This window comes from Lygodium microphyllum, chromosome 12 (assembly GCF_053477565.2).
Source record: "Lygodium microphyllum isolate KBCC chromosome 12, Lygodium_microphyllum_v1.1.10, whole genome shotgun sequence".
NCBI classification, from domain to species: Eukaryota; Viridiplantae; Streptophyta; class Polypodiopsida; order Schizaeales; family Lygodiaceae; genus Lygodium; species Lygodium microphyllum.
In genome coordinates, this window is record NC_141146.1 from 5,117,905 (window position 1) to 5,189,993 (window position 72,089).

Consider the following 72,089-nt stretch of genomic DNA (forward strand, 5'->3'; position numbering starts at 1 on the left):
TAAATTTTGTGGTTGGAAACTTACCCTAACTGTGTGAGGTATGATATGTACTTTAATTATATTTGTGATATGTACTTGTAGTAAATTTAGTAAATTTTATGTAAAAATGAATTTATTACTCTATGCTTTTTATGGTTTCTTTCAAGCTAGAAGTCCACATGCTCCATGGAGAGATCCATATGTTTATGTGCTAGTGGTTTTGAGACATACGCATTAACTGGGCGCAATGAGGTGGGAATTGGCGATGTGTAACTAGCCTAAGAGAGTATAGATATAGATGGTTGTGTGGTTTATAAGAGAGGAATTTTTGTTTAGGGTAAAGGGTCCAATAAAGTACTGCCCTCCAAAAGGGAAACACAACCCACCCCAATTGAGTGGCAATTTTACAAGAAAGATGTGGTTTTTTTAGTCACTTAACAATATAATATGAATTTTTTTTAAATACAAATGAGCTTAACTTAAGTTAAACTATTGAGCCATGTAAATTTTTTTATATTTTAGATATTGTAAAACCCTAAAGCAATGCATCCTCAAGTGTCACTCTATTGGCCCCTCACTGTCCCTCTTTTATGAACCTTTCGTTTGTAACTAAGACTACTTGATAAAAATATCAAAATATCCCAATATTTTTTCTTTGAGATCTATATAATATAAATATTTTGACTATTAAAAAACATTTATACAACTCACTTGGAAAAAAAAATTATAATGGAGGATTGTTAGATGACAATCTATTGGTCCCTTTACCCTATTATGTAGAATCGACAAGAGAGGTGGGTGGATTGGCGGGATGCCACACTTGTAAACTTCCCGCCAAGCACATCATTTGTTAGGTGTATGATATATGAATGACAACTATTCTACTGACATCCGCAACTGCTGCACCTTTAACGAGTCATGCCCGCACGGTCACCCGCAGAAGCCTCCACCTAGCCATGCATTACCACTGCCCGTCTCCTTCCTCCATCAAGCTCCACTCCTCCTCTCTCACCTGCCACTCTCTAGATGCTCTGCTCCTACCGCCCCAGCAAACTTCGCAGTAGTAGTAACAAGCGTAAGCTCGACTTCGATGATGCGCCATCCCTTCGTACGGCCTTGTACCATTCTGAGGCGTACAAGACTGTCCTAAAATCTTCCGCTCAGGGATCTGCAAACAGCCTTCTAGCTACAGAAGAGGCAGGGGTGAAGCCAAGTTTGAAGAGGAAGGCACATGCCACCTCTCATGTGAGCCCCAATGGCTTCTCCCACATGCCCCGGCCAGAGCTCCTTGACTGTGGAGGACGATTGTGCTAACATTGTGGAGGTTTTTAAAAGGCATCGGCACTCCAAGCAAAAGAAAGGGCTAGAGACCTTTGTAGGATTTGCAAATAGAGAGTGCCATGCTGACTTTGATTTAACAGAGAAGGATATGGTGGCAGTGCCATGATGCAGCATACAGTAGAGAAGCTAGTAGTGGTGAAAATTCATGCAGTTTAGACTGCCTTGCCTTGGTTCTTGTCATGGACTCAAGCTCAAGGCCTTCAGCAATGGTTGCCCTCTCTCAAGATTCAATGATTGAGGCTGTTGACACCCCAATCCTTTACTAGGATCCTTTCCCTTCTTTTCTAAGGCCCTCACTCTAGTAGAGTGCATGGAAGTAAGAGAAAAACTATGGAGGCTGCACAGGCCCCTTGAGGAGTATGCCAAGCATAGAAGTGCTAGAATCATTGCTCCATAGGTGATGGATTTGAAATATTCTAAGTAGGTGAATGCTTCTGTCAAGGGACAGCAAATGCATCTAAAGGGAACATCAAAACAACATGTTGCTATGGATGATCTACACCCTAGGGAATGGTGCACTATACTTGACTCACTTATTGGAACCATTCTCTCTCATAACATCACAGATATGAATTCCAAGTGGGCATTTGCCTCATTGAAACGAAGGTTCCCAACTTGGGAAGAGGTGAGACATCCCCTTTCTCCCCAGCTAACCAGTGTCCTGATGCGCTTTTATGTTGTTAGTATATAGGGTAGTCTTTTGTTATTTGTGCTAATTTCTCTTGCACAAGCATGAGTTTTGCATCTACTATCAGAACACCACTACAGTGCCTTGAAAGATGATGGTCTAGCGGGCTACACTTGCACTTACAAAAAATGGGAGCTTGTGGATTCAAGCCTTGTTGTTGCATTACTTGATGGGACACCCATGCTCACATGGTGTGTTTGTGGGAGGCCTATTGGCTCTGGTCAAACTTATCACTTAATTGGTCCTCCTCCTTGGTAGGGTCAACAAGGAGTAGGGTGCCAGTGCACTCATACTCCACGGTTCTTTGAGCTTGGGAGTTTTTCTATGTGTTGGACAAGATGCTCTGGTATGTCATGTGTTAATCTGTTGATATGCACATGAGGTTAAGATGATGATCCTTGTTGCGGTTTAATTATCATATGTGTTGTGCAATACATTATGAGGTCTACTTTGTTTTAACAAGTCCAAACACCTCATTATTTTAAGATCATGAAATTCATGAGGATTTAAGCTAGAAGAATGCTTGAGACTATTCGTTCTCCTTTGAAAGAAGGAAGAGTCCTTGATTGGGTGACTTGATGGTATGCTGTTAAGAAATACAACAAATGGAAAATGCACTGACAATATGGCTATTATGTCTTGATAGAGCATAACGGGGTTATTCATTCTTTATTAGATAACTATACCACATGTATAGAGTTGCTAATTTGGTAATATTTGGTGCTAAGCCAATCACTGCTTACTAATCTCACTTCTCGTACATTGAGGCTAGCTTATCAACAGTTCTCCTAACTGTCATAGATAGTTGTTTGCATTCTTGTCATTTGGCTCTAGCGATATCTTATTTGACATGCTTGAAGTGCTTGATCTTACTGGTTGGCATTATCCTCTCCATTTACTCGATTCACTTGTTCACGTCTCAAAATGGCCAGTGGGCAATATATTGTCCTAGAAAGCCTGAATAGCTCTAGCATAGCACTGGCCTTATGAGGGGTTGGTGGCAAGCTTGAGTGAGCAAAGATACTCCTAAACTCATGTATTTTTCATGTCAAAATTAGGTGCATTTTGTGATTGATGTCTCGTTGGTGCTGATTATTCAGTTAACTTGAAATTCAATATCTGCGGGAACGAAACTTGGGACTATTTGTAAACATTAGATTTGGTTTCCCTACTATTGGCAGGCCTCTATTGTGTAGGTGATAGATAGTGAATCTTTTTACCATTTATTATGGAGGTATTTGAAAGAATGAATTGATTGGCCATTGTGAAGAAGGAGTGTTATTGGCTTATTCAGGCTAAGGGCAGTATGTATATCAATGCTTATGCGAGGTTTTGGACATAATTTGTGCACCTTTGCCCTGACCTATCATTAGTTCACACTGGATATTCTTGTCTACCTTGCTTTATAAGGGCTCACTTATTTGTGGGCAAGGACTCAATAAGCTACAATGGTTGGCCAGGGACTCAAGAAGTTATAAAAACACAATCTCTTCAACATTGTGATACTTTGAAATGACAAGCTTTAGCATGTTATATATGACATATTGAAGTTATGGTTGCCCATGATAGTTAATTTTTATTTTGAATTGGAACCTTGGAGGGGCCAAATATGTTGACTTGGACATGTATCATGTGTGTAGATTGCACATATTCAAATCTGAATACCTTGTTTTGGATGATCTTTTCTTAAGGTAAGATATTTATCCTGATTTACTAATCTCTCTCATTGGCTAAGAAGAGCTTTTCACAAATGTTGAAAGTGAAAACATTCACCACCAAAGTAGAGTTATGAGAGCAAGTATGCTAAAAGATAATGTGAATCCCTTGATACACTTTTTGAAATGTTCTTTGTAGGACATGCACCTACCTTCCTCACGCACAAGAAATCTATAGTGCTGAAGCAAAATTAGAGCCCCTTGTTGGAGGAGAGAACAGCCCCAAAATTGTTTACTTTGCTACTCATGAAGGGGGATTGTACAAGATAGCACTTTATTGAACTTGAGGTCAGAAGGACCAGGATGAAGCTGAGGTATAGCTTGTTTCAATCAACAATGTTAGGCCTTCTCATGGATCAACAAGGATAGCAACATTAGGTTTGACAACTAACTGATCCCCTAGCTACAGAACCACATTGGCTCACCTTTCAACCTCAAGCTAGTAGTGAGGATGGCTCTAGTTGCCCAATTTGAGGATCTAGTATTGACCATATCCCATTGTAGTGGATTTTTTCGATGGCATAGAGCTTAGACATCAAAATCTCCTCAAATTGTGTGTCCTTAGACATCGATTTCCCAACTCCCAGCATCAGTAGATTCCTTGCATTGGTTAGGTTGATCTAACCCTAGGGCATGGGGATGTAGCACTTCTCCCCTTAAATTGATGTCTCAGTTGTGAAGCTAAGCCCAAATAGCCTCTGCCTCTACATTAGGGTGATCCTTTCACTTGATCCAATAATTTGGATAGGTAGTGTGACATTATTTATTAGCTTTTTGATTGAAAAGCAATTCAAATTCTTGTGGATTACACCTTGCAATTGTCCTTGTCAATCAATGATCTCAGTCTTATCCGTGAATGGGAAGTCCTTTGGCAATCAAATTGTTGCCTAGTATCTTTTTCCCTAATGAACTCAATATCTAGCATGTATCATTCTTGATCAACTTGTGTCTTATAAACATACGCTCTTATCAAATCTTCCTTTTTTTGATTTATCATTTCAATGTGTTTGTCTATTTCTTTAGGGTGACCTTAAGAGCACTAGCCTAGACCACTTTCTAAATTTTGAAAAGTTGTCTAACACAGTAGTGTGAATTCAAGATCTCTATCATCGTGTTACCTTTTGGCAATTGAACTTATACAGGTGCCATGCCAATCATCGAGCCAATTCATGACTCTTCAATATGGACATGTTAGGAATAAACCTTGCCATCTTTGTCAAAGGATTAACCATGACCTGTGTTGCATCAAGGTGTAAGATGTATACTAGTTCTAGGCAATTTATTATCAAATCCACACGCATGCCATGCTAGGATTTGTAATGGGTTCAAGATTCCATCTTGATTGCTGATTATGTTCATAATCTTGTACAAATGATTCATACATTGGCAATAAAAGTTACAAGCTAGTTTAGGTCAGCATTCTCTATATGTCTACATTTTGTGCACTACTGGATGGGATGAAGACCGTGCAGAGGGGTGAATAAGATCCCATGGGACTTGCCATTGATGTCCAAACAATTGAGTCCATAAAATAAGAATGAAAGGATTAAGAAATTACTAAGCACTTTGCACCTAGGCACATATTAACACACATATATGAATAATTTTAATAATATACATATTGATGATGAATGTTGTTAATAATTTTAAGTATGCACACATCCACGTGTGTGATAGGAGAGGTAGTTTGACTAGAATGCATAGTGAATTCGGGATATGCATGTCACGAGAATCGATATGGTAATCTGCTCTTATCACTCATTGTGCGAAGGTGTATACTCTTCACACGCACGTGTATGGCAAGGGGTTGTTGATTAGCATGTATCTGTGTCATGACATGGGTCTTTTGCCATGCATTATTTGTATCTTTGAGTCTTTGTGTGTATGTATTTTTCAGTCACTTGTGAGATACGCGGATTGGCATGTGCCGTGTATTCGACGTATACATGTCATGATACTTGTCTCACGATGGGTGTGTGTGTGTGTGTGTAGGGCTGAAAGGTGCTTCCCAAGTAGGCACTCAATCATCGTGAAGTTAGCAAGTGAGTGCCTTTCACAAGTATGTCACAATTGACTTCGGCATAGATGAGTCATTTTGATTATGGCAACCTCCCTCTCCCCTTGGGTATGCATGGGCTCTTGGCCATGAAATAGATTAGATAGTGTCTTGATGGGCTTTAAATGAATAAACAAGTGATGGGCATTTGGTAATGTTTTCGGCTACGTAATGTCTTGACATGCTAGTTGTTTGGTGTTGCTTGATGGGATGGGCATTTAGGTTGTACACTACTGTCATAGAGTGTCCTCATGTGTGTAGACTTTAAAGCCCTAGCAATATTTTTGTGTATTTATTCTTTCATGAGAAAACAACTTGATGCAATCTATCATTGTTCAATGTCTAAATGATATCATGCAATTTTAACTCAAGTGAAGTCCATATACAACACTAGTATAACCCAAGATTGATATTATGTAATTTTGTTTTTAATAAGGATTGTATATCAAATATTTATATTCAAGTGATGCAATCTAATTTACAATTGGGAGGCAAGGTCTTGGGTGCTATGCCTATACGCTTTTTTTTCCTTTGTCACAGACTGGGGGAATTGGCCTTGTTGAGATGGCTCTTAATGTTGCCAAAGCACTCCACATTTGCTTGATAGAGGCCATATTGTTCAATACAGAAGAGCAAATATCATTCATTAATAACAACGATGTTGCCTTTGTCGAATTTTGCAATCGAGCATGTATAGCTATGCATGCCTTGTTGCAGCAAAAAGGGCTTTTGCACTTAGTTACTGATGCAGTCATGGATCCTGAGAAGAACTTGCATCTTCATTGCACATTACTCCGAAAACGCACCTAAGATGCTTGAAGATCTTAGGGATTTAGCACCATCATTTGTATCAAATTAGAAGTTGGCCTTGTGGAACACAAAGTGGAGAGAGGTGGTGGCACATTCAAAGCGGGCAAAGGACTTGCCTGGTGCCTCCTCTCTGCCGAAGCGTTTGAAGGCTAAAATTGGTGAAAGTCCTAGTTCTGATTCCACAAGACAGCAAGATCATCCATCGAGGGCAAGAACTATGTGGCGGACATTGAAGAATCACCAATGTGCGCCAACTATTGGCATTCCTTTTGATGCAATCAAGCCAGGTAGAGACATCGATGAAGGCTCCTTCGGATAGTTTGTGGAAGCCACAATAGATAATATCAGTTATTTTCCTTCAGATTTGAAATTTTGTGCCAAAATGTACAAGGGCTCTAATAATGCCAAGTTACAATAGTTTCAAGTGGAGCATGGGATGCAAAAGGTCAATGCATCAATTGTGCGATGCATTGCCTTCACTTTTGAGCCCCTTGGGTTATGGTCTTCCCGTTATTCAATGGTGGTACATAGAATGATGTATTGATGTGGGGTCCTTTCAAGGAATTTAGATATAGAAAAAAAAATCAAGCACTTGTGCAAGCCATCAGTGGGATTCAGCCCTTATCTTGACAAGGTACCCAATGTAGAGGAGAAAGCTAGGATTGTGGGTGTTATCAATACTATGCCGAACATTATTCATGCACTAGTGGATGGGATGAAGGCTGTGCATAGTGCCAGCATCATCCATTCAGACTTGCATGCTAAGAACTTGGTACTAGACTTTACCAAAGAGAACATCCCTAGGGTTGGCTTCATAGACTAGGGTCTAATGCTCATTTCTTGCATGACAAGATCAACAATCAAATGTGGTGGTCCAAGTGATCCCATGCACCTCATAGATGAGCGTCTGCGGAAATGAGAGTTGGAAAGGAGAAGAAAACCTTGGATTACACCTGAGATTTATGACCCACTGTGCCAGTTTGCCTATAGCAACAAGGAGTCAATTGTGTATGCAATTGGCTGGCTCATCATCTGTCTTGTTGAGTTTTTGCACCTAGGCCAAAACTTGTGGTTGTGTAGGAAGCCAAGGGATGGCCCAGATGAAGTGATCATGCATCTGGTAGAGTTAAAGGCAAGTGATCTCATGTTGGTAGATGATAGGGCTGCATGTATATCCTTTGCAGACCTCGATGACTTTTTGAGGGTAGAGTTTGGGATTGACCCTACAAAGGCATAGAGACCCCTTATAGAGCTTGGTCCTATCTTAGCTCACCCCTTTTGAGTAACCCGACTCTTAAAATATCTACTTGCATTTTGTAAAACAATCTATTAGTTTTTGGAGTTTCCATGACTAGTGAATCCAAACATGTCTTGAAAAGATTGGCAACTTTGTAAAACTCTATACTCCATGGAACGAGACTCGTAATTTGTGCCTATAGATTAAGTTAGTTAAGTGCTTTTAATTTTTAGGAGTAATTATTCAAATATTTCATGTCTGTCTCATTCATGATTTGTTTTGTATGATTGATAGTTTTTTCAAGTTTTGAAATTCACTATTTGCACTGTCATGTTTTATATCATGGTGAAGATTTTATATCTACAAATTATTTCTAGTTAGCAAATGTGAAACATTTGCGAATATTCTAATGCATACATGAGGTTTATGAGTGCGAATAATCATATCTTGATATTTACATCATAGACCACAATGCTTATCATAATGCACTTAATAAAGGTAACATTAGAAAATTTAATAGTAACTAGAACCATTGAGAGATTTTTATGAACCTTTGATAGCTACTTTGCAATTAATTCCATGATAAACTTGGATATCAAATTATTAACCATATCGCATTTTATCTCCATTGAGCTAGTATCATTATTTAGTAAGGTTATTTAAAATGTGCAACAATGTGTGTGTGTGTGTGTGTGTGTGTGTGTGTGTGTGTGTGTGTGTGTGTGTGTGTGTGTGTGTGTGTGTGTGTGTGTGTGTGTGTGTGTGTTATTCCTTGCAAATAAGATGCTTTAATCTAAAATCTTGAAACCAATATTTTATGGGCCGTAGTTAAGTTGGTGATGGTCTATATGTTTCTTTCAATTTCAAGTTATATTTGGTTTTATGTGCAATCGGTACAAAATGCGCAAGGATGTCTATGTGCACACATTTAAGGGTATTGTTCCTTGTTGCAAACAATGTGATTTAATATAAAGGCTTGAAACCAATCTTTTATGGGTCGTGGTTAAGTAGGTAATGGTTTATATGTTTCTTTAAATTCCAATTTATATTTGAATTTGTGTGCAATTGGTATAAAATGTGATCATGTGTGTGTGTGTGTGTGTGTGTGTGTGTGTGTGTGTGTGTGTGTGTGTGTGTGTGTGTGTGTGTGTGTGTGTGTGTGTGTGTGTGTGTGTGTGTGTGTGTGTGTGTGTGTGTGTGTGTTGTAAACAAGTTGCTTTAATCTAAAAGCTTGAAACCAATCTTTTGTGAGTCGTAGTTAAGTGGTAATGGTTTGTATGTTTCTTTGATTTTCAAGTTATATTTGGATTTATGTGCAATCAGTATTCTTTAAAAGTTGATATAATTTTGTAGTAGCATCATGAAGGAACAAAATATTAGGTATTGTTTTGTATGTTTTTCTGTAGGCATGGGTAGATTAAAGATACAAAAATTTTGTGAGGTTTCAAAGGGAGATATTGCAGCATTTTTAAGCCATCTAAAAAATACCCCTGCAACCACAAATGTTATTTATGATTCACAAACATCAACAAATCAACCAGATATGTCTATTCTTGGAAATGAAGCAAATAATGAGATTGAAACACCATATCAAATAGCAAGAGATCAACAAATTTGTGCCACTACTAGTGTTGGAGTGGTCGAAACACAAGTTACACCAACTGTACAAAATGCTTCATGTCAACCTATACAAGCAAATGAAGAAGGGATGTCAAGTTCCTTGAAAAGCACACAAGCTAGTGAGAAGAAAAATAAAAGAATTTGGAGCCTTGCAAAGCATACATTTCAGCTAGATTGAGTTAGTAAATTTCCATTCATTGAGCCAGTTATACCAATAGATGATTCTACTCCAAAAAAGGCTCAATGTATTAGTTGCTCATGGAAAAAGGGAACTGATTACACCCTTCAGCTCAAATTTGACACTATAGAGAAGCATGTAGGCAAGGTATATGAAAAAACCATTGTTGATGGGCAAGAAGTAAGTCTAGTGAGGAGTATCTACATCTAAAGAATGCAAGATTCTTTTTATGTAGATATGAATCAGCCATTGCATGAGGAGAGATTTAAAAGATGGGATGAGATCATGAACTTTTAATCAGAACCTAGCAAGAGCTTTTTAAAGATAAACAGAAATGGTATAGTATGCATTAAAGTACATTCAAGGTTGGTACATCTTTGTCTCTAAGAAGTGAGTTCGAGGACGTCTTGTTAGAAGACAGCCTGTAAACATGGAAACTTTTAATAATGTAGTGGAGAATATTAAAATTACATTAGCACAAGTTGTACCACAGTCTGTGTCACAAGAAATAAGAGAATGGTTTCCAAGAGATGAACTATTGGAGTCAATTCTCAATAGTTTATCCATAATTTTGGAACCATCAACACGACATGTGTGCTCTTCAAGGAAATTTCAAGAAAAGAGTTCATGTTCTTAAATATCACTTTGGGAAAATGTTACAATTGCAAGGGTCAGATGCAACCTTCTCGGCAATAGATAGAGATGTACTTTTGTAACAATCACAATGCTTTGGAGAGACCATGTGGCATCAATTTACAAAACTTCTAGAGCCAGTCCAATACTCAGCGAAATTAAATTGGATATCAACACAGGGTCGACATCAGTACCATCATCATCATCAACAAAACTACATGAAAATGATGAAGTTTCGAATACTGATGGATGGCAAGCCTAAGATAATCAAGTTGCTCTTTGTGTAATCAACCTGAATTGTGAAGCTTTTGTATAGACAATCCAAGTGAATGTTGCACTGTGGTTCATCAATACATTATTTATAGGTATTTTCTCATAGGAAAGTTGAGCTTTAATCAATGTGTATTGACTTGATTAACCTTGCTTTAGTTGTACTATTTTCTTTGAATTATCTTTCATTCAATGTTTTTTCTATGTTATTATTAAGGAAAATTTACCATCTTGAGTTCAAAAATAACACTTTAAACCTTTTATTACTTTATTATTTTTATAAAAAATATTCGCCAACCGATTATAGGATATCTTTGGTTTAGAGAACAAATCACCACATTTTTGAAAGTCTAAAATACAAGTTTTGCCACATATTCTATAACACGAAAGTATACATTGGTTCTTAAAATCATCTATGTTGTTGATGCTTTGTTCAATCACTAATGTACTTGAATACACTCCACAATGCTCCATCAATGTGATATAATGCTCATTCTTCATAGATGATCTGTCACTCACCCTCAAAACTCCCATTCCCCTTCTGTCATATGAATACATGTTAATGGCTATGGAGGAGGAGAGAGAAAGATTGCATTTTTAAAGAGAGAGAGAGAGAGAGAGGTTGAAAATTAAAATTTCTAAATACGTTACAATAGCCCATAAGAGTGGTATCATCATGTTGAGGGTGAAGAGTAGGCTTTGTTTCTATATTCACATGCTTTGTTTGGTACAATATGGAAGAAGAAGAAGCAAATATGATGTCATTGTTTTTTCTTCCATCATATTCATTGCTCCATTTCTCTTCTTCCTCACACCATTCGACCTCTTTTTAGGTGTCTTGTTTAGTACTATGGTTATACCTTTTCAATTTTGGCCAAAATTGGGCCATTTAAACATCCATTGGGCTATCCCACCACTCTCCCCATAAAGAAAGACCATTTGAACATCAAGTTTGCATATAAAGACATGGTTTTGGATCAAAATTGATGGTTGGAAACTTTAAGCCTTCACTTAAGGTTGACTTTGTGCTCCAATTTGCCTTTAGCTTTAAATTACCCCATGTCTTGTGCCTCGATGACTTTGCAAAACGGACCATGTTTGAGCCATGAATCTTCATTTTTTTCTTAAATAGCTTATAGATCCACCCAAAACACTTTAAGATCTTGCAAAATGCACTTTGAATGCTTTTTTGATGCATCCTTGGCATCATTAACTAGATTGTTTGCTTGGGGAGTGATCATTCCAATTGGTTTTCTCTCTTTGTTGTGTGCTCGAAAAAACTCCTCAAGCATTTCTATGCTTCTCTCACTAGTGTAGTATCTCTTTTGAGTTAGGTATTTGTTCCTTGCCTTTCCCTTGAGGATCAACAAGATTAACCTTGTTGACCATTATAATTGTCTTCACATTAGGAGTGTTAGATGTATCTATTAGACTGTGTGTAGCCAACCTCACATTCAAAAGTGTTACAGTGTATCTATTAGACTACATAGTCAACCTCACATTTTGTTGCCCCCTTGAAATCTCTATCAAGGAGTATTTCCTTTTCCATGTCTTCATGGCTTGGGAGTACGTGGAATAAGATGGGTAAGCTTTCAATTTCGATGATTGTGAATATTCTATATTTTTTCCAAGAGAGAATGCGGTCTTCTTCCATAGAGTTTGAGGGTTGCATTGGTTGGTGTAAGCTCTAGTTGGCCTATTTCAATCCATGCTTTGTGAGTCAAGATGTTGAAGTTTGTTCCTTCACTTCAATGAGAGCATCGATAGTATGCCCCCAATTTTGCAGTGATTTTGACCCTAATTAGGCAGGTAATATTAGCTCATCATCTTTCAGGTTTAGGTTCACAAATCCAAGCTTTCAAATGTGGACCTTTGGGTTCCTAGTTGAACTATTAGATATCATTCATGCATTGGAATCATGGCTTATTTGTGCAATGCTACTTGTGTCATATTCAAGGTCAGGGCGATTTCTTTAGTCATTTTCATGGTAGTTTTTTTATGGTGTTGCATCTTGAAATTGAGGGTAGTCCAAAAATAGTGTGAGTATTCTTGCATGGCCTATTTTCCCTTCATGACTAGTATGGTTTCTTGGAGCTCTATGGTCCTTGGTTTTCACTCATTTTGGTGTGGGTTGCCCTTTTTTCTATCTTTGCAACTTCATTAAGCTACTCAAATCTATTGATTGCGTTTGTGTCCCTTACAAATTTTTAGCTTGGTTTATCTCCTGTTGACACTTTTTAGTGGCGTATTAGTCTCTATTTTTGTTGAGAATAGCAAATGATGCTTGCCCATAGAGACTAGATGTTTTCCCTGAAGAGGTTAGAAGATAGATAAATGATGTATGCTCTAGGAAGAGATGTCCAAAATCCCATAAGCACGGTGAGGAACAGTGGTATTACCCAAAATCTATATAAGCATGTACTTGACACTCATTTCAATGTAATGGTACTATCAGGTTGAGTCACTCAAGATTGTATTTATGAATCCAAGCTAATCTATCTTGGAACCTAATTCACTTGAGTTACAATTCCTCATTGTAATAATGTATCATGTGTTTGACTCGTGTCCCCCACCATAGCTAATCTAGCTCTAGATCCATGTTTTTTAACATAGTATCAGAGCCATGGCGAGCTAGTTATAGTGTCACTAGTGAGTCATACTCTAGTGTAAATGGATAGTAGGAGTTGAACCCACCTTAAGGCCATCTTCCATATCCATACCTTAAGCCCATCCTTCTCTACTTACCCTTACCAAATCAACACTGATCACCCACAAAATTCTCCTTCGGTTGTCTTTAGATTTTATAGGAAGGAAAGGGAGGAAGAGAGAAAGAGACACAACACATACATATCAATTGTTGCGCCTACTACTCGCTCTCAAAGGCTTTTCTCTTTGAAACCTCGGGACTCCTGCACTTGTTTTCTCCTACTCAGGTTTGAAGGAGCTATGGATCCACAAGAGAGAATATACGGATCACATGCTTGAATATTTTAAACACTCTACTGATTCCCTTGTAAATCTCCTCGTCAATTTCAACGGATTGTGACCTTGTCGTCTCAAAAACGAACGGTGAAAATATTGATTCTTTTCTAAAGTTTCCCTTTTGAAAAAAGTTCTGGTCTTTGAAGAGGCAGAACTGAAAGCTCCTTCAAAGTCCTTTTTATATCGATAGGTTCGGGAACGCCCATGTCGACGAACTCCATGACCTTGTCTTGTGTGACTTTGCACCATACCTCCTGCCAAGCCTGTCGCCGAACCTATCCAGTAGGACTGGGACGCAGATGATTTCCAAAAGTGCAATTGACAAAGAAAATGACACAAAGATCCTGAAGAGAAAGCAAAAGATTGAGCAAATCTGTGCTATTGCTCCCATTCGGACTTCATGACCTACGATAAGAAAAACAGAGCCGCTTCCTTCATTTCATTTTTTTTCCTAAAGGCTAATACTAAGGTTAAACCCCTAGCCCTTAAAAGGTCATTCACACCACTTAATCCTCTCTCTCCCTCACTTACTTCTTCACACCTACATTTCTCCAAAATCCATTGAGCCAAATAAAATCAAAAATTTCATGTATCCCAAAATTCATCTCATGTATGAGCGTTTTTCAAACCAAGCCCATGTACCCATTAGTGTGTTCACTAGTAAAAGCATGAAGCAAAACGACCATGTCAAGAAGACTGAAGTAAAAAGAGTGTTGAAGGACCTAGATCTCGAGCATCACTATAGCTATGGAGGTTGGAATGTAGTAACTAGAACCATGACAACATAGGCAAATGACACTAATTGTTACTCGGTTGAATTAGGTTCCAAGATAGCATGCTTGCACTCATAAACAAAATCCCAATTAGGACATGACAAGGACTCACAGTGAAGTACAAAGTACAATAGCATTTCATTCAAAGGTGAACCAAGTACATGCTTTTATAGCTTTTCAGCTTCTCCACTCTCCTCACTTTGCTTATGGGATACAACTCTCCTCATCCTGCAGCATACATCATTTGACCTATTTTCCAACACCCCCCCATCAAATGATGAATTCCTACACTTGATGGCTTTTGTCCCTTCCTACATGATGACATGGCCCGGGAGACTAGCTCATGGGCGTTAAGTCAAGCTTGAAATTTCACATTTTTTGCAACGGTTTTTTTTCAATACAAATCCACTAAGGGAAAGAAAACATCCACTATGGGAAAGATACAATGAAAATTTCTTTAGAATAATCTGTGAGAGTTTTTGATGGTGGCAGAAGCATCTTCTTCTTCTTCTCCTTCATTCATAAATTGACTTTGGTGGTGATCTTCTTGCACTTGTTGTGCTCTCTTCTTGTGGAAACATTCACTAGCTACATGGGCCACAGTAATGACAAATAATTTGGTCCTTGTTGCTGTTGGTGGTGAATCCTCAACCATGTCCTTTTGTTGCATAAGTACTCTTGGTGTACAATGTTGGGGTAAAAGGCCTCTGGGCCTGCCCGTGTACACTGTGACTGCCCATTCTTTATTCATATATAATATGATAGTGCAATAAGGCTGTGAGTTCAATTGGATAGCACCTACATTGTGTATGCTCTTCTCTCCCACATCTTCCTCTTCTCCTTCTCCACTGTCATTGCATCCCCTTTAACTAGCATCAAAGCTTTGGATGAGAGCTTGATTGTGGAGCTTGGCCCGGCATTACTTCAGCCCGGATTGAAGACCTAGAGCTTGGAGCTTCAATGCCAGCCATGGCTTCTTCCCCCCGAGGTAAGATTTCATCTCTCGCCTCTCCCCGGTCCTCATAGGCTCTTTGCAGGCATTCCTTGGCTTCATTGGGCACCTTGTATGCCCCCATTTACCCCCTTATCCTCAGCATAACCAACATACCCCATAGTAGCAACTCACGTTTTTTTATGCCTGTTTCAAAATCTTGCTCAAAATTCCCATTTTTTCTCATAACTTGGGCATCCGGAACCTAGTTTAGGCAAGATAAGAGTCTAACTTGGGGTTTTGGCACACTCTGGATGCAATGGTGATGTCAGATCTGCCAAATTCCGAACACATAATTTTCTATAACAGATCTAAGTTGATTTACATCAAAAAAAAGTCATGCTCTTAGCTTATGTGATGCTCCTGAGGCTTGGTATTTGATGCCCAAACACTTTGGGGATGTTTGCCCAATGTTTTGAGATGCTTTGGGACTTGGTTTGAGATTCCATAGCTCGATTTATGTAGGGATTTACTGTTGTACATTGTTTAGGCAGCAAGGTTTTATCAAGGACGGCTTATGCATAATGCTCTTTGTTGACATTCGAGTATCATATTGGATGTATTGATACTTGGTCATCATGGTTTATGCCCAAATATGCTATTGGAAAGCTATTGAGCCTTGATTTGGATGCGGACACTTCATTGTTGGTTGGGATTTATACTACCTTGGTTAACATGTTATTTTACCTCCAGTTTGGTTATGCCTATGATCTACGGGTGCTCCCGACTACTCGAGATGATATGCTGACGTATTTGGATGATTCCACTTTGATGTTTATGCTCCCAAATGCTTCTTGAGCAAAGAGTAGAGCTCAATTCTTAGTTCACTGTCATTTTCTTTGTAGCTGGCATTTCACTTAACAAGGTTTATACCTCTTGCTACCCATTATGGGATTGATGTCTGATGTGGATGCTTTTGGATTCGGCTGCAATATGGAAGATGTTTGGGCTTGAATCAACTTGCATTTGAGAATTTTGTGGAGCAGTTTGCATTTGGTTGGCTTATCACTTATGCAGCTTGAATGCTATTTGGCCCGTAATGCCCCGATTATGGATCTTGGATTTACTTGGATGCAGATACATGTTTGAGCAGTGCTTGCTCCATTGTCTTGGCAGTTGGTCATTGAGCTTTCATTGCTCATTGATTCTTGGTTCTTTGCGGGTTACTCCTTGATCAGTGGACTTCTTGACAGTGCTTGTGTTTAGCAATTATGGCTTTGTTGCTTCTATGTTGCCTAACTTCTATGCTAGCTAGGTTGCTTTTGCCCATACAAGTCAGAGAGCAATTGCTCTTGATGCTTACCCGTCTATGCACATGGTCTACTGTTGTATACCTTACAGAGCCACTTGTATGGATGATGTTATATAGGTGTTTGGGCTTCTCTTGGAGCTTGACTCTTGAGGATGCTTTGCCATTTGTCGGTGGTCTTTACTTGACTTGGATATTCCTAGGTGGCATGATGTACTGCAGAGCTATGCATATGCGTATGGTTATGGGCTGATTTCATGGCTAAATACCATATGCTCTTATGATAGATGTCTTATGCTTTACCGTACTGTGGTTGGTTATGTCATGCAATTGGATAGGACTCTTCTTCATGTAGGAGCTTTTGCATCCTTGGTTGATGCCTTTATGTCCTTCCGTCCGTTGAGGTTTCATGAACCTTTGCAGCATGCTTCTACCACTAGTGTACTTGCAGATGATTGTCTTTATGAGCAGGTTCCCTCCGTTGGGACAACCCTCGACTCCTTGAGCTCCGTGGATGCTATGGATAGCCCTATTCATGATGACTTGGATTCCTAGTCGTCTTCTTTAGGTTCTTCAGTTATAGATGTTGTATGCTTCCATTGTGGAAAGCTAGGGCATGTTAAAAGAAAATGTTTTAGACAGATTAGAGAGCAGCAAAGACAAAGATGGACTCGACATGAGTAGAGAGTCAACGATGCAGCAGGTATTACCACTCTTTCTAGTGGTGAGGTACATGCAATTACCCATGATGATGTAATTGAGCATGTCCTCTTGTCATCTAGTTTCCCTATAGCTTACTTGCTCAATGATCAGGCCCATGCCTTTGATTGGCTTTTCGACTCTATGGCATCTTGTCATGTTACCCCTCATAGAGCATGGTTCTCTTCTTATAGGGAGGTTGATGGATGTATTGATATGGGCCTTGAGAAGACTTATGCTATTGTTGGTACAAGGGACATATACCTAGTTTTTCCTAATGGGACTTCTCTTATGCTCAGGGATGTTCTACATGTTCCCATGCTCAGTAAGAGCTTGATTTCTGTCAGTTAGTTGCATAATGTAGAATATACTATTTCTCTTCAGGATATGTCATGGAAGATCTGTCGTGGTTGCTTGGTTTTGGCGAGAGGTTCTAGAGTTGGTTCTCATTACCCAGTGCATGTCTCTCATGTGGGAGATTCTATGGTTGTAGTTATCCGGATATCACATGCATTGTTATGGCATTATCACCTAGGCCATATTCACCACAAAGACATGGAGATCTTGTCTCGTTTAGACTCATTGTTGCTTCCTATGTCACTTACATATCTTGATGCTTGCCCTGATTGTACTCTTGGTCCTTGCAGAGCCCCCTTGGCTTATGGCAATCGTACGAGGCATCCTCCTCTAGATCTTGTCCATTGTGTAGTATATGGACCTATGCCTTCCCAGTCACTTGTTGCTGAAGCTTCGTACTTTGTGACCTTTGTTGATCATGCTACCCACTGTGTTTGGGCTTTTCCCTTGGTGCAAATTGAGGATGTTGCAGTTATGCTTGACAGGTTTATGGATTCTACTAGTAGCAGGCATAGGTGCTTGTTGCAGATGGATTATGAGAGTCATGCTCTCTCTCCCAGCTTTCGGACCTCTTGTCAGCAGTATGGCATTGATTTCTTCTGCCCACGGTATTATGGGTGTGGGAGCTTTCACTCAACCGCCAAGACCTACGGACCGCTTATTGTTTCAAGCGTTCCAAGCTGTGGCTACCTCTCACATAGCCGACATGCCATCCATATCTATGGGTGTAGTGAGCTTACCTCCATGCCGATCGAGTTACCTCCTCTCCCACGCACTTCGGTAGCTCCATGATCCAAGTGCAAGCTTCAAGCAAGCTCCATCCTCAAGCTCCACGCTCCAAGCTCCATCACTGCAAGCAAGACAAGAGAAGAGAAGAGAAGAGAAGAAGAGAGGAGAAGATGGAGAGCTTCTCCTCCCCAATCCCTCACCCTCACACTCTCACTCCTATGATGCATGTTATCCTCTTGGGAAATCAACGGCTCTTTGGGCACTAATGGCTTTTGTGCATGCTCAATGGCTACATATGACATCTGCTTATTAAGCATGCTAGGCTAAGGCTCTTTCTTTCGAACACTCGTGTGTGGTTCCTTGCCTCAAGACCTAGAGTTTCTCCTAGGTTTCCTCTTGTGCCTCGTTGCTTTTGGTGCAATCTGGCCTTTAGCTGATAGAGGTGGTTTAGCAGGGGGTTTTGGTATCCAAATCCATCGGTTACCTGCATAACACCCTTGAGAATGTAGCAACGCTTTGGATATCCATCACGGCATTGTGCTGACCCTCCATCAATGCCTTCGTCTATAAGGCTTGGGCTTTTTTTGGGGTCTTCTACGATATTTGTAAGTCCAAATCCCGTCCTTGGCATTGTCTCTTGACCTTCTTGTTTCAGGCATGGTGTCACTCACTGGTTCTTGTTGTTGGACCTGTGCTTGTATCAACTCTTCCACCAAGTCCTTGCTCTTGTTAGCAGGCTTGACTGTTATGTCAGCACCTTCTTTGCCTTTCCCTCGAGGTTTGATGAGGTCACCCTTGCTAAAGGTTGTGACTATCCTCACACCTGGTAGTGTCAGGTGTATCCTCTGTGCTACATAGTCGGCTTCACACTTGGTCGCCCTTTTGAAAGGTCTTCCTAGGAGGGTTTCCTTTCGGCAGCTAGCACTATTTGGAGGAACATGAAATAGGATAGGAAAGCTTTCAGTTTCAATTGTCGCGAGGATTCTGCACTTCCCTATGAGTTCTTGTGGGTGTCCCCCGTAAGGGCTAAGAGTTGCATTAGTCGGTGTGAGCTCTGGTTGGCCTAGTAGAGTCCATGATTCATAGGTCAAGATATTAAAATCTGCTCCTTCATCAATCAAATCATCGATAGTGTACTCGCTTTTCGCGGTGAGTTTGACCCTAAGATAAGCAGGTGGTACGATGTCTTCGTCTTCCAGGTCTTGGCTTGTAAATTTAAGCCTTCTGACAAATGCCCTTGAGTCCCCAACTGCATGACCAGATGTGGATTCTCCACTGATGTCTTGGATCGTCAGTGCAGTGCTATTCAAGGAGCATCTATCATCAGGACTGTCATATCTAGTCATTCTTACTGTTGTAGCTTGATGTTGTTGCTTTCCGCTTTGACTAGATGCAGTCCGAATGCAACACGTATGTGTTTTTGCAGTGTGGCCTTTTTGCCCTTGTTGGCTAGGTTGGCATCTCATCCAATGCCCATCAATCTCTTGAGGAAGGCAAAGCGCTCAATAGTGAGGCTTTTCATGAGCAAATCTGCAGGATTTTCATCAGTGGAGATCTTGAAAAGGTCAACGGACTCGTCCTCCATGACCCCACGTATGAAGTGATACCTCACCTCAATGTGTTTTGTCTTCACATTGAAGATCGGGCTGAATAGCACTCATAAGAATCTGAATGCAACGTAGATATAGAATCAATCCCAAGGCCATGAACCAAACGGCCCAACCATATGGCCTCCTTGCAAGCTCAGTGGCTGCATCATACTTGACCTTGGTGGTAGAGATATTCATACACTTCTAAGCCTTGGACATCCAAGAGACAATACCTCCAGCATAGGTGAATACATAGCCAGAAGTGGACTTTCTACTATCTGCATGTCCTGCATAATCAAAGTCTATGTACCTCCAGCATAGGTGAACACATAGCCAGAAGTGGACTTTCTACTATCTGCATGTCCTGCATAATCAAAGTCTATGTACCCCACAACTCCTGTATCCCGGCTGCCATAGCAAATACACATATCCAATGTGCCCTTTAGGTATCTCATGATACCCTTCATAGCATCCGAATGTTTCTTGCCAGGTGTAGCCATATAGCATGCTACAACACCAACTACAAAGGCAATATCTGGACAAGTGGCTATCATGGCATACATCAAACTGCCCACGGCTGATGCATAAGGGATATTGGCCATCTTGGCCCTCTGCTCATCTGTTTGTAGGCAATCGACCTATGAAACCTCCACATAAGAATGTAATGGGTAGCCAATAGGCTTGACATCCTGCATGCAAAAACGCTCAAGGACTTTATGAATGTACTCCCTCTGTGAGAGATAGAGTAGTCCGTGATGCCTGTCGTGCTTAATGTGCATACCAAGAATGTGAGAGGCCTGTCCCAAATCCTTCATTTCAAAGCTCTTCTTCACATAATATTTAAGAGCATCTAGCTCATCATGAGCTTTCCCTGCTATCACCATATCATCCACATAAAGTACCAAAATAAGCAATGAGCCATCACGGGCTTTCTTCCTGTAAAGACACAGATCCATAGCACTCCTGTTGTAGCCCTATGACTACATAAAGGTATCAAACTTATGATACCACTCCCTAGGTGCCTGCTTCAAGCCATAAAGACTTTTCTTCAACTTGCATAATAGGTGCTCCTTGCCAGGTTCTGCAAAGCCCATGGGCTACACCATGTAAATCTCATCATGCAAATCTCCATGCAAGAATGCAATCTTGACATCCATTTGATACATGTCTAAGTCAAACTGCATGACTAAGGCCAAAACCAAGCGTAGGGTAGTCATCTTAACCACAAGGAAAATACTTCATCGAAGTTAACTCCATGCTCATGTTTAGAACCCTTAGCAACAAGTCTTGCCTTATAAGCCGGCTTGTTGTGCCCAAGGGTACTTTTCAGCTTGTACACCCATTTGTATGTTAAAGCCTTCTTGTCGTTGGGCAATGCAACCAAATCCGAAGTCATATTCTTATGCAAGGAGTCCATATCAGACTGCATAGCCCTCTCCCAGGAGTGACTGTCACCCCTACACATAGCTTCGACATAGGTGAGAGGCTCTCCTACATCTGTAACCAAGACATAATGCATCAAGGGCATTGATCATGTGGACGTCTAGCTCTAGTAGACCGTCTCACTGCAAGCTCTGCTACATGTCTAGTATCATGTCCAATTCTCAGGTTGCCTATGCATCTTGTTGTCATGGAAGACTACATCATGGCTACAGATGACTTTCCACACCTGCGGATTCCAGAGGCAGTAACTTATCTTTTCTACATCTCCATAGCTAAGGAAAATGTATTTGACTCTCTTAGGATCCAACTTAGTCCGCTTGTCCTTGGGCACATGGCAAAATGCCTCACATCCAAAGACATGTAGATGCACATAAGACGGAGGTCCCAATCCATACCTCCTTTACAACCAGGAAATCCAAACCACTAGAAGGTCATCGATTGATGACATGCACAGCTGTACTGACTGCCTCAACCCAAAAGCTTAGTGGTAGGCCTGCATTGCTAAGCATACTGCGTACATGCTCCTGTATGGTTCTATTCATCTGCTCAGCCAAACCATTCTGGGGTGGGGTATAGGAGGCACTCAACTAACGCCTAATATGTCTTTCATCACATAGCTTCTCAAAGGCACGTGACACATATTCTCCCCCATTGTCAGTCCTAAGGCATCTTAGCCTATGCCTAGTTTGGTTTTCAACCAATGCAAGCCATCACTGAAACACAACCAAGACATCTAACTTAATCTTAATGGGGTAAGCCTAGACTTTATGCAAAAAATCATCAATAAACATCACAAAATACTTTGCACCACCCATAGACTAACAAGGCATGGGCCCACAGACATCTGAATGTACCAATGCTAGGGGCTCACTCATGCATGTCCTTCCAGACTTCTTATGTGTATTCCTAGTTTGTCTGCCATAAAGACAATGCTCACATGAATCAAAACATGCATAGTCAAGGGGCAGTAAGTATTGCAAAACAAAAAGAATTTTCATTCCCTTCAAGGACATATGGCCCAAATGGGCATGCCAAAGAGATACATGTGGGATGAAACTAACTGACAAAACATGGTCAACAGAGGACCAATTAACTACAAGAGGATAGAGGCTTCCAGTCTTGGCATCTCTAGCAAGCACAAGCCTATCATGTGTGATCTTCGAGGCAGAATCTTCAAATGAAACATGAAACCCAGCATCATCAAGCAGACATAAGATTGTGTGTAAGCATAGGTACATGGCGTACATCTTGTAATAGAAAAGTACTACCAGTAGAGAACTGCAACCATAGTCATACATCCCCAATGCCAAAAATAGTAAGTGATCTATCATCACCCAAGCAAACTGAACCAGAGACAAGGCGGTAGGAATGAAACCACTCATGGCATGGTGTAACATGAAATGAAGCACCAGAATCCAAAAGCCAACAGTGTGTATACATAGAGTGAACCTCGGTCAATGGCATAGCATCACAAGAACTAGCTACAAGTATGTATTCCCCATCGGAGTCATCAGTTTGCATGACATTTATCTCCTTGATTTTCACACTGGATTTTGCAGGCATAGTGTTGTGATCCGAGGACTTTTCTTGTACTTTGTCTTTTCCCTTCTTTTTGCGCTTCTCATTGCGCAACTCATGATACTGTGGGCGTATATGATCCTTCTTGCCCCAATGATGACATATCAGATTAGCATTTCTCCCATGAGACTTACTGCGTGACTTACCACGTGACTTAGACCTAGATTTATGTGAGTCTCTACCACGTCCATACCCATGGTCATTCTTTCAATTACCATCTCTGCCTCTAACAGTCAAAGCATGTGACACACGAGAGGCATTCAAGTTCTTACGGTTGATCTCTTCCTGTAGAAGAGCACTCTCTACATCAAGCAAGTCCAAAATAGTAGCAGGAGCACATAAGGCAATGTGGAATACATCCCATGACTCACTCAGAGTCCCAACCAAAAATAATGGAGTAACTTCATCATTGAAGGTAATGCCCTATGAAGTCAAGTTCTTGAGAATAGCATGGAACTAGCTCAAATGAGCAAACATTGTCACATTCTCCTTCATGCGCAGGTGCATAAGTTGCTTCAGCCAATACATCTAACTTGTTGAACTTTTCTTATCATAGAGGTTCTTAATTTTATCCCAAATATTCCAAGCACTATGTGCTTCCTCAACCACATTGTAATGCACCAATTCAGTGAGAGACAAGATGAGGGTGGACTTGCATAACTCATCAAGCTCATCCCATTCGTCATCAGTCATATTTTCAAGCTACTTGCCATGCATCCTTAGTGGCTTTATCTGCGATTTCTACACCAATACCTTCCAAACTTGGCTCTTTCAGTAGGCATAATTCGTACCATCAAGCTTACTGATGTTGAAGGTAGCACTATCAATAGAAGAAGATGTTATACTACAGTCCAAAACGGTGCAGACAGTTCAAAATTGCTTGTTGTTTTCTACTGTAAATAGCCAAAATACCACCAAAACAAAGGCAAAATGACCACAAACTGATAGCTAATGATGCTGCCCACCAAGTACCATCAAAAGTACATAAAATCAGGATGATTTAGCACGAAAATTGCACGCTAGTCTATGCATAACTACTTGTTGTAGTAAATTACAGCCAGGTACAATGAGAGAACTATAGGCAAAGGCAAAATGAATGCACCAAGTCAACCACTAACTGTCAAAGCATAACCGGCATCAAGCAACCATAAATCAAGAAGTGGCAGTCATACAGACATTGAGCAAACACCCAAGCATGTCAAATGAATCCGGACACATCCCCTGTGTAATAGGGCAAGTGTACACAACACTGGCAAGACCTAACACAAATAGGTATATGCTCACGAAGTGCAAAGCCCAATTCAGCCCAAATACATCTATGAGGACCATGATATATCAACCATGCAACATCCAGGTGAAGATCCCAATCTCAAGTATCCGAATGCTCAAGTAGCATAAACCACCTGCTCAATGTCTGTCAAGCGTATCAAGATGCTCCCACTGGCACAAAGCCTATAAGTATCAAGCAAAGAGGCTTAAAAAGGGCATATGATAGCACCAGTGCCAAAAGATCCAAGATCAAGCGTCAATAAGACCTCATGAGCATATAGGCCATGTAGCATCCGTACATAGCATCCATAGACATCAAGTAAATCCAAACTGCAACTCTAGAAAGCCAAGAAATAGTCAAAGTAAGCTTCGAGCAATCAAATTTCAAGCCAAAGCAAGGCTTAGTAGCATCCAACTCCAAACAATGTAACGGGCATATAGTAGTGGCATAGGCCAAGCATGTCAAGACCGGTCAGACATAAGCAAAGTACGTGCCATAAGTATATCAAAGATGAAGATCCCAATGCTATGTGAAGCAAGCTCAATCTCAACCAATGATTCGAGAGTAAATCCAAGCTCTATGTCAATCTCCGAGAGTCACTACATCAATGTATACATCCAACGACTGCAATAGGCACATCCAAACATAAGAAAAAGAGCTTCAGCCCTGAATATTCCAACAGCAAATAAATGTCCAAAATTGAGCAAATAGTGGCTCAATCCAAGATCAAAACCATAGACAACAAACCATAGGTATACTTTCCCATATGTATAGGCACCAACCGGACATAATCGGGCATCAAATGACTATGTAGCATGAGCATAAAGTATAATGACAGAGGGCTGCCCTATTTTGGGCTGCCTATGACTATGTAAAATAGTCAATGACTGAGTAAATTCAGCCCCAAAAGCATCTCACATCATAGGTATACATTCCCCTAGCATTTGGGGCACATTCAGACCAAACGAGCAACCAATGTCAATGCCAACCAAGCATAAACATAAAGTGTTGATGTAACACTGTTAGTGGCTACATGTGGACTGTGGAAAATAGTCTTGGACTATGGAAAATAGTCCTGGACTAAGGTAAATCAATCCACAAATCAATGCCAATGATAACCACCAATGTCGAGCATCAAGAGGTGTTCTCAAATGCCAAATGAAGTGTTTTCAAAATGCCAATGAGTGCCAAGGGAGGGCTAAAGTAAAAAATGAATTTTTTGTAGGTCTTCAAGCTCACTCAAACTAATCTAGGGCCTGTGTAAGGGCTGGGCAAGGTCAAGGCAAGGTTGGAGGAGTACTCAAGGACCCCCAGGAGCTCCCTCTTGAAGGTCAAAGTCACTGGGGCATCACAAGAAGCAAGAGGACATGGTTGCACTGCTTCACAAAACCTACAGACTGAAGTAAAATAACAAAAGAGAGCTCCAATACCTCTAAAGGAATGCCCAGAGGGTGCCCAAATGGGCCAGGTAGGTGCTCAGGAAGCCGGGGAGTGACGGAAACTTGGGAGAGTCGGCTATGGCTACCGGGAAGGAGACCCAATGAGTGTAGGTAATCGATAGGAAGCTGAAGTAGTCATGAACCAAGTCAGAATGCTTGAGCAACCATGCTCTAATACCAGTTGAAAGGTAAGAAGCCTTGAAGCTTGCTTGGAAAAGCTATGGCGGGAGAGCAAGAGCAAGAAAGAGAGAGAGACCAAATGGGAACTCCAACAGTCACAATGTGTGACCAGGCCTTTCTTTATTTAAACTTTCACTAAAAGAATAAAGAATAAAGTGACGGTGACAGACGCCCACCACTTGTAGTGTGTAGTGGCGAGTACTATCAATGTAGTAATACTGTTGAGACTCAAGCTCATTTTGTTTTTACCCTAGTGAATAAGGTTAAGTCACACTGACTTAACCATGATTAGATCTAGGTCAGTTGATCTTTTTGTGTGTGGTACATACAGTTGACTTGTATGTGACTGTAGTGGATAATGGAGTATGAACACAGGGAGCATGTCTGCTGCCCTGGTGCCTATGCCTTTGTCTCCTTCTCTTTCTCTCTGAACCTCAATATGGTATCAGAGCTCGCCAGGTAGTAGGGATGCAGAGCCAAGTTGGTGTCTCTCTCTCTCACACAGCACACACGCACAGTCGAGGTACAGAAATCAGGAGAGAGAGTTTGGAATGAATGGAGCATTCAGCCCAGGAGCTGCGTTTGTCAAATCCGACAAACCCGCAAGCTGCTCTCCACAAATTGGCCAGAATCAGGACGAACCCACAAGGTTACAACTTACAAATGCAAGCATAGATAACCCACGAACGAGCTCACATGCTATTTCACAATCTAGCAGGAAGTTGGAACCCATGAGACCCGAAATGGAATGCATCGAGCGCACATCCAACCGTGGTGATTACTGACAAAGCCAGATAAGATCTGGTGATGACAGGCGTCAGTTTGGCGGATTAAAAGGCGTCAGTTTGGCGGATTAGAAGATTGGTACAGGAGCACCAGAGAACTCGGCCTATTGAGAGTGGCCAGCGCACAGACGGGAGATTGTGGATTCCAGATGCGACCTGTTGCTTGCTCCAGACTTACCAATACTGTGTGCGTGTAGTGCAAGAAAGAATTGCAGGTTTTTCATGGCTCATCCATGAGCTTAAATAATAGCTCATGCAACTTATTCACAACTTTGATTGGTAAAAAGCATTTACTCGTCAGCATGGCATCCAGCAAGCCAAGTCTGTCTAAAGCTATTAGCCCATCTATGAATGTGAGCATGCTCTCACTGCAGTTATAGAAGTTATGCTATTGTCAGATGATATCATTGTCAGCATCCTTGATAAGACTTTTCCAGAGGCAGTATCCCATATGAGTTGTTTTTAGTCCTGGGAGTCACGTATGAGACATCAAGCAGGACAAAGACAAAACTGAAGAGCCAACCCAAGTAGCAGCCATCTCCTACCATGCAGAAGACATTGCCCATCCTGGTTGCTGATGGGTTTGTTCACGGTCAAAGTCTTGGCTCCATGTATAAGCTTCATATGCTGTACATTCAGACTGTGATGTTCGATTGGAGAGAGCAAAATAATGGGTTTCTCATTGAGGGCTGCTAGAACATCTAAATTACCAGCTGCATTTCAAGGTTAAGTTGTCTAGTGTGCAATAGTCTGCTGATCAGCAAGAGCTGCATGCTTTACAGCTATATGAGCATGTATGGGTGTGTACTTTGGAGAATAGCCATCAGTATTCAATATGGACAGTAAGAAAGAAATGTGCCAGTTTTTTTTCTGTGGACTATGAAAACAATTCTACAAGTTATGTTTACCTTGTGTAGCAGATCCTGAGCAGTAAATTCAAGGGTACAATTAGTATCAATATTTGAAGCTTGTATTTGGCTCATGTTTGTAGCAGCAGCCAGTTGAAGGAATACTGAGTATCTATTTCCTGCATGTATTGGATCTTATGCAGTCATATAAGCTGAAATCTGTGTAGTTTTTTGGAATTGAATGTATTTGTGGAGTTCAAGGGTGCTCATCACAGATATCGGTAGTGTGGCACTAAATGGTCAGTGATAGACATGTGCATACTCAAGAGCATTGTATGCTCAAGCTTGACTTCTATGAGGCTGATTTGACAGACTACTGATTGCAGTAAAAACTGGTTGTACTACAGATCATGGAAGCGTATTGCCTGCTGGCATTTTTGGAAAATTGACTAGTTTTGCAAAACTTAAGGCTTTAAAATGGCAAACACAGGAGAGAAGGATACTATCACTCAGATAGTTGGTGAGAAGCTGGACTATAACAATTTCGTTCTATGGAAATTCAGGATGTCTAATTTTTTGATTGGAAGAGGATATTGGGATCTAGTCACAGGTTTTGAAGATGAGCCCAAGCTACCGGAAGATAGACCTCCAACACAGGATCAGTTGAAGGCACACAGGACTTGGTTGGAAAAGGCCAGCAAGGTCTTGCATTGGTTGTCTCTATGTGTGTCAGACACAAAGGCTATGCAAATTGCAAATTGTACTTCCCCAAAAGCTGCTTGGGACTTATTGATGAAGAATTATGGGCATGTCACTCATGCAAGAAAGACACAACTGAAGCAAAAGTTCAGCCACATATCCAGAAATGGAAGGTCTATTGAGGACTATGTCAGTGAGATCAGATCCATTGCAGAACAACTAGGATCAATTGGAGCTGAAGTTGAGGATGATGATTTGGTAGCTACTACCCTCCATGGACTTGGACAGGAATATAAGCAGTTTGATACTTCCATTTCAGTGCGTCAGGAGCAGCCTGACTTTGATGAACTTGTAGCACTTCTTTTGCATGAAGAAGTGAAACTTGGACTTAATACAAGTTCCAGTGGGTCTAAAAACAGTAGGGATAGTGTCTTCTACTCAAATCAAAGGGGTAGAGGTGGAAGAGGAAGATCAAATTTTCGAGGAAGAGGTGCTGGAAATGCATATGCAGCCCGTGGACAGCAAGCTACTGGATGGCAAAATAGGCAGCCTCAAGCAAATAGAGGTGCCTCAAATGCTCGTGGAAGAGGAGGTTATTCACCTAGAGGAAGAGGCACTTGGCAGCAGCCTCAAATGAGTTATGGACAGCAATCAAATGCAAATAAGGATTGCCATTACTGTGGCAAATACGGGCATGTAGCTAAAGATTGCTACAAAAAGCAAAATGATCAGAGAGCAAGAGGGAAGCAACATGGTAATTATGCTTCTTCTAGTGGTATGCAGGAGGATGACAGGTTGTTTGCAATGCAACATGTGAAGAAAGGGTTGCCTGTACATGACAAAGCAGATGATGTATGGTATATAGACTCAGGGGCATCTAACCACATGACTCCTCATGGAGAGTGGTTTGACACATTGGTAGAAGGTGCTCATGGATATGTTTGCACAGGGGATGATACACAACATGACATTATGCATACAGGTACTGTTCCCTTGATGATGCATGGTGACAGGAGAAAGAGTCTTTATGATGTATTGCATGTACCCTCCATAACCAAAAACTTGCTTTCTGTGGGACAAATGGCTGAACAAAATCTACAAGTTAGATTCAATAGAGATGGATGCTACATTGAAGAGTATGGTCAAGGATGCAAACTCATTGCTAAAGGCAAAAGAAATGGCAGGATGTTTACATTGGATACGAAAATTCCAGCATTGAATGCTGCTATGTACTCACATGAAAATGCTGCAATAAGGGACATTGAGATATGGCATAAAAGGATTGGACATGTAAATGTTCAAAAGTTGAAGAATATGCAGCATAAACAAGTTGTACTTGGACTTCCTAAGTTCAAGCATGCGGAATTGGGACATGTATGTCAGTCTTGTCAATTTGGAAAGCAATCAAGGCTTCCATTTATGAGGCATGTAAGCACTACTACTAGACCATTACAGCTTGTACATTCTGATGTATGGGGACCCTCACAGAATGCATCTCTTGGGGGATCACGTTACTATGTGTCATTCATAGATGACTATAGTAGGTACACATGGTTGTATGTGCTAAAGCACAAGAGTGATGTTATGGATGTTTTTCAGGATTTTAAGAGACATGTGGAGAAAGAATTGGCTTGCTATATCTCATGCTTGAGATCTGATAGTGGTGGAGAATATGTTTCTAAGGACTTTGATTACTTCTTGGCAGCTCATGGAATTAAAAGGCAATTGACATGCAGGTACACACCACAACAAAATGGTGTGGCAGAAAGGAAAAATAGGATGATCATGGAATCGGCTAGAGCCATGTTGAATGAGAAAAGCCTACCAAATGCATATTGGGCAGAGGCTGTAATGACTGCAGTGTATGTCATGAATCGTACACCAACAGCAGGTATACATGAGGTGACTCCTTATGAGAGGCTTTATGGGATAAAGCCAGACATCAGCCATCTTAAGGTTTTTGGATGCTTGGCATATGTACATGTTCCAGATGAAAAGAGGAGCAAGCTCGATCCAAAGGCAGAAAAGGCCATTTTTATTGGGTATGCACAAGATAGGAAAGCGTACAAATGCTACAATCCTTCTACTCATGAGACATTGATCTCAAGAGATGTGGTATTTGATGAGCTAAAATCATGGCATGAGAAGAAGATCACTGTGATGAATGATGAAAATGGCTATCATGAGCCTTATGTACATGCAGGTACAAATGAAAGTGCAGCAATTTCTGGACCTTCTAAAGATGCTACTACGTCAGTTAGTCCTTGGACAGGTAGATTGAGGACTTCAGCATCTTTGTCCACTGACACGAGTATGTCAGTGAGGGGGAGAGATGTGGATAAAGGCAAAGGAAAACTTGATGATGTTACTGGGCCACTTACCTGTGGTTATGATTCACCTGGTACTGACAGCTTGGATAGTGAGTTTGGTATTCCATCAGTTGTGACTCCTGGTGTGAGACATAGATATATACCACCTCATGAGAGAGGAGAGTCTCATACTGCACCTCAGTTGAGGAGATCAGAAAGAGTCAGGAAGCCTATGGATAGGCTTACATACAGTGGTTACACAGTGAGACACTATGCATATATGGCAAAAGTCACTGGCTTCAAGGAACCCACAAAGTTTTCTGAAGCTATTTTGGATGATCATTGGTGTAAGGCAATGGATGAGGAATATTCAGCATTGGCTGAAAATGACACTTGGGATTTGGTTGAATTGCCTGAAGGAAAAATGGCTATTGGTTGCAAATGGGTATACAAAGTGAAATGCAAATCAGATGGCACATTGGAAAGGTACAAGGCAAGACTTGTGGCAAAAGGGTATGCACAACAATATGGTCTTGATTATGAGGAAACATTCAGTCCTGTTGCTAAAATGGCAACCGTGAGGACAGTGATTGCTTTGGCAGCATCAAAAGGATGGAGTATGTATCAGATGGATGTGAAGAATGCTTTTCTCAATGGTGATTTGGTTGAGGAAGTATACATGGATCAGCCCGAGGGCTATACACATCCAGATTTTCCTACATATGTGTGTAGATTGAAGAAAGCATTATATGGGCTGAAGCAAGCACCTAGAGCTTGGAATGCTAAGATAAGTGTATGCTTACAAAAACTTGGCTTTACTATGGGCAAGGCTGATCATAGCCTATTCACAAAGAAGACAAGTGCTGGTTATGTAGTATTAGTCATCTATGTGGATGACTTAATCATTACAGGTGATGATGTCACAGGAATTGGAGAGATCAAGGAAATGTTACATGCTGAATTTCAGGTCAAAGATTTGGGAGATCTAAAGTATTTCCTTGGGATTGAGGTTATCTCTACATCTCATGGTACTTGGTTGTTGCAGAAGCAGTATGCACAGGATATGTTAACCAAGTATGGTATGTTGGATTGCAAAGCATTGAGCACTCCATTGGAACAAAATGTTAAGCTACTTGCAAATGTTGGACATGAGATTGAGAATGTCACTATGTATAGACAAATGGTGGGTAGCCTGATTTACCTTACCATTACTAGACCGGATCTTAGCTATTCAGTTGGACTGATTAGTCAGTTCATGCAGAAGCCTATGAAGCCACACTTGGATGCAGTGAGGAGGATCTTGAGATATGTAAAGGCTACATCAGATTATGGTCTATTCTATGAGCATGATAAGCCTTTGGAGCTTACAGGATATACAGATGCTGACTGGGCAGGAAGTATCTATGACAGGAGATCTACTAGTGGGTATGCATTTTCCCTTGGTAGTAGTATGGTCAGCTGGAGCAGTAAGAAGCAACCTACAGTTGCACTCTCTAGTACTGAGGCAGAGTATAGAGGTGCTGCACTAGCTGCATGTGAGGCAGCATGGCTCATGAAGCTTCTTGATGATTTGGGCATGCAGGAAGTCAGGCCTGTCACACTCTATTGTGACAACATGAGTAGTGTACTCCTAGCCAGTAATCCTGTCTATCATGCTAGGACTAAGCACATTGAGGTACACTATCACTTCATCAGGGAAAAAGTGATTGCAGGTGACATTGATTTGGTCCATGTGAGGACAGAAGACCAAGTTGCAGATATCTTTACCAAGTCATTGGGTAAAGATAAGTTTGTGTATTTTAGAGAGTTACTTGGAGTCAAGTATCCTACTTGAGCTTGAGGGGGAGTGTTGAGACTCAAGCTCATTTTGTTTTTACCCTAGTGAATAAGGTTAAGTCACACTGACTTAACCATGATTAGATCTAGGTCAGTTGATCTTTTTGTGTGTGGTACATACAGTTGACTTGTATGTGACTGTAGTGGATAATGGAGTATGAACACAGGGAGCATGTCTGCTGCCCTGGTGCCTATGCCTTTGTCTCCTTCTCTTTCTCTCTGAACCTCAATAAATACATGGGCGGCTAGGTAGAGGCACCTTTACCCCCAACAAGTCAAGGTGCATGGGCATTCAATGCATTCATGGTGTGCCTTACTTTTTCAAGAGCTAGCCATAGAACTTGGGATTATACTCTAGAGTCACATAATGGTCCATATCCTATGGACCAATGCCCACTTCCGTGATATAAGTTAATACATCAATCATCAAGAGGTCATCGGAGTTGAGTTGGCTTGCAATGTGCTCCGTTAGGATCCTATCCAAGTACGGTTGGAGCATGAACTTATCTTCTAACAGTCGATTCCTTGTCATGGCTAACACTCTAAATGAGGTTGGGACCACAAAGGTTTGGTCATACTTGGAAGTCTTGATGGCATGTCATTGCTCCACGTTGGTCATGATTTGATAACCCTCTTGAGTCCATGAAATGCACAAATTATACCACTTGCGTAAGAAATTGGATTGAGATTCGACTCATCATTGGAGTTCAACAAGTTCCTGTGGTAGCATGGGAATTTTGCTCTTCTTGTAGAAGGTGATTAAGCATTGAATTGAGGCCTCTTCTTGCAAAATTTCATTTCCAATCATTTCATATGTAATAGTGGGGGCCTTAGTGAAAATAAATTTGTATTTCTCCCATGAACACGGCAAGGAACATACTTCATTTCCTATGGGTTCATCAAGTAGGCCTAGGTTCAAACGTTCGTAACTTCTAGAAAACAACGTGAAAGTGGAGTCTAGTCAATGCACATCACTAAGTCATCCCCTATGTCCATGGCCATGTTGGAAGCTAGTTCAAGAATGGATCATCGTGGCTACGATGGCCTAAGGCTTGCTAGTGGTTAGGGTTTAGTTAGTTGATGTGTGGTACTTCCAACTAGGGATTCTCCGTGGGTGTGGCAAGCTTGGTTTGAGAATTTTGAAGTTTGATTGACATTGTGGCATCATGTCTTCCAGTGGTGATCACCTTAGAGTCATTAGTCAGGAACTCATTCATGAGTGGTTTCTCATAGACTCTTGGTTGAGCTTTGGGTTGATAGACCATTTGAGCACCCAAGGATTGAGCACCCTTCCTTTTGGTTGTTCTCGTCCCCTTTTTTGATTGATGTTTTTGGGTTTTGGTTTTTAGGGCATGAGATTGAGGATCCTACATGGCATTGGAGAGTTTAGGTAGCCACATCAAGATGTTACTTTCATAATAGCCTTGGTCTTGCAATAGGGCTTTTGAAACTAAGTGTTGCTCAGTCAGGTGTGAATCATAGGAGCACCCACTCTGCCATTTAGGCCTATAGTTTGAGGCATGAAAACTATGCATTCCCAATTATTGATGTTTGTGAGAATGTGGTATATGCTTGGGGATCCACTCGAGTGTTTGGGTCGTAGATTTAGGTGTGAATTCTAGAGGGTGGTGACACTTTGCAATGGGCATACATTATGGTAGACTAACCCCCTCCTTAGGGTTGACACTAGGGTTGGCTACTAGGGGCACTACAGGATTTTGGATGGCCCTGGTGCCCTTGCTGAAACCTACTACTATTCTAACATTACATATGGCAAAAGTTGCTTGCTAAGGTCTTATAGAGTTCTTCGTGGATCTCATTAATGAACACAGTAGAGACCGCTATCTCATTGGGTCACTTGAATGCAGGTATCCTCTTGTAGAGACTCCTCACATGTGTGACGTAGTCTCGTATATCCTCTTTGTCTTTTTGGCTAACATTCATTAGCTTAGCAATGAGGTTATTTGAGTATCTTACCTTCGATAATCTCTTGATGAAGAGATCCTTCAATTCTGTGAAGTTATTGCATTCATTGTCTAGACTGGTAAACCAAGTCTGCCATCCCTTGTCTCTCAAGCAAAGACCAAATGCTTGTGCTCATTGAGCAGGGTCTGTGAGGTTGTTATCCTCACACACCTGCTCAAATTGCTTGATGAAGCTATAGGGATCATTGCTTGCCTAGTATTTATTGAGTTGCTTTGCAAATATGGCTATTTTCATTTGGCTCCTTGTGTTTGGGGTAACTCCTAGCTAGTAATGATGTCGCCAAGGCTGCCCCACTTTGCTCAGTGCTAGTATTGTTCAGCAATCTTTTCATGAGTAGCTCACTCACTGTAAGGTCAGCTTCTAGAGTTCTCTTCCTATCACCGTTGCCTCCCGTTTTATTTCCTAACTGAGATGGCTAGGATCATGTGAACCTCATTGAGTTCTGTGTCCTGACACAACCTCTAAGCCCGTTGTTCCTAGCTATAACTCACAATGTGTTGCAATGCTATCCTTGTCAATCTCCTCTCCTCCTCAAGGTTGCCATCAGCTATGTTGGTCTTCCATGATGTGCTATCCTTGTTTGCTAGTCATACTGTGTGATAAGTCACCGGATGTTGTTCACGTACTTTGCCAAATTAAGGTCCAGGTCAAGGTTATTCCCATTAGACTTGGTACTTGCCATAGTGGTTGCCTCTCCTAACCCACTAGTGCTTCTATGAGGTCAACTAGGCCAGATAAAGATGTATCCCTAATCTAGTCTTTCCTTCATCTGAGTTGCATATTCGATCGTTTGAGTGGGATCCCCAAGGTATATGGATGTCTAAGTGGTAGGACTTAGACTCGGATATGAAGGGTGCCTGTGCGGCCATTCAAAGCCCAAGATTTGGCCCTCCAAGGCCCAAATTTGGTTTGAGTTCAAGTGTCAAGCTCTTGTTCGAGTCGACGGACGTCCAAGTGGATTAACTAAATGGCTTGGATGTTCAAGCTAGGTCAACAAGACTCGGTCATCCGAGGCCTATGGTCACCATCCGAGTGGCATGTGATAACATGCAAATGGCACAAATGTTCACTTTAAGGTCTTGATAATCAATACTCAATGCACCCAGGATTCTAAAGCAATGCAACAATCAACAATAAGGACTCAGAGCATACCTAGAAGGCCTAGATCTGACAATGGCAAAGATCAAAGATATTGTTGCCTATAGACCTGTCACTCCCTGTCTCTCTCTCAATAGCTCTCTCTCAATCTCACTAAGTGCAAATGAGCTCTTCCCTTATTCCCTAGTTTCCTAGTTATCTAGAGAGTTATTGTTTCCTTCTTTCTCCCTATTTCCCAAACCTTAATGTCTCAAATTTGATCAAAATACATATCTCCTACTCTAACTAATGCACAGAAAGCTTCCTAAACCTAAAACCAACCCACAAAAGAGATTGAATAGTCTCCAACTCCCTTGCTTCCTACCTAAAAACCTAAAAACAAGTGCCATTTCAAAGATGTACTCTTACTTCATCACTCGATTTGGAGCATGCAAGAACTCAAGCTTGAATCCATGTGTTGTCCTAGCAACAAAAACAAAATGTTGTCGCTCTCATGAGCAAACTAGCAAGACCCATGGACCGCTTATTTCTTCAAGAATTTCAAGCTGAGAGCTATGGCTACCTCTCACATAGATGTGCACACTCTTCCACCCACCAATGTAGTGAGCTTACCTTTAAATCTGATTAAGTACCTCCTTCCCTGAATAATCTATCGATGGCTCCATGATCCAAGATGTGCCCTCATGCAAGCTCCATCTCTAAGCTTTGAGCTTCAACCTCCATATCCATGTGTGCAAGAAGGGGAAGAAGAAGATAATGATGATGAAGAGAGGAGAAGAAGATCTTCCTCCACATTCCCTCACTCCCTCACACACACTCTCACCCTCTCTCACATGCCCTTTCCTTATCTCTCATGCACAAGAAGAAAGAAAGAGCAAGAAATAAGAAGAGAGCAAGTTTGGCCACACACAAGAATGAGCTTCTTTATTCATTTCTTGACTTTTATACATGCTCTTATCCCCTCCTTGGGCAGCCATCCCCTTTTGGTCGATCGTTTCCTCTAGTATATTTTCTTCTCCTTCCTATCAGTGTAGGCCTCAACCTGCACCTCTCATCCTTTACAATTTGCATGGGAGAGATCCTGACACTCTTTTACAAAATGAATTGCAATGCACCTGTCACTTTTCTTCTTAGCATATCACAGTGTGCTTATAATTGTGTGCTTCCTTTCACATTTAAGACTCTTCCAGCACTTCATGTCTTTAGATTTTTTTTAGTATGCCTTTCTCTTCCATTATCCTCTTGCCTTAGGAGTGTCTTTCTTTTCCAAATTTTCAGCTTTTCCATCTTGCTCTTCTGAGAGTGTAACAAATATACAAGTCAAGATCTCTCTGGGCTCACATATGGCTTCTCTTCATAATGGGGACCTTACAATATAAAGCAGCATGGATAATTGGTGACACCTTATGAGCGTGGGGCATTGAACATATCTAACAAGCATAAGTAATAAAATTATTTTTGGAGCACTTCATCATATATTTTTCGATGCATGTATTATCTATTGTACTTCATGGACATTATATTAACATGGTTGTACTATTTTATGAGAGTTTGGATTACTACTCTTGTGCACATTGTATTTAATACCCATAATTGCTGTGTGGATTATGCACATAAAAATTTAATTAGAGTAGCATAGACTAGGTCTAATTGAGTTAAGGTGCAAGCAAGCTTCAAGGATTGATTAGCCTAGATCCCACAAAGTGGGTAGGTTGCCGAAAAGAGGATGCAAACCCTAATTCATAGTTGCGAAAATCCTAAAACACAAAAGGGGTGCAAATCCTAAAATGGGGCATCACCCTAGAAAAGGAACCTAATCCTAACCATAGTCTTGGTATATATAAGGGTGGGAGGTCTTAGTTGTAATTACCTATTTGTTGTATCTATGCTATGGAATCTCTATGAGGCTTTCTATTACCTTCTTCTGTTATATCCTCTTTCTCTCCATTGTTTACACACACACACACACATGTATGTGTGTGTGTGTGTGTGTGTGTGTGTGTGTGTGTGTGTGTGTGTGTGTGTTGAGTAAGGGATTGAGAAAAGGTGAAGCTCTACATCATCTTTTTGCTTTCCTTCTTCTTCTTCTTCTTCTTCTTCTTCTTCTCTATTAGCTTCTTGACTTGTTCATTGTTGAGATGGCAAGCTCAACACGTGTGAACATTGATGATGGACCACCTAGCTAGATGAGTCTGCACGTCTACACTTAGCACGTTGGTGGTCATTATGATACCCACATGGCCACTGACTTATCACTTATTATATTTAGTTTGTTACACCTATCTATAGCTGGCAAAGATATAATGCCAGTCGATTAATGTAGTCGGTTATGCACTGTTTGACTTAGAAGGCCACTCTCCTTTATGTTGTATCTTATCTATACTTTGTGTACATTGTATAGTGTGTGGAAGAAGAAGAAGAAACCAGCAAGACAACATTTTGGCCTCCATCTCTCTTCTTGTGTTCTTGAGTGAGCTTCCTCTTGTGTATACAGTGTGTGTTTGGCGCAGTAGCTCAAGCACATCCCCCCATCACGCGATTCCTGACATTCATGTGCTTCCTGGTGGATGCAAAGGATCAACAACATCGAATCATTTTGCTTGGGTCGTTGAATCATCTTTGAGCCTTCAAGATTTTAGACTACAATGTGGGAAGGTCTGTTAGCAAGTTTGCTACACCTTGAAACTAGTCTTGTGTTTTGCTTCCTTGGGTTGGAAAGGAGGATGCATGATTAGTTAGAATAGAGTGTTGAAAAGACAAGCTGAGAGATTGTCACCCAAGTGAGTTGTAGCTTTTGAAAGAATATAAGTCAGTCTGATATCCCAACTATTGTGAATTTAGCTTAACAAAACTATTATAAATTTTTTGTTAAGTATGGAGCAATAAGTTGAATCTTTTTAATCTCCAACAAAGTGACTATAAGTGATTGTAGTGAGTAGGAATGTAAGTGAAAGTGCCAATTTTCTTCTTCTTGTCTTATTCTCTCGAGCTTCGCAAGTTATGAATCTCTCTTATCTATTGGATTGATAGCTAGTATCACAAGCTCTAAGTACAAGTTCTTCAATGAGTGAAAATTTTGATGAGAGAACAAGTTCTTCAATAATGGTAGGAGCAATATTTGCCAAGTTGGGGTGACTAGAGGTTTAGTGAGGGCTTTATGTGTGACATAGACAATGACCAGAATTGGTTGCTCTCAATGACAATGAGGGGTTGTGTTGATGGTAGAAAGTCAATGAATGTGGTAAGAATGTCCTTTAGTGATGATGAGTGACTATGAGCCTAGCCAAGTGCATGATCTGGTTGTGAGTGATGATCATCTATGGATGGCTGATAATCATTATTGACTACAACTAATGAAATGATCATTTATAAGTGGATGTCATTAGATTGCCAACAACTACAAAGGAATACCTAGGTGATTGTGATGAGTGACGATTAGCATGTGGTGCATGATAGCAACAAAAATTGTGGCTAGTTGATGTCATTTGTAAGCTTGAATCCCAAGGGGTCATAGGGTTAGTAAGTGTTACCTAGATCAAGTGTTTGGCTTAGTAGTGGCTTAAACAATAGCCACTTGATATAAGCCAAGTAACTTTCCAAGGTGTTTCTACGGCATTGATTGCATGTATAACTACAAGGCATGATATCCTTTGGTCTAGACATTGCAATAGTGATTAGGGAAATGCCTACACTTGGGGGTGATTGCTTTACTTGTGGTCAAGGTCAATTGATATGTTTGCAAGGCTGCACTGGTGCTCGTGATGGCAATGTAGCTCATAGTAAGTCTTCCTAGCCATCTTGGGTTAAGCTTGTTTGTCTTTCTCAAGGTATATTGGTGTAGGTTGCTAAATCTACGCAATCCCCAGGGCCCTATTTGGGGTGGTTGCTTAGTTGGAACCAATGGTATAGGCATCCTGAGTAAACTACTAGGCACTCTTCTCATGCATAAACTTAGGCCATGTATCCAACACTATAGTACTAATCAAGTTAAGATCCCTTAATAGAGTCATCATCATGAGTAGTATGAACCCATGGTTGAGCACCCATATCATGGATTAATAGTTGGTGCCCTTAAAGTTTGCTATATGTTCCCTCCATCCGTATTGCATGGAGAATGTGCTTGTAGATTTGCAACAATGGCTACTATATTTGACTATTAGAGTGGGCAGACATTGAAGATACAATGTTTTTGGACTCTCTTCTATACTTAAATCAAGATGAGTATGGTTAAAGCATCTTTCACATGATTTCATGTGTGAAACATCAATACTTATGTGTGTAGCACTTCTCAGGGAAACCATTAGCACCTCATTATGGACAATTGAATGCTCATCCCTAATGCACCCATCCTTAACTAATGGATATTCAACACCAAGCTTGTTGTTGTGAGAGCATCAATTTCATGAGAAAATCACTCCTCTGTGCTCCATTATGATGCAACTTTAGCTATATATCTAGAGTGGGTTGGGGACATGGAGTGGTGACATGTGTAGGGGCTTGAGGTGAAAATAGGTCCATGTTTAGTAGTGATGTGTATAATCAATCATACTCACCCCTCTATAAATTGCAACAATCAACATGATATTCTAGTATGTCAGGATCCCTCAGCTTGAAATATTGTTGTGTATCTTCAAGTTAATTCCTATGTTTACTATAATAAAGACAACACCTCTATCTTATGTCTAAATATTCCCATAGCATGAAGGCTAGAATGTTCTTTTATCTAGATGTGGCCAATCTCTATCTATGCATCCTTAACAATCCATCATTATCCTTGCAAAGAAGAGAGATCCTTTGCGATGGTTTCAATGGGAGGTTATGCTTGAAGTAGGATTATCATGTTGATTAGGTTATTTTTTTAGTATGATCCTCATAGACTCATGATCCCAAAGTCATGAGCTGCATTGTGACAAGTTGGGCACAATCGATTTGCTTCTGAGTACAGAGCCGTGTAGGCATGTAGAAGTTGACAAAGGCCCAAGCCATGCCATATGATGGAATGACTAATATGGCCGAGTGTGAAGATTGGCTAGAGAGGTGGGGCTAAACTAGTTTGTGTGGCCAAGTGAGCATGCTAAGTTCCTATTTGAAACAAGTTGAAAATGTGGCGAAAGGCTAGTTGAGAAGGTGGCCTTTAAAAATTTTAGTAGACATTTATCATGGAGGCTTGAAATGATGCATTTTGGTGGAGTTGTTGGCCTTCATGGATGATTAAGGCAATGATGTAGAACTAGACCAATCCAATTGCAATCAAGGTGAGGAGTCAAGGTATATGTGGCTTAGTTGATTACGCTGTGGCACTAGTTGACTATTGGAGGAGAGTACTGATTGAGTTTCAAATTGATGAGGGGGGCAAGATCAAGGCATTGGGTTGACTCTCCAGGCCTAGGGAATGAGGGCCAAACAAGCATGTGATTGCCAAGAGAAATGAATCGGTTGAGAGAGATACTTGGATAGTTGAGCATAGAGAGAGGGGCTGAAAGTGTGGCACAATAGCCTTACAGGCCTATTACCAATGGGCCTAAGTGGCTGACTTGCCAAGCCTAAGGCCTTAATGCCTCATTACCCATCTTGTGAATGAATTCTAGTAGACGAGCACATTGCAAGATGACTTGGGGGTTGAGAAGGCAAGGTTAAGGCCTAAAAGGCTAAACCCCAAGGCTAAGGCCTTGGAAGTGGCTTGAGAGTGGATTATTATCCAAGAGATAAGTTGAGTTCTGATATCCAAGTTGAGAATAAATACAAAGTCCTATATGGGCCAAATTCTGGAGATGGGATCAAAAGACTTGGTGGCTTGCAATTGGATTCCTCCTTTGCCTCCCTCACCTTCCTCCAAGTGCAACCACAATTCCTCTCCTTCTCCTCTCCTTCTTCTTCCCTCCTCTTCAGTTTCTAAGTCAAAGAAAGTGTTTCTTAAATCTTGAATGGGTTGTTTTTACTGCTACTTATGAGTATGCTTGGACTTTGTATCTCAAATTGACCCCAAAATATCTGTTAAGTCGAATCCAAACAGTTGGCAGGATTATGTAATTGATGCAAATGCTAAATCTGATGGTCATGAAGAGTAGCCTCAACATGTTGATACTAGAGATATCATGTTTGTTGGTGATCAAAATAACAAGCTATTTATAGGGATTTGGTGCAAGTAGGATATGATGAGTAGTATGAAAAATAGGTTGCCTCTAGATTTGTCAAAAAAGATGACAGTGATCTTGATTTTGATGCTCAGTGTGGTGCATGTAGTGAAAGAGAGCAGTTTGTAGATGCCTACATTTGTAGACCAAATGCATCCTAAGAAGAAGATGAGAATTGGGAAATTTTGGTTAAGAAGTATGCATATGTAGGATGAAAAGAAGTAGGATGTTTCTCATGAAACTAAACTTCATGCCAAGGGTCAAAGCTTTCACTCCGACCACCAAGATCCATGGACCACTTATTGCTCGATCGTTTCAGGCCAAATGCCGATGGCTGCCTCTCACATAGCCATACTCACTCTCAAGCCTACGAGTGTAGTAAGATTACCTTGATGCCCAATTGAGTCTCTCAAGCACATTGATAGCTCCACGATTTGAGATGAAAGCTCAAGCAACCTCAATCCTCTACCTTTAAGCTCCATGCTCCATAGCCGCACAGGCAAGTCAAGAGAAGAGAAGAGAAGAGAAGAGAAGAAGAGAGAAGAAGATGGAGAGCTTCTCCACCACGGTTCCTCACCATCACATACTCACTCCCTCACACTCTCACACTCCCTCTCTCAAGCATGAGCACAAGCAAGCAAGGGGAAGAAGAGAAGAAGAGAAGAAGAGAAGAGGAGAGCCACTTTTGTCACACACCAAGAATGAGCTTCTCTATTCACTTTTTGGCTTTTATACATGCCCTTATCCCTTTGGGCACCCATCCTCTTTTTTGCATGACCGGCCATCTTGCAAAGCTCCTCTTTTCCTATTCCCTTCCATTTACATTATGCATTCACCTATGCATGTCTACTCTTTACAACTTGCACAAGAGGGAGCATGGCACTCTTTTACAAAAATTTAGGGGTGCCTTTACATTTTAAAAATGCACCTTTGCCTTTGCCTTGACTTTTAAGATTGCCCTTGCACTTTTGGTCTTTTCTCCTCTTATCCTTCTATCGAGCTGTCTTTTTTCCTTTGTTCCACATTTTTGAATTTTCTTTTGCTTCCTTTTTCTCTGTCTTGCATTGGGGTTAACATTACCCCCCTCCTGATCAAGTGCCCAGTCCCATGGCACTTGCGGGACTTGTTGATGAGGGCTCGAGTGATTGAAGGGTGGTCATGTGAGTCGATGATGGGGCTTTTGTGGGGATTGGACATGGGAGATAAGCGTGCCAAAATGGTTGAGGTTGTGGAGACTGAGGCTATATTGAGTGGGTGATGGGGGCCTCTGAAGTCAGTGGTTAGGCACGGGTTTTCGGATTCACCTAAGAAAGAAAAGAGAGTGCACTACCTAGGGGTGTGCCTACCTCACCGTGTAGTGTATTGTGTCCATGTCAGTGGAATTGAGAGCTGGATAATCCTAGGATGTTGTCGCACACTTGAGGACCCATTTTATGCATAGGGAAGATGCGATGGGTGTAGCTTAGGGAGATAGGTCTAACCGAGTGTGACCTCCCTAGGTATGTCTTGCCCTTGATGTGCCCTAAGTGTGAAGTGGGGAGAAAATGGACTAGAGGGTTAGGGACAGATCCGGTCAACCAAGGCCACTCGACATGCCTAACTTAAGGACCCCTAGTAGGTGTAGTGATTGTGCCATTCATCAAGTGAGATGTGTTTTCTTGCTTTCTATTTAATTTTCTTTTCTTTCTTTGCTCTTATCTTTTTCTTTTTTCTCTTTTCTTTCTCTTTTTCCTTTTCTTGTTTCATTTTTATTTTCTTTTTCTCTCTTTTTTTGAATGTACACCAAGAACTAGTCCTCGCGTTCATGGTCATGAGAGGAAGAGGTTGGGGGCTTGAGGGACCTACTAAGGAAGTTCTTACTCTGCATGTAGTCATTTAGATTCCTATGTACATTTAGAGGGGTTGTTGATAAAAATGGATTATTACATCTAGTAAATTGGCTATCATTCATGTCATCTAGTAGGGCCATGCAAACGGGTGGAAGGAGGGTGGCTCTCATCATGAGTCTGCTGGCCAATGCACAGCTATCTATGCTGGCACAGGGGTAGTAGGCAGTATTCATGAGAGGTAGGATCTTGCTTAAGTAAAACTCTAAGTAGCCTAAGGAAGTTTACAGGTTGTAATGAAAAATGGATCGGGGAAAGAAGAGAATTCACTAAGGAAATGGGAGATGGAGAGCCCTAGGTCATCTTTAGAGAATATAAGGGCCTCCTCTAGCTTAGTAGCATTTAAATTATAAATCTTAGGGAAATCGTAATGACCATGGATGTCAGAGTGAAAGTCCACTCCTACCCTTCTTGGATATGTCATGTATGTTGGATCATTTCTCTCATAGGGTAGGGTGTTACAAAATGACATCCATGCATCCATGTTCTTGTCCCAAATTCTTCTCCTCCACTTTTGGCTGTGATTCGTACCCCTTCACAATCTTGGGCACTCTCCATAACTTTATCTTCCCAATAGTCATGTCCTTTCATCCCCCACAATGTTGGATTCTTCTCTCTTCTTGCGTTCCACCAATCTCCAAGCCTTCTACCATTCTTATCACCTCCTCCACCACTCTAGGGAATAGCACTCGGCTCATTGCGGGTGGGAATCAAAAGGTAAATTCAAATGTTTTGCACTTGTTTTCCCACACACCACAAGTTCCATGTTCCACTTGACAAGAAAGCATTCTTCTTTTTGTGGGATAGGAGCTTTCAAAATTGCTAGGGGTTGCACCCCCTTAATCTTCTTCATGCTTGCTCCAACATCTTTTTCCTCTTTTTCTTGACTTTTGCTTTTCTTTCCACAGTTGTATCCTGCAGTGGTACTTCCTTCTGAGCTTTTGATCTTGGAGAGGGTAGTTGTGGAACTTGTTCTTCATCTTGTTGCCCCACCTCAAAGTCCTACCCTACTTCAAGAAGTGGTATCTACTCTTCTTCTCCTCTTACTAGCTCATGTGGTCCATGTTCCTTCTTATACCCCAACAACTCCACCTCTTGAACTATTAGTCCTGCTCTTAGTATGTACTCCCTTTGCTCTTGTTGGCTTAGGTTGGTTTCTGCTTCTTTCATGTGGACACACCTGCCATGCCTTATAGATCTACAAGTAATCTCCAGCTTCTTCTTTAATGTTTCAGTAGCCTCCTCCTCTTTTGGCTACATGACGTCTAAAATGGTGCTGAGAAAGGCACATTGTTGAGGTTCCATTCTTGTCTTTACGGCCTCTACCCTACTCTCTACTAGCACTCTATTGCCTTCAGTATGGGCTAGATGGCTTGCCAAGTCTTTCACTCTTCCCTCACTCTTGGTTACCCATTCCTCTATTTTTGCTTCATTTCCTCTAAGCTCTCATTTTTCCTTTGTGCTAAGACCACCACCCTTGGCTCTTGCTCTTTCCACCTTTGGATTGCTTCTTCTTTCTCCTTTTCCAAGTGCTCAATTTCCCTTTCCAGTCTTCCTTGCTCTTCCAGCTCTATCATCAGCTTATGCTCCATTACCTCTGTTTCTCTTCAATGCTCTTCCCCTTTCTGAGCTTTTTTTGTATTATTTGCTTCAATCTTATCCATTACTTATTCTTTCATTTTCAATTGCTCTCTTAATTATTCATGTTGCATGAGAATGAGCTTGTACTCCCTTTTGTAAGCCTATTAGCTCCTGTCTTTCTTCCTCGAGCCTTTCTTGCCAATTGTTTTCTTCCTTTTCCCTTGAGCTCTTCCTTCAGCTCATAGATTTCCTTTTGGTACCTTGCTACTTGGCGAGTCCTCTCCAACTTGGAGGCTACCAATGCTTCCCTTTCAGCATCCAATTCAGCCCCACAGCTGTCTTCTTTTCCTCCTTCGTTCGTTCTAGATAATCGAGAAGCTCCTTAACATACTCATCGTAGCCCATAGACGATGGCACTACTGTAGGTATAGACATTGTCGATGCCTCTATCTTCTGCTTCTTGGGATCTTGCCTTGGTTCGGCATCCATAGCTGTCGGTGTCTTCATTCCAACCATTAGAGTTCCTCCACTCAAGGCTGGGGCTATTTATTGCACTCTATTCACTAGATATTGCACTCAGGTCATGAGATTGCTTGCATCCACTGTGTTAGTAATGCCTTGAGTGGTTGTAGTACTTACGGTTTGGGGCATGAGAACAAGTAGGATTGGATGCAATAGGCCCTTGCCTTTGCCTTCTGTCATCAATGGTGTTTCGATCTCTAGTACTTTGGCATTGGTGCTTGGGCCTTCCTCCCTTAGTGGACGCATAGCAGCTAGCTTCTCCCTAGAAGTCTGTTCCACCGACATACGAATGGCTTGAGCTAAGTCTTCCTCTTCCTTCCTATGTAGCTCTTCTACCTTTGCTTTTGATTTCCTCCTTCTATCTTCTTTAGACCTCCTCAACTCTACTTGCACTCTCTGCAACTCGGCCTTTTGTAATAAAGCTAAATTCCACGGCAAGCTTTTAAACTGAAAATACAAGAAATGGACATAAAATGCAAGGAAGCCATAGCAAGGGTAGCTTGGCAAGAAATGGTATTACCAATATTGGTTGAGAATCAAATGATGAGAGACTACAGCAAGGTATGTACCCCAAGCTATGGTGGCCAAGAGTATTCACCCTCTTAGATGGTGGGAGGTTGAGACCTCAAACAAGATATGTTTGTAAAATGGCAAAAAGATGCTACACATGTTACACCTCCACCTTTTATACTTACCCTAGACTAAGGCATTTACGCTAAGCATTCATGCTTTATTACAAAACATCCCAGCCTAAAAGAGCTTTGTCCTCAAAGTTGGAATTGGGACAACTGATAAAGGAAGATTACAAGAATAGCTTGTAAGTGATGAATCCATGCTGAATGAAACTCCAAGCTGAAGAAGATCTCATATATCAATGAAGTGTAGGTATAAAATTTGAATATACTGCTGGAAACTGTCCAAAACAAGCTGATGCACAAAAATGGCCATAACTTGAAGAAGGAATGTCCAATCATCATGGTTGAGCTATAGAAATGTAGAGGACAATCCCTAGTATCCATCCATGCCATAAAAATCCAATTTCGATGACCATAGAGCAATTATTTTTATGATAGAAATTTAATACACCAAGATGTCTTGTTCAGATATTACTCTGTTTCCTGCAAAAGCCATGGAAAAGAGTCAAGGTATGATGATGGAAGTAGACTCCTCCATGGGCAAACCTCTCCATTTAATAAGGTACTCCAGCCGTGAACGTTTCCTTAAAACCTTTTCTCTTTTGCCAATAACCTTTTCAAGCTCATAAATGATAAGACCATCTTCATCCATGGGAGGTAACTCCTCTAAAACCTTTATGGATGGACCCACATATCTCTTAAGTTGGGAAACATGGAAGGTAGAATGGATCATTGTTGAAGAAGGCAAATCAAGCTTGTATGCAAGCTCACCAACTCGTTTGAGGATTTGATAGGGCCCATAGTAACAATGAGCCAACTTATTATGAGTGCCTTTGAGAGAAGCATACCTAGATTTAGGCACTTTGAGGAATATCCAATCCCCTTCTTGAAACTCCAAATGTCTCCACTTTTCATCAGCATAAGCCTTCATAACATTTTGTGCCTTCCGAATTTTTTCCTTGCATTGATGCAAAAGAGCTTCCATTTTCTCAACTTCAGCCTTGGCTTGTGGATTCATGTCTTCATGAAAAAGGGTTGAAGGTATTTGCACTTTGTATCCATAAAGCGCTTCAAATGGTGACATGCCAATGCTCATATGATGAGTATTATTATAACAGAATTCAGTAAGATGTAACCAATGATCCCACAAAGCTTGAATGTCATGGCAAAAATGATGAAGATAGACTTCTAACCATTTATTGACATGCTCTGTTTGGCCATCAGTTTGGGGATGATATATCGTGCTAGGAGTGGAAGTGAATAAACTCCTCCAAAAGCTTCCCATGAACTTAGTATCATTTCGGATACTATCTTCAGCGGTATACCATGAAGGTTGAAAACACATTCCATGAACTATTCAGCCACTTTCTTTGCTGTAAATTGAGCCTTGGTAGGGATAAAATAAGCTGATTTAGTCAACCGGTCCACCACCACATAAAGGCTATTCCACCCATGCTTTGTTGTAGGTAAGCCCACAATAAAATCCATTGTAATATCAATCCACTTGCCTTGAGAAATAGGAAGTGGCTAAAGTAATCCACTAGGTAGAAGAGAGAAATCCTTATTTTGTTGACACGGAAGACATTGTATAACATAATCCTTAACATCCCTCCAAATTCCCTTCCAATAGAAACTCTTATGGATATTGTCAAATGTTTTGAACAACCCATGGTGTCCCGCTAAGGGTGAAGAGTGCATCTCACGGTCTTTGAAAGAAGATTGTGGTGTCAAGAATACTCTACCACGATACCATAAAAGACCATTGTGCCATTTGAAATTTGGATACTCTTCTCCTTTGCCTTGCTAAAATTCCTTCATCATCTTTGATGCTTGCTCATCAAGCAAATACTCCTCTTGGATATCATGGATCCAATCCTTATGCACGGTTGAAATGGTAGAAATGGAACATGCCCACATTCTTGATAAGGCATCCACTACCACATTGTCTTTTCCAGCTATATAAGATATTTCGAAGTCATATCCTTGAAGAGTAGCTAACCATCTTCGTTGCTTGGGAGATAAATTTGGTTGTGAAAGAAAATATTTCATCACACGATGATCTCTTTTGACCTTGAAATGGCTGCCATAAATGTAATGCTACCAATTTTTGATAGCATGCAATATTGCTAACATCTCTTACTCATAAACATGTAACTGACGTGTAGTGAGGAGATGATGTACTATTGATTGAGAGAGAGAGAGAGAGAGAGAGAGAGAGTGTGTGTGTTAGAGATAGCCAATTCTATGCAAAACAATGTATCTACATATGAGAGATTTGAGAGGAAGCTGTAAAAACTTTGAAGATGAATCATATGTGATATTTTTCCATTCAAAGTGGAGCATTATTTTTTGTTTCCTATGTTTATCAAAGAATAATATGAAGAATATGAAGAGAATGATGGATTTTGTTAAAGATAAAGCTATGGGAGAATTGTTTCTATGAAGCTGCATGAAGATTTTTTGTTCTTGGTGTTGTTTTCTTTGTTGAGATCATATAAGAGATGAAAAAGATGGTTGTTGATATTACAAGATAGATTTTCTTGCAATAGAAACCCTATTTCCTTGGTGTTCCTTTTGGAGCTCCATGTTCTTTGTGCATAGCCAAGGAAAACTGCCATCAACAAGCATCAAAAGAGGCTGAAAATGAAGGAAATGGCATTGCCAAGAAGAGAAGAATTCAATGGATGCTTGTAAAGTTTCTTCTATTACTGAAGAATTAGATATTCTCATTGCCAAAGCCACTTTCCACAAGAATTTTATCCCACAATGGCGAAAACATATTACTATCATGATGCAGGCTCTATGCGATGGACTATTTCCTCTTTCAGTTGAAGCAACAAAGACATGCATCTTGGTGAAAATTTGTTTGGGAACAAACTGAAGTGCAGAAACATAGAGAATGACCATTCATGGAAGATTTGTCATTCATTGAGAAGTTTCTAGACATCATCAAGCGGAAGATCATGAAGAAGCTTCATGGAAGATTTGTCATTCATTGAGAAGTTTCCAAACATCATCAAGCGGAAGATCATGAAGAAGCTTCAAGAGTCATAGTCAGTGGAGGTTCACGAAAACAAAAAAGAAAAGAATTGGCATTTGTTCGTGAATGCTCAACAACAGGACACGTGGGATGCATGGTGCACTGACTTTGTCCAATTAGCAACTCACTGGAAGTTGGTGGATAGAGTATTCTTCACAACATACACTATTGAAACCATCAAAAGCTGGCATTACTTTGATGGTAGCACAACAACGATCCTCAGAAGAATGAGTTTTGATACCTTCAAAACGGAGTATCTCCCCTTCTGTAGTGGTTTGAAGGCTGAATTCAAAGACATAGAAAAGCAAGAAGTAGAAGCGATGTTGGCCAAAGAGTCCTCTAGAGACTGAAGCCCCCTCTCATTCTATTCTATTGAGTATAGACCGAATGGTTGGAGCCAACCCCCTGATGAATGACACAATCAAGAGACAAGCACTAGAACGAGTCCAGAGATACATGAGAAAAGAGAAGGCAAAAATCAAGGCTAAAGAATGAGCTTGCACAGTAGAATCCTCCTTTGATGCCCTAAAAGAGCTCCTTACAGAAGTCCCCATGGCAACTCAAGGTCCCCTTCCTAGTCAATTCCGTCTTGGAAATATTGATGACAGGCCAGCAAATATAGTCCCATTGCCCATTTTTAAGGGAGAGTACAATGAAGACCCTGATCTTCATATAGCAGAGTTTATGGTAGCATGTATGGCTAACAATGCTAGAACCCCCAAGCATTGATTAGAAATATTCCATGCCACTTTCAAAGGCACAGCATTTCAATGGTATGAGAGACAAGCAGTAGGAACTTTTGGCACATGGGATGATTGGCCTTCCTCACTAAATTCAGGCATAAAGATTTTGAAGAGTGGATGTGAGAGGAGTTCATGAACCTAAGTTAGAGTTCTCTAGTGAATGAGTAGAAACCTATGTCTCGCAAATGGAATCCATATTGAAGAAGTTGAAGCAAGGTTGGCAATGACCATAGGAAGAGGATTCTTACCTTGTCCCATGCTAGGAATGGTATACCCACCAAATGCAGTCCCAGCAACAGTTCCCTACCCCTACCCCCAAATGCAAATAGTGCTGCAGTATAGTGCCCCTAATCCACAGTGGCCGCAGATGAAAGTGCCTCAAATGAAGGTTCATCCATAACAACAGTGGCCCCAAATAGTTTCTTCAATGGCTACTCAACAACAGTGGAACCCTACCCATTAGAATCAACAACCCCAAGGCTCAACAGGATCTCCAAATCAGAACTAGAATAGAGGACCCTCTCAATCAATCCAACCAGTATATGCATTAATAAAAAAAGCTTCCCAAAAACCTACTACAAGTACTCCAAGAGGTGAAAATCTGAAGGACTACCTATCCAATTCAGTCTCAAGTATCAAGAAAAAACATATGGATGTGATTACAGAACAGCTACAAATGCTAAAGGTGAATACCGCCAATATATCCACTCCTGTGGGAAGTGGGAGAGATGTGATGTGCTCTAATACATGGTGTGGAAAGTGCCATCAAGCGGGACATTTAGCCACTCAATGTACCTGAAAACCTACCATTCCTAGAGCCTTCTATTCATACTATTTGTGAAAGAACCATACAGAGGATATCTGCTCTCCAAAAGAGATGCAGGAAAGAAGAAAGAAAGATGAATACGCAAGATTCAACTTGCTGGAATCCAAAATGACAACGTAGGGCATTGGATCAAAGCCTAAGGAGTTTGGTTCTAATGTTGGTCCGAGGAGGTTTCCCTCTCAGAGTTACAAAGGATGAAAGTCTGGCGGTGGCCAAAGATTAGAGGTGGAGTGTTACAGATGTGGAGAAAAGGGTCATATCTCACCAAACTATCCAAACCCTAAAAGCTTTGTGGATTACAAGCCCTTATGCAATTGATGCAAAGGATAAGGTTACACTGCAAAAAGACTATCCAAGTCCAGCTCCTGTGAAAGCTACTTCTGATATCCAATAAAAGACCCAAGAACATGCTTCCAATTAAGTGGAATTGGAAGTTTTTGCAATAACACAAGCAAAGAAAGGAGAACCCATAGTTTCAAAAGACAATGTTCCTTCTGCCAAGATCATGAAGTTCAACCTTCCTAGGGAGAAACAAAATAGTGCAGAACAGAACAATGTAGTACAGAGCACTACAGAGCCACAGAGACAATTACAGAGACACGACCAAAAGTCTAGGAGATAAAGGATGCCGAAGTACCTCCTCAAGGAGAAAAAGCGCAAATGTTGCCGCTCTTAGAAGAAAAAGGGAAGATAAAAGTGGGCATGGTCCCATTTTCCAGCCGATTGGAAAAGCCTGTGGACCCTATCAAAGAATATGATTTGGTCAAAGACCTAGACACTTTTAAACCAAACTTAACATTCTGAAAGTTGCTGATGTTGTCTCCTAGCTATCGAAAGAAATTCAAAATCATACTGATAAGAAGAAGATACATAAGAATTGTTTCCTCCTGGCGACCAAGTCCAACAGAGCCTCAAAGCCCGTGAAGGAAGTAGATGTGGCTAACGTCTTCCTAGATCCTAGAACCCCAAAGATTGGCGTATGGATTGAAGGATGTTTTATTGCAGATGCATTGATTGATGGAAGCTCATCAGTAAACATAATGACGGATGTGACAATGAAGGATCTAGACTTGCAAAAGGAATGCAACCTACACAGTAGCTTATCAGATTGGCAAACCAAAGCAGAATCAAACCGTTGGGCATTCTCATGTACCTAAAGACAATCCTCATGGGAAGGGATTATTGGCTAACATATTTGGTGGTCAAACCAAATTCCTACGGGACCTCATACCCTCTACTATTGGAAAGACCTTGGCTTTTTTAAGCAAGAGTAAGGACGGACTGGTCTAACCCTAGACAGAGGACCCAAAAAAGTGGTGTTGAAGTTTTATGGATCACAAAAAGGCAATGGACCCACATGCATCGAAGTCGTAATAGATTCCTCCAATGAAGTAATAGATGGTACATCATGAGAAGAAGAGGGCATTAAATAGATCTTTCCCAAGAAAACAAAGGCACAATCCCTAATAGTGGGCACTATAAGCCAAGTATCGAAGGAAGCAAAGTCTTTGTCCATGGGAGAATACCTTCTGCTTGAACCCAATTTGACTTCTAAAATCACCTCTAATAGTGAGATAGAAGCATGGATTTATTGTTCTTCATGTTATATGGCATTGTAGAGTCAGAGTCAAAGACAGAGACGGACCCAGAGACAGAGATAGGAGCAGAGCCAGAGACAAGGACAGAAGCAGAAGCAAATGCAAAAGACATAATAGAGAGCTTGTTTTTCTCTTACAAGAGCACCCACAGATGTAGAAACAGAATCTAAAGAGGACAAATGTGATAATGCAGAAGAAGATTATGAAAGAGAGCTAGAAGGATCTATCCTACTCAAAGAAGAAAAAGATAAGGAAGAAGTTCTTGAAGTTCATGAAGCCTCAAAAGTAGAAGACCCCTTTCGCGATGACTTGGGTAGTGAACACTTTCGCACAAAGACCTGTATCATCCTGCATCCACTTGTCACTTTATGAGAGTACATGCACGGTATATGCCGCCACTATAATAAACCAGTGCAACGCAAGGAGACATCACTTATTTGAATTCTAGGGTATTGACGTAGATACTTATCACCTGCGCTTGATTAGCTTTTTCTTTTGCTAAAGATGTGAAATATATTAAACGCGGATATGAAAAGTTTGTACAATTGGGGAACATGTCAACACTTAACCATTTAAAGACAAAAAGTCTTGGCTAGGTAGCATTTGATAAGCCTTTTATACGACATGGGGCTACTCTATTTGTACGAGGCGGGGCGAGTTTGGGTGCTTGGGCGACTGAGACTGTGCTGGTGAGGGGCTCTTGTGAGGCTGGGCGGGAAAAATGTCGGCCGAGACCTGAATGGTGTAGTCCCTGGCCGCCACCTTTTCTAGACTGTTTTTGAACAATGCATCAAATTCTTGCTTGTCTCGAGCTGCCCTCTCCTCTTTCGAGCACCTGGTGCCCGAGCTTCTATTGGGGGTCTGCACGACCGATGTTGCCACGCCCCGTGTGCTCCCTTGAGCTTCTATTCCCCTGGCCTAGGGATTTTTTGGCCTACGTCCGAGGCGATGTCGCTTGGGGCCTCGTTTCTTTGCATACCTTTTAAGGCTAGGTACGTAGCATTCCGGCGGAAGAGCTTATGCTGCATGCTCCCTTCGATGGCAGATAGCGTCCTTGCAAGCCACCTACAATGGGTGCTCCATGTCAGCTACCGTAGGGGGACCTGCAATATGCGAACCAAGGATTAGGCCTTGAGGCAGGATAAAACTATTCACATGGAATGGATTATACAGTGGGTTATCAAGTGCATATGATGAGGAGGGGAGAGGTGAGGCATGCAGTGTTTGTTGTAGAGGGATGGCCCCCATGATGATATTCGTTTTGCCTCCAGCCATTAGCAAACTTGGCTTATGCTAAGTTGTGTGGACTGGTTGTCATGGAGTGGGGCAGGGCTCATCCTCGGAAGGATAGACCGAAAAGGGGGAAAGGTGTATAGAGAGGGACGATACTCCGTCTACACCATCAAAGTTGTTGGTCAAGGCTTCCTATGGCTGTAATGGGGGTTGCATGCCCTTCACTTGGAGGTGGGAATTGTCAGACGACTTCTAAATGTGTGATGAGAGGAGGACCTAAGGAGCTTAGCTTGTCAAACCCAACTCTTCTCCCTACGCTTGACTATCATTGCTTGTGTGTGTTGATATTGTCTATACAGGGTCACACAAAAATCGTTGTTTATTTATATACATATTTATGAATCCATGTCACTTCATGAGGATAAAAGGCAATTGTAAAACTCCGGATTGTACTGAAGTGTGGCACACCCATCTAGTACTCGTGGCAGCTTACTCAATACTGATAGATATTTTGCAACATCGAGTACCATGGAACCTTGTCCGAGTCTACTGGCAACATGTAACTCCTCCTCAGTGAGAACCTTATCTGACAGAGAGTTCTCTTGGCTAGTTTCAGCTAAGTCCATATCCCGAATGGTAGTTAGCACTTGAAAGGAAGTTGGCGCCACATAGGTTGGGTCTCTTTGAGACCGCCATTTGGCCAAACGCTCTTCTGAGACTGTCATGATTTGGGCTCCTACTTTGGCCATTGCAACATGGTTTTCAAAACCAACGTTTCTCAAATTGACTTTGACCCTCCGATTGTCACTTTAGTTGCTCTATCTCTAAGAGATTTGGTTGGCATAGCACATCATTAAATGTTACAGTTAGGCGTAGTTCGTCGGCTTCCTCATCATAGGTGAGTCGCATGCGTTTATCCAGGAGCCTGTCATAGTGCTCGTTAAGATGTTCTTGCTCTTCCCAAGATAGGGAAAATGGCAAGTATTCTCCAAGCTGGTCCTTAGGGAATGCGCCCATGTCTGCAAGGACGTAGACACGTGCGGACACCTTGAGCTTAGCATCCAACTTAGCTAAGCATTATGCGACACTTCTATGTTCAACGAGGGCTTGCTCAGTTGCTATCTCATGCAAGGTTCTAGGAGTTTGCCTAGGCTTTAGCATAGCTGGGGGCTCAGGCCTAAATGAGCAAGATTGGTTAATGCTAGGATTTCTTATGCTCTCGGGGTTTCCATGTTTCTCCTGAGGCTTTGTTATTGCATCATGATGCTTCTTAGGACACACAGGGTACTATCGTCCCTTTGTCCTGAACTATGCTACAAGTTGCTAATTGTATTCGAATGGACCAAGGAGTGCCAATGTGCTTATGAGGAATTGAAAAAGGCTCTCACTATTGCACTAATTTTACGAGCCCTAGATTGGAGCATAACATTTCATGTGCATATTGATGCATCAAAGCTTGCCATTGGAGCCATTTTGTGCCAGCCTAGCAAACATGACCTTGATTGGTATTTGCTATAAAGAAATTTTGGCACTATCTTTTGGCTACGCCCTTTACCTTCTTTGTTGACCATCAAGCCTTGCTTTATCTCGTTAACAAACCTTGTGCTACTGGATGCATAGCTCGATGGTTACTTTTGCTTTTAGAGTTTGACTTTTCTATGGTTGTATGCAAAGGCAAGCAACATTACATGGCACATCACATGTCCCACATACCCATAGGAGAGGCCGATGGACAAGGCATTATGGATGACCTACCTAATGCACACCTTTTTAGCATGTTCGGTGAAAAGGATTTATTCAGAGCCGACGTGATGCTTTATTGTGCTGATGACATAGTCCAAGTCCTAGAGCATGAACTACCAGAGAGACCTATTGAGAAGGCTAGGCTAAGGTGCCTTATCCTTAAGATTCAACCCTATTGATTGATCACCGACCAACTCTATAGGCTAGGACAAGATGGCTTTGTTGCAGAGATGCATATGTGAGCATGAAATGCATGATGTGTTGATTGAAGCACATGGCAAAATTGTTGGAGGACACTTCAACGGAGATACTATGGCTTGTAAGGTGCTACAATCTTAACTATGGTAGGCCACCGTATTTCGTGATGATGCTAAATTCGTAAAGTATTGTTATGAGTGTCAAAGGACTAAGGTTCCTATTCGTAAAGACAAGATGGAGTCGATCCCAGTCATAGTAAACCAACCATTTGAAAAATAGGGCGCGTAAGTCCTTGCATGTGAATGCTTTCTAGGAAGGCATGAAGATGCATGTAGTCCTACCAATGGCAGCACTAGGAGATATCACCATGAGAAAGGGGATTGTAGACACAGGAGTAGGAGTCAGTGTGCTTAGCCATATGGTTCTGCAAGCTTGGGGTAACTCGCCAATGAAGACCGCAAGGTTTAGTGTCACGCTGGCTAATGGCATGAAAGTTAAGCCATTCGGAGTATTGAAGGACTGGACCTTGAAGATAATAGGTATCCAGCTTCATCGTTATGAAGGGAGTAGACTACGATATCTTGCTAGTCCGATCATGGATGAGGAACGTACGAGTAATAGAAGGCTAGGGCAATGGCCTCATATTCTTAGGTAACAGATCAGAGGTAGTGAGAGTTGAGATGGATACTCGGAAGACCATGCGAGTCGACTTAGATGCCATCTCCTCTATCTTGAAAGGAGACACCTAAGCCAGGAATTCGTGTGGACCATTAATGAAATACATTCTTTTCCCCGAAGATGAGCATGATTACACGCTAGGCCACCATCGACTTGCCATTTTCAGATGAGGAAGAAGATTACAAGAACACTATAAGAATGACCTGTAAGTCCCATAAAGCCACCACGCCTCAAATTCCAAGGGGTAAGACCACGCTACCATCAATGCCACTCTATATGATGGCCAAAAACCCTAGCAGACACCAAATACCCACCCCTTTCCATATCTCTTCTAACAGACTTGAACTCCAAGGGGTTCTTGAGTATCTAACAAGGGAGCTAGCTGGTCACTCAGTTGCTAATCTAAAGCTACTCCAAGATCTCATGGATGAACCGAAATGGCAATGGACAAAACTACATGACCTAAACCTTATGTACAATGGGGCATTAAACAACAATGAAAAGAGAGTTGATAATAGAGACCTAGATGACGACAAGTAGTTAGAATGTAGCAATTCCAAACAATTAGTACAAGGACTACTATTCCTTGAATGAAAGTAGTGAAGACTCCTAATGTAACCCTAGTAAAGTAGTGATTTTACCTTATGAATCCAAAGCATGCTCGCGTTGTCATGAAGGGACCGATTGATAAGCTATTGAAGGTAAGATTCATCTACGAGATTGAGCACACGGACTGGGTATCACCCATTGTGATATTCTTGAAGAAGAACAAAAAAATTTGAGTATGCATGAACTACAAGAAGGTCAATGTAGCCAACGAAGAGATATAATTATTTGTTGACTTACATGGAGCACATGCTTGAGAGAATAGTAGGAAAAAACGCCTACAATTTCCTGGATGGCTTCTTGGGTTACAACCAAGTTCAAGTCCACCCCGATGATAGGCATAAGACACCATTCACCGCAGAGTGGGGTATATTTGCATACATAGTTATGCCATTTGGATTGATGAATGCACGTGCTACCTTTTAGTGTCTAATGTGTGCCATCTTCAAAGACATGCTTAGGCAAGAGCTAGAAGTGTTTTTTGACGATCTATGTGTGCACTCTAGCTAGAAAGAACACCTAGATAAGCTTCTGGAGACTTTGAATGATGTAGAATCTATAGTCTCTCTTTGAACCCCCTAAAGTGCCAATTCTGGGTGAAACAGGGATGTATCTTAGGGCATGTGGTGTCCAAGAATGGCATTGCCATTGACTTCTCTAAGATCAGGGGTATTGCCGACTTGCCACCACCAACCAACTATAAGGGACGTTAGTGCTTCCTAAGACACACAGGGTACTATCGGCCCTTTGTCCTGAACTATGCATTGACTGCTAGACCACTCTACAAGTTGCTAATTGTATTCGAGTGGACCAAGGAGTGCCAACGTCCTTATGAGGAATTGAAAAAGGCTCTCACTATTGCACTAATTTTACAAGCCCTAGATTGGTGCATAACATTCCATGTGCATATTGATCCATCAAAACTTGCCGTTGGAGCCGTTTCGTGCTAGCCTAGCAAACATAACCTTGATTGGTATTTCCTATAAAGAAATTTTGGCACTATCTTTTGGCTATGCCCTTTACCTTCTTTGTTGACCATCAAGCCTTGCTTTATCTCGTTAACAAACCTCGCACTACTGGACGCATAGCTCGATGGTTACTTTTGCTTTTAGAGTTTGACTTTTGTGTGATTGTATGTAAAGGCAAGCAACATTACATGGCAGATCACATGTCCCACATACCCAAAGGAGAGGCCGCTGGACAAGGCATTATGGATGACCTACCTAATGCACACCTTTTTTGCATGTTCGGTGAAAGGGATTTATTCAAAGCCAACGTGATGCTTTATTGGGCTGATGACATAGTCCAAGTCCTGGAGCATGAACTACCAGAGAGACCTATTGAGAAGGCTAGGCTAAGGTGCCTTATCCTTAAGATTCAACCCTATTGATTGATCACTGACCAACTCTATAGGTTAGGACAAGATGGCTTTGTTGCAGAGATGCATATGTGAGCATGAAATGCATGATGTGTTGACTAAAGCGCATGGCAAAATTGTTGGAGGACACTTCAACGGAGATACTATGGCTTGTAAGGTGCTACAATCTCAACTATTGCAGGCCACCGTATTCTGCGATGATGCTAAATTCGTAAAGTATTGTGATGAGTGTCAAAGGACTAAGGTTCCAATTCATAAAGACAAGATGGAGTCGATCCCAGTCATAGTAAACCAACCATTTGAAAAATGGGGCGTCTAAGTCCTTGCATGTGAATGCTTTCTAGGAAGGCATGGAGATGCATGTAGTCCTACCAATGGCAGCACTAGGAGATATCACCATGAGAAAGGGGATTGTAGACACAGGAGTAGGAGTTAGTGTGCTTAGTCATACTGTTCTGCAAGATTGGGGTAACTCGCCAGTGGAGACCACAAGGTTTAATGTCACGCTGCCTAATGGCATGAAAGCTAAGCCAATCAGAGTATTGAAGGACTGGACCTTGAAGATAATAGGTATCCAACTTCATCGTTATGAAGGGAGTAGACTATGATATCTTGCTAGTCCGATCATGGATGAGGAACGTACGAGTAATCGAAGGCTAGGGCAATGGCCTCATATTCTTAGGTAACAGATCAGAGGTAGTGAGAGTTGAGATGGATACTCGAAAAACCATGCTAGTCGACTTAGATGCCATCTCCTCTATCTTGAAAGGAGAGACCCAAGCTAGGAATTCATGTGGACCATTAATGAAGCACATTTTTTTCTTCAAAGACGAGCATGATTGGATGCACATGCTAGCCACCATCGACTTGCCATTTTCAGATGAGGAAGAAGATTATAAGAACACTGTAAGAACGACCGATGAGTCCCATAAAGCCACCACACCTGAAATTCCAAGGGGTAAGACCATGCTACCATCAAGGCCACTCTATATGATGGCTACAAACCCTAGCAAACACCAAATACCCACCCCTTTCCATATCTCGTCTAACAGACTTGAGCTCCAAGGGGTTATTGAGTATCTAACAAGGGAGCTAGCTAGTCACTCAATTGCTAATCTAAAGCTGCTCCAAGATCTCATTGATGAACCGAAATGGCAATGGACAAAACTACATGACCTAAACCTTATGTACAATGGGGCATTAAATACCAATGAAAAGAGAGTTGATAATAGAGACCTAGATGACGACAAGTAGTTAGAATGTAGCAATTCCAAACAACTAGTACAAGGACTACTATTCCTTGAATGAAAGTAGTGAAGAAGAGGCTAAGATGATAGAGTATGATGTTGAAGGTTGAGTGATCGAACAAATAAAAGTAGACTCCAAGCTGCGAAGGGCCAATGCATTTAGAATTAAAAGTGGTCTTCAAAACTAAATGCAATCTGGATCACTTAAGTGTGATAGACGATGAGTAAGTAGGGTTAGTCCAGCCAAGTGTCGCGCCTCTCTTTAGGACAGAGACAACCTCAGCTGCTGCGACCACCAGAGGAAACTCCATCCTCTAGCGGGGTTTATGAGTTCAAGTCAGAATCAAAAGTAAGCTCCAAGAGTGATCCAGAGATATCCCGACCACCTAAAACCAGACACACCCAAGGGGATTGACCAGTCCACTTAAGGCGCAGACGATTGAAGGAGGAAAAGAGAGAACAACCAAAAGAGTTGGAAGCTAAACAACAAAAGAAACCCCAAAACCTACCAAAGTGCTTCACTAAATTCAAGAAAAGGGAAAGGGTAGTGATCTTGTTGGGTGCCAAGAGACAAGGAGAGACAATTGAACAGATAGAAGGACATGTCAAAGTCAAGGAAGTCAACTTAGCAAGGGAAGGAGAGAGGCCTCGATCCGTGTCTATAGCTGGCGATCTGACCAAGTAAGAAGAGGCTGAACTTATTACTCTCTTGCGAGAGTGCATAGACATGTTTGCCTAGTCCTTAGATGAACTCAGAAGAGTCAACTTGAGGATCATAACACATAACATCCCAATAACTCCTAATGCAATGCCAGTAAAGTAGCAATCTTACCTTATGAATCCAAAGCATGCTCACGTTGTCATGAAGGAACCGATTGATAATCTATTGAAGACAGGATTCATCTATGAGATTGAGCATACGGACTGGGTATCACCCATTGTGATATTCTTGAAGAAGAATGAAAAAATTTGAGTATACATGAACTATAAGAAGGTCAATGTAGTCAATGAAGAGATATAATTATTTGTTGCCTTACACGGAGCACATGCTTGAGAGAATAGTAGGAAAAAAGGCCTATAGTTTCCTGGATGGTTTCTTAGGTTACAACCAAGTTCAAGTACACCCCAATGATAGGCATAAGACACCATTCGCCACGGAGTGGGGTATATTTGCATACATAGTCATGCCATTTGGGCTGATGAATGCACTTGCTACCTTTCGGCGTGTAATGTGTGCTATCTTCAAAGACATGCTTAGGCGAGAGCTAGAAGTGTTTTTTGACGATCTATGTGTGCACTCTAGCTAGAAAGAACACCTAGATAAGCTTCTAAGGACTTTGAATCATGTAGAATCTATAGTCTCTCTTTGAACCCCTAACGTGCCAATTCTGGGTGAAACAGGGATGTATCTTAGGGCAGGTGGTGTCGAAGAATGGCATTGCCACTGACTGCTCTAAGATCAGGGGTATTGTCGACTTGCCACCACCAACCAACTATAAGGGACGTTAGTGCTTCCTAGGACACACAGGGTACTATCGGCCCTTTATCCTAAACTATGCATTGATTGCTAGACCACTCTACAAGTTGCTAATTGTATTCGAGTGGACCAAGGAGTGCCAACGTGGTTATGAGGAATTGAAAAAGGCTCTCACTATTGCACTAATTTTACGAGCCCTAGATTGGAGCATAACATTCCATGTGTATATTGATGCATGAAAGCTTGCCTTTGGAGTCATTTTGTGCCAGTCTAGCAAACATAACCTTGATTGGTATTTGCTATAAAGAAATTTTGGCACTATCTTTTGGCTACGCCCTTTATCTTCTTTGTTGACCATCAAGCCTTGCTTTATCTCGTTAACAAACCTTGCGCTACTGGACGCATAGCTCGATGGTTACTTTTTCTTTTAGGGTTTGACTTTTTGTGGTTATATACAAAGGCAAGCAACATTACATGGCAGATCACATGTCCCACATACCCAAAGGAGAGGCCGTTGGACAAGGCATTATGGATGACCTACCTAATGCACACATTTTTTGCATGTTTGGTGAAAAGGATTTATTCAGAGCCGACGTGATACTTTATTGGGCTGATGACATAGTCCAAGTCCTAGAGCATGAACTACCAGAGAGACCTATTGAGAAGGCTAGGCTAAGGTGCCTTATCCTTAAGATTCAACCCTATTGATTGATCACCGACCAACTCTATAGGTTAGGACAAGATGGCTTTGTTGCAGAGATGCATATGTGAGCATGAAATGCATGATGTGTTGACTGAAGCACATGGCAAAATTGTTGGAGGACACTTCAATGGAGATACTATGGCTTGTAAGGTGCTACAATCTCAACTATGGTAGGCCATCGTATTCCGCGATGATGCTAAATTCGTAAAGTATTGTGATGAATGTCAAAGGACTAAGGTTCCGATTTGTAAAGACAAGATGGAGTCGATCCCAGTGATATTAAACCATCCATTTGAAAAATGGGGCATCGACTTTGTTGGGCTAATTAGTCATGCGGCATAGTGCTCCCAAGCCAAATATATCATTGTGGTAATGGACTACCTTTAAGAATGGGCCAAAGCTCAAGCCACGAGAAAGAATGATGCTAGAACTATGGCTAAGTTCCTTTGGGAGCAAGTGATCTCACGATTCGATTGTCCCCATTGAACTAGTTAGTGACCAAGGCACTTATTTCCTTAATGAAGTGATTGCCCAGTTGCTTTCCACCTTCTTGATTATCCATAGAAAATCATCACCTTACTACCCTCAAGCTAACGATTAGGTGGAGTCCATGAGCAAGATCCTAGTGAATATCCTAACAAAGGTAATCTCTGCCTCACGCAGCAACGATTGGGATAACAAAACGCATGGTAGCACTATGGGCCTATAGGACAGTCTATAAGATGGTAGTTGGGCAAACACCCTTCAAGCCGACCTACGGATCCGAAGCGATTTTGCGAGTAGAGTTTTTTGTTCCTAGCTTGAGAGTAGTAGTGCAAGAGTGATGGGACTGGAAAGAAGCATGGACCAAACGCTTATTAGCATTTGAACATCTCTCTATGGCATGAATCCTAACTACTGATATGCTAATTTGTGAGAAGCAAGACACAAGAGTTGGTTTGACAAGCATGTCAAATAGTGTGAATTCAAGCAAGGTGACCTAGTATTGTTATACTCTGTGAAGGGCCAAAAGTAGAAGATGAAATTCAGAGGATTAGGACCTTTCAAAGTCAGCAATATTAGTTGAACAGGCAATGTAAAGCTCCAAACCTTAGAGGGAGAGGACATAGGCTTCTTTAGCGATAGTCACCTCAAGAATATTGCCCCCCCAACCCATCCATTACACGAGTCGCTAATGCTACAACCACCTGTCAATGTGAGAATAGTCTCCACCATAGAAATCGAGGATGCGGATGAGGAGGCAGTGGAACCTGCTTACTTGTGAATCATAATCACTGCTCAAAAGACACAACTTTTGATACACTCATTGACGAGCTAAAAGCACATCACAGATCCATCACTGGGCTAAAATTTAGAGCAAGTAGTTCAAAATTTGGCTATAAATAGTCCTCCAAATTGTGCATGGCATTTACCGTAACGGCCCTACGAGCCGGGGGGACTACCGCTCTCGGACCCCTGTAGAGGGGGCCGCCCCCTCCACACCTCCCCCAAATAGATTGGAGAGAAAACGCACACCGTGACAGGTCCTCCAAATTAGACCCTAGTGTAGTAATGGCTCTACACGAGCATGGATTCTCACTTGCAAAGAGTTGACTTCAACATCCTTACCCATGAGCATTGGATTCTCATTGGTTAGTCCCAACTACAACCCATGAATGCTAAGCTCAATTCGTTTGGGGGACAGTCCTACCCTCTGCTAGGGAAGTCCAAAGTAGCGGTCTCTATCGAGACTAAAATCCTACCCATGATTTTCTATGTGCTACTTAAAACCAAGGCTACAGGTAAGGAATCGCTGCTAGGATGTGCTTTCAAAAAGCAGGCACATTACAATCTCGACTACGAATCATAATGCATTCAACTTGCCATTGGCAATGTGAGGATCGTAACAACTTTCACCAAGGGTAGCATGGCTCCATCTAAGCCCGCACAGTGCCATCAATAACAATACCTAATACAAAGTCTAAGGAGGGGGGTCATGACTTGTCCTACCCTGCCAAGTTCGACCACTCGTAACCCAAGGGAAACACAACCAAGACCATTGAACAACAACTAAAATGGGTGCTTAAACAACAATCACAACCATCTAAGAGTTGACCCTCATGAATTCATAACTCTTGAACATCAGGCTTAAGCGTAGGAAACACAGTTGGCATCCAAATAGTCAAGCCATGATGGGGTACCTACAGAGCCCTATTGTGCGCACAAGGCTACTACGAAGGCAACAACTAGATTTGGGTGCCTAAGACTATGGAGCTCCAAAAGGAACACCAAGAAAATAGGGTTTCTACTACAAGAAAATCTATCTTGTAACATCAACAACCATCTTTTTCATCTTTATCTCAACAAAGAAAACAACACTAGAAATAACAAATCTTCACGCAGTTTCATAGAAACAATTCTCCCACGGCTTTATCTTTAACAAAATCTATCATTCTCTTCATATTCTTCATATTATTCTTTGATAAACATAGAAAACACAAAATAATGCTCCACTTTGAATGGAAAATATATACATATGATTCATCTTCAAAGTTTTTACAGCTTCCTCTCACAATCTCTCATATGTAGATACATTGTTTTGCATAGAATTAAGTATATCTGACTCTCTTTCTCTCTCTCAATCAATAATACATCATCTCCTCACTACAATACTCAATAATCACTCATAATAATCCTTCTTTAGTCGTGGATGCCCCTTCCAAAATGTGTGTTTGATATGAAAGGTCACTAGAGCCACTACAGTGACTCTTCATAGCTCATCACATCACTTCATTCCAGTCTTCTCTTGAGTCTTCAGCAACTGCTTCTTCTACTTCCTTGAGCTATTTTGAACTTACATTCACCTCTTTCCAAGACTAGAAAACTTTCCCAAAGTCACACATACATTCCATAGAACACTTACAGAGGCATACAGAACACAACAAAACAGAAACGAAGGCTCTATAGAAGCTCAACAGAGGGTTACAGAAGGTCAATAGAAAACATCAGAACCTCATAACTCATACTAAAACCACTCCAAACTATCAAAAAACATTCAATGAGATTTCAAAAATTCTCAACTTTCATCAATCATTACTTCATCCTTCATACAAAAGAAAATTAGAACAAAACAGAAGCTATCGTAAAGCATCAGAACCTATCAGAACATCACAGAACCTCCTATCTTTACTAAAAACCTTCATGAGCTTCCAAAACATAATCAACCTCATCCAAAATACTCTTAACACTTTCAAAATAATTAAACATAATTCAAAATCCATCAAATTTCAACCATTCAGGCCTAAAAAACAACAAAAATCAACCAAAAAACAAGTCATTTCAGCACAATCAACATATCCCCACACTTAATAAGGGAGTATTCTCACAACTTAAGAAAAAGGGAATACAAGGTCATTAAAGAGCTCAACTCGATCTTCTTTAGCATCTTCAATAAACCACCCAACCACGACCCCAACTTATAACTTGTTTCTAATAAAGAATACAATGAAAGGAAAACACCTTTATCCATTAACATCTCTTATAAACAACGTCAAATCATAACAATTTCGTAAAGGATATAGGAGGTTCTTTAGCTTTGCATATTGAGCTTTCCATCCACCATCACCATCACTGCAAATAGTCGAAAAGAGAGCTCTCAAAAAAATCCAATATTCAACCACTACAAACTCATCACATAGGGAAATTAACACAACACAAACACAAAACAACAATCTAAATGGCACCTCCAAAAGAAAGATATATCATTATAAAGCATAAAAGATACATCTAGAGGTGTCAGTGAAGATAATCCCTCTTGAAGGCTTGATGATTACGAAAACGATCCATGGATAAGGATTCATCTACAAAAGTTTGTGAAGGATTTTGGAAGAATTGAAGGCAGCACATTCATTCTAACAAAAGAAGGTATCTGTTAGATAGACAAAGGGCATGAAAATATAGTACATCCAATTGTTGGGAATCAATATTTACATTGACATTTATACATAACTTTGGAATGGCATCTTGATCATTATGTGAATGCCTATGCATATATACTAGGTACCAAGTAAAGTGAGCTGTCAATCTCACTAAAGGATCTAGAGATTGTGAATATTGTTGGGCAAAATGGAGATAATTTTGATATGCTTAACTGGAAGTCATCCACTCCCCTGGAATTAATGGCCAATTAATTTGCAATCCAATAAGAGAATCAGTTGAGCTCCATTCTCTTCTTCTTGGAATCTTCTGATCAAACCCTGCATATCCACTAACCAACTGAAGGGGCTCAGAAATAGAAGTGGTAGAGATGAAAGAGGAATGGGTAAAAGAGGATGAAGAGATGGGTAGGCAAAATCATAAAATAAGGAATAAGCTAAAGAAGGATTAGCTGAGAATTTAGGCGAATTGGTTACGAAAGGTGTTAATTGACAAGCAAGAAAAGTGGAAGGAATATGTATAGATGGGGAAGGACAACACGGAGAAGGGAAAAATACTTGAACTTCAATGAAAGAACAATAAGTAAAGATCGGAATTTGAGGGGCACCTTGAGGTTTGAAAAGGAGAGGTAAAATGACTGTTGAGTTGGATTTATAAAGGAAAAAATAAGCATCATATCGATGGGCCATTTGTTGATAATAAGATAAGCTAGGAATAGATGGAGCTAAAGCATATTGTCCATGGTAAGCATCAAAGAAAGATGAATCAAATGAATGTTTCTTGGAAAGATAATCTAAAAGATCCACCCTCAGTTGGTTAATGTTATGCATATGATTAGAGGCTTTGTTCTTTCAAGACTATAGAATCAATCATTGTATGCCATAAAATGTCAGGACATTTGCCAATTTGGAGAAATAACACTAGAATATTTCATGTATTAGCAACTCCAAATGTTTGACATACAAGGCAGCTTGTAAGACTACATCCCCAACATACCAAGCTAGATCATCATCGTCTAGAATCAACATATTACCTCTCAAATACATATAAGATATCAACATTGTATTCGAAGTCACAGAGTCTTCAAAGACCATTCGGACTACTTCAGTCAATAAGTCAAAAGACCAGGCTCCACGATAGTGCACTACCAGGCTTCACTATCAAAAGACCAATCAATAAGTACATGCTAATTTAAGCTCCTCTATCTGGGCAGTTATCAAAGCTTAAAGCTCGTGATATTCCTTCAACAATCTATCCCTCTTCTCAGTCATATTAATAACTTGGGTTGTAGTGTCAACCAAATGAGTGTGCAAACTAAAAATTTCAATTTTCTAAGCATCAATGATCTTAGTTTGCTGCTCCATTTGGATACAAAAATGACTATGGTACCCTTTAGACTGATTAATGAGTCACATCATAAGCAAAGCCTTTATAAGAAATGGATTAAGAAGAATACGCCTTCCTTCAACAGTGGCTCTTGTCACCCAAAGTTACCCTTCCTTAAAGAAGATGATGATGATGCACCTTGCCAACAACCCTCAGCTTGGCAACCCAAACAAAACACATAATATTCTTATTATGTGGCATTCTTGGATGCATCCTCAGAAGACGAGTCCTTGAGCCAAGAAGTAATTCATCCCCAATAAAAACTTGAAACTGCTTTAATACCCTTTCAACTTTCCAAGGAGCAAGCTAAATCTCCACAAAAAGAAGAAGTTGGTTCTAGTGAATCATCAGAAGAGGAGACCACTCCATTGAAGGAGTCAACTTGAAGCCATCCATGGGACATTCATCCGTGAAGTGGAAGGTGAAAAGCAATTGACGTTCGTGGATGATGATGGTACTGAACGTCACCTAAAGGTGGGTCATATAAATATTTAAAGGGGATTGATTCCACAGTATGCCAACATCACATTGACCTAGAGCCTAATGCCAAACCTGTGAGGCAAAGACAAAGGCACATGAATCAAAATTATTTTGCCCTAGTGAAGGTTGAATTACTCAAGCTTCTTGAAGCTGAGTTCATTTATCTAGTGGCTAAGAGTGAATGGGTTTCGCCCATTGTGATAGTACCCAAGAAGAACGGGAAACTATGAATATATGTGGACTTCTGAAAGCTGAATTCCAAGACGAAGAAGAATTATTTCCCTATCCCTTTCACAGACCAACTGTTGGACACAGTGGCATGGCATGAGCTCTATTCTCTCTTGATGGATTCAGCAGATATAATCAAGTCCAAATTGCAAAAGAGGACCAATCTAAAATAACCTTCACAACAGAATGGGGAACCTATGCTAATAGAGTGATGCCGTTTGGGCTCTATAATGCTCTTGCTACTTTTCAACAAGTGATGATGGCTACCTTCGAGAACCATCTACATGATTTCATTTAGGTGTATCTTGATGACTTCTGTGTCTATAGCCTAATCCGTGAGCATTGGGGACACCTAGAGCAGTGCTTTGACAAATGTTGAGAGTATGGGATTTCTCTCAACCTCAACAAATGCATCTTTGGCATCTCATTCAAAGTTTTTCTAGGCCACATTGTCTCTCCACAAAAGATAGCAACAGATCCTACTAAGATTGAGAAGATTGTGACCTTGACAGCCCCAACCAACCTTAAACAATTGAGGGGATTCCTTGGCCATGTGAGCTACTATAGAAGGTTCATTGCACACTTTGTGACAAAGGCAGCCTCTTTGCATAAATTTCTAAGAAAAGATGCCAAGTTTACATGGACACTGATTGTGATGAGGCGTTCAATACCTTGAAGCAGTGGTTGATTAAAGCACCCATCCTATAGCCTCGTGATTGGACAAAGGAGTTCAATATGCTCACTAATGCATCAATTGAAGGCCTAGGTGTAGTCTTATGCCAAAAGGGCCTCTCTAAGTTAGATCAACCTATCTATTATGCAAGTCGAAAAGTAACTGACAGAGAGTGAAACTACACAGTGATGGAGCTTGACTGTCTAGCAATGGTATTTGCCTTGGAGAAGTTCTGACATTATCTACTGTCGACGCATTTCAAATTCTATGTGGACCATGATGCCCTGTCCTTTCTTATGAACAAGGCCAATGTGAAGGGAAGAATGATGAGATGGCTCCTTTTGTTTCTAGAGTTTAACTTTGAAGTGGTTACCAAACCCGGTCGCTCTCATGTCCTGGCTTATCATCTTTTGTGAATCCCTCAAAGTGGTAATAAAAAAGAGCAAGATGATCCAGACCTTCCTGATGCTTCCTTGTTTCTAGTCAATGAAAGGTGGGAAGGATCGAAGCTTGCACGCGAGCTATGGCGGGAGAGCAAGAGCAAGAAAGAGAGAGACAAGAAATGGGAACTCCAACAGTCACAATGTGTGACCGGGCCTTCCTTTATTCAAACTGTCACTAAAAGAATAAAGAATAAAGTGACGTGACAGGCGCCCGCCACCTGCAGTGTGTAGTGGCGGGTACTGTCAGTGTAGTAATACACGGGGCGGCACGGCGGAGGCGCCTTTACCCCCAACAACCTCCCACTTAAAGGCGAATCTGCCCTAGTGAGAGAGAAAAGAAAAAGAAAAGACAGTACAAATGTACATAGGTGAGGAAAGGTGACATCTCATCCAACGCCCATCAACCTCCTGAGGAAGGCAAAGCGCTCAGTAGTGAGGCTCTTCGTGAGCAAATCTGCAGGATTCTCGTCAGTGGAGATCTTGACAAGGTCAACAGACCTGTCCTCCACGACACCACGTATGAAGTGATACCTCACCTCAATGTGTTTCGTCTTCGCATGGAAGACCGGATTCTTAGCCAACTGAATGGCACTCATAGAATCCGAATGCAGTGTAGGTGTAGCATCAATCCCAAGGTCAGCAACTAGACGGCCTAACCATATGGCCTCCTTGCAAGCCTCAGTGGCTGCAACATACTCGGCCTCAGTGGTAGACAAAGCCGTACACTTCTGAACCCTGGACATCCAAGAGATAGCCCCTCCAGCATAGGTGAATACATAGCCAGAAGTGGACTTCCTACTATCTGCATGTCCTGCATAATCGGAGTCAGTGTACCCCACGACCCCTGTATCCTGGCTGCCATAGCAAATACACATATCTGATGTGCCCTTCAGGTACCTCATGATACCCTTCACGGCATCCCAATGTCTGCTGCCAGGTGTAGCCATATAGCGTGCCACAACACCAACTGCATGTGCAATATCTGGACGAGTGGCTATCATGGCATACATCAAACTGCCCACGGCTGATGCATAAGGGATCTTGGCCATCTCGGCCCTCTGCTCATTTGTATGCGGACAATCGGCCTGTGATACCTTCACATAAGAAGGTAATGGACAGCCAATAGGCTTTACGTCCTGCATGCGGAAGCGCTCAAGGACTTTATGAATGTACTCCCGCTGTGAGAGATACAAAAGTCCCTGATGCCTATCGCGCTTAATGCGCATCCCAAGTATATGTGAGGCCTGTCCCAAATCCTTCATCTCAAAGCTCTTCTTTAGCTGAGATTTAAGAGCATCTAGCTCATCATGAGCTTTCCCTACTATCAGCATATCATCAACATAGAGTACCAAGATAAGCAAACTGCCATCACGAGCTTTCTTCGTGTAAAGACACGGATCCATAGCACTCCTGCTGTAGCCCTGTGACTGCATAAAGGCATCAAACTTATGATACCATTCCCTAGGTGCCTGCTTCAAGCCATACAAGCTCTTCTTCAACTTGCACACTAGGTGCTCCCTGCCAGGTTCTGCAAAGCCCTTAGGCTGATCCATATAGATCTCATCATGCAAGTCCCCATGTAGAAAAGCCGTCTTGACATCCATCTGATATAGATCTAAGTCAAGCTGTGCAACCAAAGCCAAGACTAAGCGCAGGGTGGTCATCTTAACCACAGGAGAGAAGACCTCATCAAAGTCCACACCATGTTCCTGCTTAAAACCCTTTGCTACCAATCTAGCCTTGTATGCCGGCTTGGGGTGTCCAGGGGTACTTTTCAGCTTGTACACCCACTTGCATGGCAAAGCCTTCTTGCCCTTAGGCAAGGCAACCAAATCCCAAGTCTCATTCTTATGCAGGGAGTCTATCTCAGACTGCATAGCCCTCTCCCAGGAGTGACTGTCACCCCTGCGCATAGCCTCATCATAAGTGAAAGGCTCTCCTGCATCTGTAACCAAAACATAATGCATAGAGGGCTGAAATCTGTCAGGTGGACGTCTATCTCTAGCAGACCTCTCACCGCAGGCTCTGCTGCCTGTCTAACTACCTCTCCAACATCCTGGCCCTGTGGAGGAACTGCTGCAGGCTGTACTACTGGCTGTGCTGGAGCTTTAGGCTCCTCCTGAAAGATCACTCTGCGGATCTCAACCACCTTCTCAGGCTGCCTGTGCATCTTGTCTTCATGGAAGACGACATCATGGCTGCGTACTATTTTCCGCGCCTGCAGATCCCATAGGCGATAGCCCATCTCTCCTGACTCACCATAGCCAAGGAATATGCATTTAATGCTCTTTGGATCCAATTTACTCCTCTTGTCCTTGGGCACATGGCAGAATGCCTCACATCCAAAGACACGGAGATGCGCATAAGAGGGTGGCTTACCAGCCCAAACTTCCTCTACAACCTGGAAATCCAATCCACTGGAAGGCGATCGGTTTATGACATGCACTGACGTACTAACTGCCTCAGCCCAAAAACTCGGGGGTAGGCCTGCATGGCTAAGCATAGAGCGCACACGCTCCTGAATAGTCCTGTTCATGCGCTCAGCCAAACCATTCTGGGGTGGGGTGTAAGGGGCGGTCAACTGACGCTTAATACCCCCGTCATCACAAAACTGCTCAAAAGCATGCGAGACATATTCTCCCCCATTATCTGTCCTAAGGCATTTCAGCCTATACCCAGTCTGGTTCTCAACAAGAGCAAGCCATCTCTGAAAAACTGCCAAGACATCGGACTTCTGCTTTATGGGATAAGCCCACACTTTCCTAGAAAAATCATCAATGAAGGTAACGAAGTACTTCGCGCCACCCATAGACATGCAAGGCATAGGCCCACAAACATCGGAATGCACCAATGCCAAGGGCTCACTCATGCGTGGCCTACCCGATTTCTTATGCGTAGACCTATTCTGCTTACCATAAAGACAATGATCACACGAGTCAAAACATGCATAATCCAAAGGCGGAAGATACTGCAAACCAGATAACATTTTCATTCCTTTCAAAGACATATGCCCCAAACGGGCATGCCAAAGTGATACATGTGGGATAGAGCCCACTGCCAAAACATGGTCTACAGAAGACCCAGATACAACAAGAGGATAGAGGCTGCCAGCCTTGGCGCCTCTAGCAAGCACAAGTCTGCCTTTGGTAATCTTCCAGGTAGAATCCCCAAAACAGACATGAAATCCTGCATCATCCAACTGTCCTGCAGACATAAGACTACGCGTAAGCGCAGGTACATGACGTACATCCCTGAGCAAAAAGGAACTGCCAGTGGAAAACTGCAACTGAATATCTCCACAGCCCACAATATCAAGAGACCTGTCATCTCCAAGTTTGACTGATCCAGATACAGTACGGTAAGAGTGAA